Source organism: Gossypium raimondii, chromosome 11, assembly GCF_025698545.1.
Source record: "Gossypium raimondii isolate GPD5lz chromosome 11, ASM2569854v1, whole genome shotgun sequence".
In the NCBI taxonomy this organism is placed as follows: Eukaryota; Viridiplantae; Streptophyta; class Magnoliopsida; order Malvales; family Malvaceae; genus Gossypium; species Gossypium raimondii.
In genome coordinates this window covers 61,017,333-61,088,615 of record NC_068575.1, presented here as the reverse complement: position 1 = coordinate 61,088,615, position 71,283 = coordinate 61,017,333, and the positions used below count along the sequence as shown (strand labels likewise).

Here is a 71,283-nt window from a genome sequence, read left to right as displayed (position 1 = left end):
ATCCTCAAGTTGTAAGAACTAAACAAATAGAAGCAATGCCAAGTGGGGGGGCAATTTCCTCTTTAAAATTCTTTCAAAGTTGGCATGCAAAAGCAAAAAAGCTATTGACCCAACTTCTATTTTATTGTTTTGTTTTTGAGATGGAGATTGGTTGTATGTGTAATTATGGTGTTTATTACCCATATTTCATTTCCTAATGGGCGGTCAAACTATATTTTGCTTTCTTTCAAATATCTAGATTTGTTTCAGAACTACCCATTGCCCCTCCCTCACCATTAAATAAGAGGATAATACGTTTCAGCGTACTCGAACCCACGTCCTCTTGCACTGGCAATAATATCGATGGTAACTAAGTTAAGACTCAATCGGTGAATTAAACCCTTTTTGAAAATTGATTTTATTGTTTAAAATATGAGATAATTGCACCGAATATTCCCAAACTATTACTTTCATTATAAATTTGCTCTCAAATTTCTAAGTGTTCTAATTACATCCCCAAATAATCGATGTCATGTAAATCAGGTATTTCAATTATTAAATTTGTTAGATAACATGTCAAATCTAACAAAGTACAGATTACCACATAAATTTTAAATAAAATTAAAAACAAAGTAAAATCGAAAAGAGCGATAAAGCATTTGTAAAAGCTTGAAACTTGAAAACCTATATAGCATCCATTTTTATAATAGAAAGACATTACATAAATTTGAGAAGAAAATAGGTAACAAACCAATAAAGGGTAAGTAAAAGAGTTGCTAGTGAAACAACTTAGCTTAGATTTGAGAGTTTTGGATAAATTAATTTGGTGCGTTTTATTATTTTAAATCTGTACACGAATAATGATAATGTATTAGTAAGAAATATACCCAATTTTCTAAGGACTTGTTTGAAAGACTATTGAAAAGTTGTATCAATTAAAATTAATATTTTAATTATTTAACTTTTACTCCTATTTAATAATCTAAAATATAACAATCTGTTAGAATTTTTCTATAAAAAATATGAAAATAATAAATAAATATCAATGCTTAATTTATCTAACAACACCTAAATTCAAGTAGTAATCTCAAATTAAATAATAATAAATATTTTATCTTGAAAAATAAAATTAGTGTTGAATTGAAGAGTTGGAAGATTTTAATTTCTCACGTTAAAAACTATAAGGGTATGAAATTAATCAACATTTGGGGACACTTTTTTCTTTTATTTATTTCACTTGTTTAGCTCATATATCATATCATCACTTTGGTACCTTATACAATCTTTTTAATAATTTGGCCCATGTCCCTAATCTAAATTTTCATTGCAAAATTTGTTAATTTTTTATTAATATAATTGTACAATCAATAACATGCTGATACGATTAAAAAAATTTAAGGTAATCATTTAAGTTTAGTATAAAAATGTGAAATCATTTGGGGAGGGCGTTGGTCAAAATTGCTCATCTCCATAAGAAAAACATTATTAAGTCCCTCACTTCAACACCATACTTCCCATGCCACCTCTCATGGGACCAGGGGCATGGTTAAGGTGCTAGCAGGGTCCGACTTCCCTTAAAATCAATTTTTTTTTATTTAAGCTCTTTAAAATTTTTAAAATTTTAAATTAGTAAAAGTAAAATTATACTTTGGTCTTTTAAAGATGATAAAAAATTTGATTTAATCTTTAAAAATTATAAATATATAGACTATTAAAATGATGAAATTGTATTTTTACTATCGTAAAAATCACAATTTAATTTCGACCCCTATAAACAAATTTTCTAACTTCATGGGACGGGCATACATACATGAATGCACATTGTTAGTGTTTCTTTTGTTTACCTCCATGATCATGATGTTGCCTTGCATCTTTGCCTCGTCTCTCATTGACCAATCCTTTCCCCCTTTGTTTTTTCTTTCAATAATTCATGTTTTCCTTCTCATCTATCACACTTTAGTCATTTTTGGGGGGCACATATCCCCATTTCAAATCATTCTTAGCTAGCTAGCTACATATGCTCTTGTTTCTTATCTTCTTCATCTACCTAATTACTTTACTAGAATCTCTTCTTCTTCTTTTTTTCTTTTTCCCCCCTAAATCTTGTAGTTCATGGCTCATGGTGGGTTATTAATTAAATGGGGCTTCTCATATTTGGTAATTTTTATAGTTTTTTCTTTTTTGGTCCCCAAGGTAGTTCCAACTCCATTTCACATGCACTAATATGGATTCCTTCTTTTCTCATCTTTCTAATTTGATTGATCAATACATAAATGGATATTTATTAATTATAAAGAAGATTGCCTATGTCCCACTCCCACACACAAAATAAAAAGAATAAGAATACTATGCTTCAACTGCCAATGCTAAGCAATTAAGCAAGTGTAAGATTTAAAACATGAAAAAACTTGGGTTTTTTTTATGATTAATTGAATTTGCTTTCATGGCCCTCAAAACCTTTTCTTGCTTTATTGTACAGCAAAGGTGGGCAGTGGCAGACATTGAAAACTTGGGTTTCAATATTAAGAAACTGTTTAGTTGTGAGAGAAAAAAAATGCACAATTTGACATGTAATACTCTCTTTGGTGGTTAAATATTGATAATTAATCTTGGGTCTAATCTTAATTTTTTGAATAAATAATTATTATTATTTTGGACCCAAAATATAAATATATGTATAACAAGTCAGAAAGGAAGGCATGTTTGGCAAAACTAACAGTATGAAAGGCAAGTACACCAGTACTCCACCCATTGTAGTCCCCTTGTTGATCATTAATTAGGGCTAAATTGTCCTCATCCTCTATGCCCCTATCTATTTCCAAATGTGAATTAACACGTACCATATCTTGTGCAATTGAAATCAAGAATATCATGTGCTCCGCATGTGGCCTAAAAATTCTAAAGTTTTTCGGTACAAAATTGGAGAGATTCTTTCTAGAGAATTTTTTAAAATGTCATTTGTATGAAGTTGAATGATTAATTAACGGATTGTTATTGTCTTTGGGTTGAGCTGGGATTTTGTTTACTAACCTTATCGAGAGTTTGAGCTGGAGGTAAAGTTCACAGAACAAGAACATCTCGTCTAATCAGGTCATATGTGACACATTGATCAAGTGGCAACAGTCCATTGATTCTATTTAGGGCTTGGGCACCATTTCCTTAATAGGTGGTGCACAATTCACTTCGACAATAAATTCCCATTCTATGAATCTTGTCTTCTAACTCGAGCTCTCAACAAAGTTGAGAGACAAAACTTCAAGTCAACCTTAAAGGCAATTACATTCACCCGCCTCAATTGACTACATATATCATCTACAAAATCCAAATTGGGCTATCTCTACATTGAAATATCTCGTTGGGTTCATACATGATGATATGGGGCTGGCAATTTGAAACCATAGGGGGACCATGGGGAGGCACCAATCTTGAATATTATTATTATTGGTTTTCTTTTGGCTTATCTCATCATGTTTTTCTAACTAACCAAACCTTCCAATTTTCATTCCTATAGGGGAAAAAAAGAAGTTTGAAGGTTAGGATTACCCATAAAATTCCAACTATTTTTCATTTTTTTTTTGAAGTAATCATATTAGACTAGACCAAGAAATTCGATACATTTAGCTGGCTTGATACACACGTTTTTAGCACAAAGATTCAAGCAATGCATGATTGTTTGACTGGAATTTTATTTTATAATAGATATGCAATATCAATTGCAAGGCAGATAGGATTAGTGACCTAAAATTTAGGTGACTATTCTATATATATATATATATATATATGTCTCAACCATGAAAGCCACAGGCATTGAAATGGCATCAACCACAGCTCTTAATAGTACCCCCTCCAACACACAATTATAGAGAAGCCATGATTCTTGGCTGCACATACACATGTGAAGACTTTTTGAAAAGGTGAATATATATATATGTGCATAAAAAGTATAATCCAACCAAACATCACCAGACAGTGATGCTTTCTCTCCAATATCAGCTTCCTTTGTTTTGTCCTAATTCTCATTTAAAATCCTTATCACCAACATAATTATGGTTAGCCATTGGTTAAACCAAAAAGCATGTGCGATTAATGGAAAGCCTTCGACTTTGAGAGGGAAATAACCCATTAAAAGGGAAATTTGGGTTTCTTTTAGGTGGCTAATGATTTAGTACGTAAAAGAATGAAAAAAAATTAAGGTAAACTATACCATTAGTCACTAAATTATTGATAAGTTTTTGTTTTGGTCACTTATCTAAAAATGTTATAATTTGGTCACTAAACTATTTAAAAGTTTTCATTAAAGACATTGAGCTATTTAAAAATTTTTATGTAAGTCGTTGAGTTGTTAAGTTATTTATTTATTTATTTATTTATTTAAGTTTTGCCAACGAGCTCCAAGCGACGATTTAACGATCGATACTATGGATCAATACCTATTAACGAGTAGAAAAATGTCATTAAATCCAAGTTGATCTGACGATTAGTGTCAGAGATTGGAGAAAAAAATAATTTGAATTTTGGTTCATAAATTCGTGACGTCCAAAGTTATTTCATAAAAAAAAACCAAATTGAAGAAAAGAAGGGGAAAGAAAGCTTTCGATTGATGTAGGCAGTGCGAACAGAAAAAATCATATAGCATCGATTTTAACGGCCCAGTAACTTAAATGAAAACTTTTAAATAGTTTAATGACCAAATTGTAATTTTTTTAATTAAGTGATCAAAATGAAAACTTAACCATAGTTTAATGACTAATGATGTAGTTTATCAAAAAATCAATTAGGAAGAGGAAACATGATTAAGATGAAGTGGATGGTGGAGAGTACACTTGAGGCACAAGGACCATGATAATGAAGCCCCCATTGATAAAACATGCAAAAGGGCTTTTGAGAGGAAAAAAAAAAAAGGAAAAAGAAAAGTTGATGTTGAGATGATGAGAGTATGTATAGCCATTGAAATTGAAAGCATGTGACAGCCTTGTATTATGGAAAAATGGCCTATAAAAAAGATTGATATATATGTATCCACCAACAAAGTTTGGTTTTGTGGGTTGAGAAAAGTGTGTGTATATATATATACATGAAAGAGAATAAAGCAAAGAAAAAAAAAAGCAGAAACAAACACAAACAAAAAAAAAAAAAGATGGAATTTCTTTGTCATAATGGAATAAGGATGTGGCTTTGAAACCTCATTTAGAATTTTCTAACTTTGAAGGTTCTCTCACAGGCAGCTGACTGTCTAACCAACCAATCTGACTTTGATTCAAAGATAAATAAAGAATAAGGGCACGTTTGATTGTTTGTCTCGTGCTTGTTTTTTTTTATTTTATATAATTATAGATTTTTTTAATATTAATCTCATTATAGGTTCTTATAATATATGTTCTTTTTTATGCAATGTTTAAAACTACCCATAGTCTCTTCTAATCTTAAATAAGAGGATAATGTGTTTTAGTGCACTCGAACCCACATCTTTTTACACTGGTAACAATACAATGTCAATCTAGATAAGACTCAATTGACAAATTTTTTTTATTTATTTTAAGCTAAATTTTATTTTATTATAGTATTTAGATAACATTTTCCTTCTCTTTACTCGACCCCATTTTATTGAATACCGATGGCTTAAAATCACTTGATATGACTTAAAAGTTATAAATTTCAATATGGGACTTTAAGTTTGAGAATGTACAATTTTGTATTAATTTTTGTTATATCAGTCCCCTGAGATTTGGCAAATCAATAATTGACACGAAATAATTCGACAGCATGAAGCTATTAAGCTCGTACAATTGTTTTTGACAAATATCAAATAATAAGAGAAGTGCAGTTAAGGATGGTAACGGAGTGAAGTGGAATAGATATTACCAAATCCATCACTGTTTCATAACTGTTTTGCTCTATTACTCATCTCATTCCACTATAAAATATGTGATCTTAAAAATTATTGTTACTTCTATAGATGTTGGGTACATACATTCACACCCTAGTCCAATTTCAATTTTTTTTTTATAAAAAATATAGAATACACAATTTTATTATATAATAAATACATTATACATGAGTAAAATGGTAATTTTATTCTTTTGAATAGTTATATATAAATTTAGAAGAATTTCAGGTTTATTTTATGGTGTTGTTTTGTGCTTTTTATCATTTTAATAATTATATATAAAGTTAAAATGGTAATTTTATATATTAGAATGAGGCAGGACAAGTGATTACTAATTGGAATAGCACGGCTCAAAATCCATTGGTATTGGCCTCCTAAAAAGGGTGAATTTATTATTTAATCCTTTAAATTTTTATGAAATTATATGTTAATGTAATGATAAAATTACACTTTGACTCTCGGTAATTTATGATTCATCTCGAACTCCCTCTAAAGTAATTTTTGAACTCCGTCTCTGATCAACTTAGAATATAAAGAAAATAAAAAGATTCAATCCCTAATATGAATTCACATAATACCTAAATTCTATCCAAATACCCTATTGAGTTTATAATTTCTCCTCACTAAGTCCTAAAATACAAACTCTAACGCTTGGAGATCTGGAGTGGGTTTGGATGGATGGTGAGATGCGATGTGGTGCGTTTAGCTTACTTTTTACCTTACACTATAGTATCTAATCTTACTGCCACCACTATTTTTACACTAATTGCAAATAAACGTATCGCCCATCCAAACTCACCCTTAATAATTCTTCAACCCATTATCATCGACTGAAACAACGTTCATGCCTTTTTTTACTTAAATTATATGCTGCCAACATACAAGAGTTCACCCATTGATCCACAAATATAAGATGAGAGGTAAAGAATAGGCTGCTTTGGACTTGGAAATTGTGATTATCCAATAATTTGGCCATAGCCCATGGTCCTGGAAAAATTAGGCTTTGGTTTCACCATGGCCACTTATAAGTGGGCTTAACCATGTCTTAGTTTTATGGTTAAAAAGTGAATGCAATATTTTAAAATTGAAATCAATGGGTAAATTTATGAACTAAATTTATTATAATAATGATAATAATAATTAATTATCGTTCATAGAGACAATATATCAAATAATTTTCGCTAATAAATTTATCTATGTCTAGAAAAAATAAATTTGATATTACCTTGAATGTTACTTTTTATCTTTACTAAATAAACATCAGAGAAGTTTATATTAAAAAGAGTGATTAATTTTAAATTATTATATTATAAAAATAAAAAATACAGAAAATCATTTTTCTTTAATAAATCCATTGATGCTTTCACTCTAGTAACAACTAAAAGTTCATGAAAATATTGTTTAGCAAAAGTATAAATGTTATTTATTATTTTTCTTTCTTTTAAAAAATATTATTTTAACATTAATTTCATCATAAGTTTTTATCATATATGTTATTTTTGATACAATGCCTAGAACTATCCATAATTACCCTCTCCAATTATTAAATAGTAAGATAATATATTTCAAAGACACTCGAACCGACATCCTTCCGCACTAATAATAACATTAATACCAATTAAGCTAATGTTAAATCCAACTCTTTTAAAAATAATAATAATATCATTTTACAATTAACACATATAAAACAAGAATGAAGTAGCTAATTGGTCAAAGCAGCCTAATTCTTTTCGATATTTAACTTAAGCTACCCACTAAGTAAATAGTAAGAGACTAATAATTGAAGTAGAGAATGATAATGCCCATGTGTACGAACTACTAGAAGATTATATATATATATATATATATATCAAGGTGGGTTTATTTCCAAGTTGCAAATTTGCAATTGTGAACCAACCACAAATGTTGTCCCACTCCCCAACTGTTTCCATTGACTTGCTATTAGATCTTGGTTTTTTTTATATATATATATATTTGAGATATTTATTACAATTAACCAATTTTACTAAATTGGGTGTAATTAAACTATCTAAGAAGGTTTATTATGTGTCTTCAAATTTTGTTTTATTTCGCCGAATTCAACAAGTATTACAGAGTAAAGATCATTGGGTGATAAGGTATATGCCTAGAAAAAGTAATCAAGTCACTAATCTTATAGCTAAAATGTCTTCTGATTGAAAAGAGGGTATGCACGTAGTTGAAGATAAGTCTTCCGATGCTTTTGCTCGTTTTAATTTAATATAGTTATCTCGTGTTATTATTCACCAAAAAAAATTAGAGAAGGATGAAAATTGGAATATTTATAGATAAATACGTATAAACTAAATTATCTTATGATTTTTAAATGCAATCAGTATATGATTTAAGTTTAAGATTATTTTATACAATAATAGTACTTTAATTTTAAGACCTATATTTTATTTTTAAAATAAAATAATATGTTATTTTATTAATCTTGTTTAAATAATTTCAAAATTTTATCGACGAAAGATAATTTTTCATACATTTTGATTTACTAAATATCTAAATAAACTACTTAGTATTTATTATTAATTGTCATACTCTCCAATGACCAAACCAATACGACAAGGAATACTATATGTAGAACCTAACGAATATAGAATACTAAAGTAATTAGATTAAGTTGTATTGGACGTTTATTTGTTAGTTTCACTGGTAATCATATTGTCGAATATTTTTTTGACTAATATCTTACATACAATACAATGACTTGATTATATAATAATTTTTTTGTTACTTATTTAGAAAAAAATTCTTAAGTATTATTGATAAAATTGTATAATAATTAATATTATTTTTTAAAATTAAATTTATACCATTAAATATTATATAATAAATTATTATGTAATTACATTCTATCAAGTAAATAAATTTACAAAGAACGTGTAATTATTACCTTGACAATTACAATTTCATCCAATTACTTTATGGTGTCTAAATACACCCATTATCTTAATTAATCGTTTAGACATTAACAATAAAATTAAAAATATTAAAAAACTAATCCATATGGAAAATTATTAGTAGATTTTTTAGTTTATGTTATAAATTGGTGATTCTTTTCAAAAGTTTGATTTTTCTTGGTTGAAATTTTTGAATTATATGAATGATCCAATATTTCACACTACAAACAAATCCAACCTTGAATCAGCGTCGAGTTAACTTGTGACATTAACTCAATCAAATACATTATTAATATTTATAACTGATGAAGGTAATACAATGTGCATAATAAAAATTAAAATGTATAAAAATATCAAAATAAAGATATACTAATGCAATTGGTGTGGGTTCAAATCCTACCATATGCATTTTTTTATTTTTTTTAAAAGTGAAAAGATTAAAATACCATCGAATAATATTACTTATTTTAATCATAGGAGGGCATTCTCATTATTTCGTAACCGAGTTGTGACACAATTGAGGGTGACATCAACTCAATTAGGGATTTTCTTAATAGCATAGATATACAATCGGAGGAGGTAATAAAGTGCGGATAATAAAATTAAAATGTATAAAAATATTTTTTAAAAAAGCTTTAGCTTAGCAGTATATTGAAGGTTTTACTAATGTAATTTGTGTGGGTTAAATTCTTACCATATATATATATTTTAGGTTTTTAAGTGAAAAGACCAAAATACTCTTGAACAATATTACTTTTTAATAACGAAAACATTTTCGCAACTCCATAATCGAGTTGGTGACTTGATTGAAGACGACATCAATTCAAAAATTTATTAATACCATATATAATATAGATATAGATAAGTGCTGGAAAAATTATAATTAAAAATATCCAAACCTATAATTAATAAATAATTAATGGTTCTTTTATTTTCTGTTTGGTTTAAAAAAAAAAATATATTTTCTCCTATTGCCTGTTTTCCAGGAAAAGAGAACCGTATTACAATGAAAAGAAATACATATTCCAATCAAATAATCATATTAAAGCGCACAATTAAATTAATAATCAGAATAAATTTAGAATCAAACTAAAATAGTTCAGGTTTATAATCGAAATATATACAAGGTTAAACCATAATAATTTCAGAAAGCACCACACATAATTTACACAAGGTTAGAGTCGAACCATAAATCAAGGTTCGAAAATTTTAAACTTTTCCAACATTAATAAAACATCATTGACAAGGCAATACTATATAAACAGGTGAATTAAAAATTCAAGTTACTCCATTAACTTAAAATATATGACTAAGTTAGCGTCATGAATTAGTTGAATAATAACTCAATTAGAAAATAACAACAAAACTCATTCTATTGAAAAATAATGGTTAAATCATTAGTTGGGATTTGAACTAGACTTTTGTTCTCACGTTGGGACTTAAACTTTTTTTGGTCTAAGTTAGTTTCTGAACTTGGTAAAAATTTCCACAACGGGACTTGAACCAGACGATTGTTTTTATATTGCAGCTTGAGCTTGATAATTGTTCCTATTAGAGCCTAAATTTCAAGGTTTTCAAGGAAATATTAGGGGCTAACTTGGACTAAAAATTTAGATCCCAATGTGAGAACAATGGCCAAGCTTAATAAGTAGGACAATAAAAGGGTTAAATCACATTTTAGGGCCTAAACTTGGCAACTATTCTCACCTTGAGATTAGAATTTCTTTATCAAAGTTAAACCCTAAACTTGATAATTATTTTCACAATTGTTTAAGTTAAACCATAAACTTAATAACTATATAGAAACTTAAATAATTTTTTTATCTAAATTAATTCATGATATTTCTTTGAATCCAGGATGAAATGGCAGCCATAATTTCTTAATCATTAGATACTCGAACGTTTGTTTCACGAGTCTTCTTTGTTTTTCCAAGATCACGGTCTTATTATTTCCGCAATAAATTATAGTATCGAAGAAGAAATTTCTGAAATCACTACAAACTTGAAAAATAACCAAACAGATATTGAATCCTGATGTGTGGCCAATCAAAATTTAGCCATCCTTGAAACGTGCAGCATTTAGTAATCATTATCTAATAATCCAATAATTCCCAGACACGATTCCTGCTTGTCCTATCACCGCATGCCACGTGGAAAGAACTCGCTGTAACCCCGCAAATTCTAAAAGCAGCCCCGCCATTACTTCATCATCCTATCCATCAGCATGCTGACGCGTAACCTCCTCTTCTTATCCGAAACATCGAACGGCTCAGAACTCCCCTAGAGAGCAACGTCCCTCATTGGAGGGTGGAAAATGTTTCATGTTTTAGTTGGAAAAATACAAAGAATAAAATAATGATAAATTTGTCAATTCATTTTTTTGTATGTATTTTTCGTTGCTTACAAAGGACTTCCAATTTTATTTGATTTTCTTTTTTGTGTTGTTTACCAAAATGTGTTGACTAAAATGATAAATAAATAATACAATCCTTCTTATAATTGTATTTATTTTATTAATTTATTCATAATAAAATTAAGTTCATACTCAATAATCAATCATTGGTTGTTTGCTTCAAAAATTTTATAGAAGATCTTAAAGGCTATTTTAATTGGACCTTTTAATTTAATTTATTCTATTATTTAGCTGATCTCTCATTATCATTCGCTGTGACGTATGAAATAAAATTGATAAATATAAATTTGGATAATGAAATATATTATTTTAAAATAGTTTTATATTTAATGTATTATTTTATCAAACCACGTGGGGTAATAGTCGGAAGAAAAGAAATATAAGAGACCATATCTTGACATCTTATTAAAATTAAAAATTTTATTATGGGTGGAAATTATAAATTTAGAATATAAATATATGTTTAAAATAACATATAATAAATAATGAAACGTAATGTTTGAAATTATTTAGTAATAACACATGAAATATGTATATTATTAAAATGAAAAAATAGATTAAATTATTTATTATGGTGTTGTCATCAACCTTAAGTTAGTGTCGAATTAACTTGTAACATCTACTCAAACAAATACATTATTAATAAATACAACTGATGAAGAAAATAAAAGTATGTAATAAAATTAAAATGTATAAAAATATAAAAATAAAGTTTTAATTGAGTGATAAATTAAAAGTTTTACTAATATAATTGGTGTGGATTTAAATCCACGCTATGCATCTTTTTCTTGTTTTTAAAGTGAAAAGATTAAAGTACACTCAAATAATATTAATTATTTTAGTTACATGAAAATATTCTCATAACTTCCTATCTCGAGTTAGTGACTCAATTGAAAGTGACACCAACTCAATCATTGACTTATTAATAGTATAGATAAATGTCTATATAAAATAAACAGAATAAAATAAAATTCTATTTGAAGAAATTCTTCAAATAATAAGCAAAGAAACAACCATACAGAACATTCGGTTTGGTTAAAACATAATATAAGTTGTTGTATTCTTCGTACATTTAGAATTCAATCTTGATCTAGATTTATTTTAGGAACTTAAAATTTTACTTTTAAATTTTAAATTTAAGATGCAATTATAATGTCAATGTTTTTGTTACAAATACTACCGAGTGAATTTTTCTTATTTCAAAAGTCATATATCATTAAATTTAATAAATTTTTTAACAATATTCAGAATTCAACCTAAATTTTAAATTTAAAAAAACTAAAAATACATGTACTTGAAGCATATTTTAAACTTCCTGAGTTATATTACTAACAAGAATTTAAATATATATATATATATGAAAGAAAGAAACTCAATAATGGCAAAATAAAATAAAAAATAAGTGCCAGAAAGAAAAAAAAGCGTCGGCGTGGGTTCAGTTAAAATACCAAAAGCAAATCCCCAGCTGCATCCCGCACCCGAGCAGAGCACAGCAGGCACTGGCAGTGGGCACTGGTAGGCTCCCCACGCGCTTTTTCATCTCTTGATTTTTCGTTTCTTTTTTCCTTCTATTTAAACCTCAGCTAAACAAAGTAGTAATCTCCCTTTCTGGTTCTGGTTTCTCTTTTATTTTCTCTGAGAAGCTGAAAAATGGCGGAATCGGTGGAGTTGCCAGGTCGTTTAGCAATTCTTCCATTCAGAAACAAAGTTTTATTGCCTGGCGCCTTTATTCGAATTCGCTGCACTTCACAGAGCAGGTCTCCTTTTTTTTATTCAAATTTTCTTTTGACTGAACTTTATTAACGAGTTATAAATTCTTCTCTCTCGTTTGTTTCCTCAGAAAATCACAGTTCAAGGAAGCTTAAAAATTTTGAATTAGGATCGTTTATATGATTCTCTCTTTTCAAAACATCAAAGTATTGAGCTCTTACGTGTTCGTTGAGTTTTCTAAGTTTATTTAATTTTCTGTTTGTTTTAGCTGGATAATAAACATAAAAAGCTAGTAGAATCAGGAATTGATTCGTTATTTGTTCTGCGTGGAAGCTTTGAATATTAGAGAATAACATGGTTTGACTATGCAGTGTAAAATTGGTGGAGCAAGAGTTATGGCAGCGAGAGGAGAAAGGATTAATAGGAATTCTTCCGGTTCAAGATGCTGCTGAGACGACCTCCATGGATTCCATGTTATCTCAAGGTGTTTTGCCTATCAAAAGTCCAGTTTTAATTGTTTAAAAAGAACGTCTATAATTAGTACGTGAGTGTTCTTTTAACGGTTTTTCAGGTGTTGGAAGTGAATCAGGTGAGCGAAGCTCGAACGTTCAGGTTAGCACATCTGATGCTCACAAGGTTGATGGGAAAAACCCTTCAGAAGTCATTCACTGGCATAACAGGTACTTTTCAATTCATCTTCTGCTATTATTTCGTGCTTTCAGATTATTGCTGCATCAAGCTTGCATCATTTTGGAGAGTATCAGGCAAAATCTTGTAATTTACTGATTTAGCTCTTGTTATGACGTACTTCTCTACTTATGGTGCTGAATTCTGCTTTTATATTGTATCAGGGGAGTGGCAGCACGAGCTTTGCATCTATCAAGAGGAGTGGAGAAACCAAGTGGGAGGGTCACATACATTGTCGTCCTTGAGGGTTTATGCAGATTCAATATAGAGGAACTTAACACACGAGGACCTTACTGCACTGCAAAGATATCTCCACTTGAGATGACTAAGTCCGGTAAGTTGGTATCACAGTCTTTCTTGCATATGCATAGTTCTGTTTTTTATTTTATTTTAGTTGCGAGTGTTCTTTTCAAAAGCATTGGAAGGAACGTTGTTTATGGTTCTAACATGCATTGTTTTTAGGCTATTTTCTGATCAGTATCTTTTACCTTTTAACTTGTTTAGAGATGGAACAAGTGGAACAAGATCCAGATTTTGTAACACTGTCTCGCCAGTTCAAAGCAATAGCCATGGAGCTAATTTCTATTCTTGAACAGGTAAAATAGTTAACTTATTTGTTTTACTTATTAGTAACTATGACATATGCATTAAGCCAATTAAGATTGCTAGTTCTCCTGTTGATTGTAAATTTCGGCTAGGTTTTATGTTGTCATTCTTGGTACTTAATGTTCCTTTGCTGCTTGTAGAAACAAAAAACTGGTGGAAGGATAAAAGTTCTTTTGGAGACGCTTCCGTTTCACAAATTGGCCGATATATTTGTTGCTAGCTTTGAGATCAGTTTTGAAGAGCAGCTCTGTATGTTGGACTCTGTTGATCCTAAAGTAAGGCTTTCGAAAGCTACTGAGTTAGTTGACAGGCATTTGCAGGTGCATTATTTACTTATGGTTAATAACGTTAATTTAATTCTTCTTCTGGAATCCAGTCTTTTAATGTATTACTTGTGCAGTCAATACGTGTAGCAGAGAAGATTACACAAAAGGTTGAAGGGCAATTGTCAAAATCACAGAAGGAATATCTTTTGCGACAGCAGGTTAGCAGTTAGCTTTCTTACTTCTGCTGCAGGCATTGCTAGAGGGAGTGGAAAGTAGAGGGCACTACAGATTTTGGTGGTTATTGAACTAGTTAATACTATATGATTTGTTGTTTTCCAGCTGTTTGTATAGCACCAGTCAAGGTGGATATAGTCCACATATGTAATAATCTTTCTTGGTGGCTTCTCATGTCTAATTTCCAGTGCTGAGTTGGCTTCTGGAAAAACCATTATTTGATTATTATTTTTGTAAGTTTTATTGCCTAATTATTCGTCATTTGGATATTCAAATGCATTCCAGATGAGAGCAATAAAAGAGGAGCTAGGAGACAATGATGATGATGAGGATGATTTGGCTTCCCTGGAAAGAAAGATGCAGAATGCAGGGATGCCTTCAAATATCTGGAAGCATGCACAGAGGGAGTTGAGGTATTATTTGAGATAGCAGTAAAAATGGCACAATTTTGTTATCTGCGGCCAAAATGTAGTTGTTGATAGCAATCTAAGTCCTGGGGATATTAATGGAAGCTATAAGCAAATTATCTTACAGCATTTAATTTTTGTTGATGGTATCACTTGCCACTCTTGTTTCTGTTGCATTTTCGAAAAAGTTATGTGATCCTAACTTGTTACTATTCTATATTTTAATTGGATACGAGGTCTAGCAAAGTTCATTTGTTTGTTATTTTTATTCTTTTATTTCAGGAGGCTTAAGAAAATGCAACCACAGCAACCTGGATATAATAGTTCACGTGTTTACTTGGACCTTCTTGCTGATCTGCCTTGGCAGAAGGCCAGTGAAGAACAGGAATTGGACTTAAAGGCTGCAAAAGATCATCTTGATTGTGACCACTATGGTCTAGTGAAGATCAAACAACGGATTATCGAATATCTGGCTGTTCGCAAGGTTGACCAAACTATCTATATCTTGTTGCCTTGAAGGCTAAATCTTGTACTTTTGGTTTGAAGTTAATTTGATTTGAATTATTTGCACTCAGCTTAAGCCAGATGCAAGAGGTCCAGTGCTGTGCTTTGTTGGCCCACCAGGTGTGGGGAAAACATCATTAGCGTCATCAATTGCTGCTGCTTTGGGTAGAAAATTTATACGTATATCCCTCGGAGGTGTCAAGGATGAGGCTGATATCCGAGGACATAGGAGAACATACATTGGAAGTATGCCAGGACGTCTTATTGATGGGTTAAAGGTATAAATAGTTTCATGAATTAGACGTTATTCTGTACTCTTTTTTTCATCTTATGGCATACTGTTTTCCAAATGATGCTTGTCCCAACTGGTTAAGAATATTTATAATCGTTAGAGGTCTAGATTGTTTTAACAGACTGTGATTTAGCTACCTGTTTGTTCTCATTCTTCTTTGTGATTTTCTCTCGGTCTACTTTCTCAGTAACTGATTTATTAGTCTTTGGGACATTATTAGCATCTGCAACTTCATGAGCAGTCTTAATTTTGATCTGTGTAGTCAATTTCCGGTCTTAAATAGGCTCGAGTTCGATCTATTCAGCTGTTAACTTACATACCATTTCATTTTGCGGTTGTACTGCATAGTATCTTTCTGTGCTTGCTATTTATATGTGATTCTGTGTGTTACTGCACAAATATATGTTATTCTGAGAAGTGGTGGTGCATTTTGCCCCATCAATTTGTTCGAGCTTAGAACTGAATGAAAATTTTGTTTGTAGATTGTAAATACCAAATTTATCATAAGTTGAATTATCTTCTGTTGAGAGTACATAGAATCTGAAGTTTGGAGAACTGAATCCCCATAAATTAAGATTATCCATATCCTCATGGGAGCATTCATATTACGTCAATGATTATTGGTCTTACTGTAATTGTCATTTTAACTTTTGGCTTCTAGAGAGTAGGTGTTTGCAACCCAGTCATGCTATTGGATGAGATTGACAAGACAGGTTCTGATGTGCGTGGTGATCCAGCTTCAGCTCTACTGGAGGTTCTTGATCCTGAGCAGAATAAATCTTTTAATGATCAGTATCCTACTTTCTTCTGAGTCTAGATTAACATACTGAGCCTTGGTTTTTGATAAACCTCATTTACTTTATTGATCTGTTATTAGTAAATCCTTAAGAAAATTGCATTATAGTTTTACTATATGGCTTTTATTTTAGATTTATTCAATTAGCCCTTTTCTTTTTGGAACTGTATATAATATTTTTGCAGATTTTACATGTTTATTTGCATCTATCTCCTTTATCATTAACAATGTGATGAATGTGAGTAGATTCCTTGTGGTTCTTTAACTGAGGTTGTATAGCTATTTGAATGTTCCATTTGACCTTTCAAAGGTGATTTTTGTGGCTACCGCAAATAGGATGCAGCCTATTCCTCCCCCACTCTTGGACAGGATGGAAGTCATTGAGCTGCCTGGATATACAGCTGAAGAAAAGCTCAGAATAGCCATGCAACATTTGATCCCAAGAGTCTTGGATCAGCATGGATTGAGCTCTGCGTTCCTTCAAATTCCAGAGGTATTTGTCACGTGTTCATCTTTTCACTCTAAGTTCATTAACATCTGTTGCTTCCTGATACCTGAGATGTTTTGAGAAATTTGTCAACTGGTGTTTTTGCTCCCTCATCACCTCCGTGGTTGAATAAGCAATTATAGGACTAATGTATTGATGTCTACACAGTGTTGCCTTTATTGATTATCCTCATGGAAGATCTCTAGACTGTTTCACTTTCAACATATAACAAAATGAAGCTACTTTCATTACTTGAACTCTTCTGTTTAGAATTTAGCTTGAGATTTCAGAGTAAGATGCAAGATGAAAGAAGCAACTTTGATCTGAATATGAGACTTGTATGTTATTGTATAATCTTCTCTTAGTGCTTTTGTTTTTGGTGGTAGGACATGGTTAAACTTGTCATTCAGAGGTACACCAGGGAAGCTGGCGTCCGTAATCTGGAAAGGAACTTGGCTGCCTTAGCTCGTGCTGCTGCAGTAAGAGTTGCTGAGCGAGAACAGGCTGTCTCAGTTAGCAAAGATGTTCATAAGATAACTTCACCACTGTTGGATAACAGGCTTGCTGAGGGAGCAGAAATGGAAATGGAAGTCATTCCAATGGTTGTAAATAATCATGAGATATCAAATGCATTCAGAATTGCCTCACCTTTGGTTGTTGATGAGGCTATGCTGGAAAAAATATTGGGGGTAATAATTCCTCATTTTACTCCTTTTATCAGGATAATCACCTTTATTTCTTTTTATTTTTTTGGAGCAGCCTTATGATTCACTTTTGTAAATCTTCACAACCGGTTCATATTAAAAAACTTAAATTCTGGGGAGGGGGCATAGTTGAATATGTTTATGCTTACTGTAGGTTGAGTTCATATTCTTTCTGAACATGCCCTAGGACACTTATTTACTCTCTAATGCAGCCTCCTAGATTTGACGATCAAGAAGCTGCAGATCGTGTTGCCACTCCTGGAGTATCTGTTGGGCTTGTTTGGACAGCTTTTGGAGGAGAGGTTCAGTTTGTGGAGGCTACGTCAGTGGTTGGAAATGGTGAATTGCGTCTTACAGGACAACTTGGTGATGTTATTAAAGAATCAGCACAAATAGCACTGACATGGGTATCCTCTCTTAAATCACATAAATCTATCAACTTTACCAATTGACAATCTGAATTATTCAAAAGTTGTATAGAGTACTTCCTCTCAACTTTATTTTGATGACTTCATATGGTAGTGATTCAAAATGTATATTCCTTTATGGTTTGATGTGAAAGAGTTCCCTATATTTCAGGTAAGAGCCAGGGTGGAGGATCTTAAGTTAGCAGCTGCTGAGGAAACCGATCTGCTGCAGGGCAAAGATATTCATATACATTTTCCTGCTGGGGCTGTACCCAAAGATGGACCTTCAGCTGGTGTGACCCTTGTAACAGCGTTGGTCTCACTGTTTAGTCAGAAAAATGTAAGAGCAGATACAGCAATGACTGGAGAAATGACGCTGAGAGGTCTCGTGTTACCTGTTGGTGGTGTCAAGGATAAGGTGTGTTTTGTGAGCTATTCCTACTACTTTTCTTTGTTTCCAGCGAAAAATATGTATTTTGATACATTTTGGTTACATACTTACATCAGATGGTATTCAGCAACAAACAGAGAGACTGTAAAGGCTTTTGGTTCTCATCATTTTCGATACATCTTGCTTTTGTAAATGAAATATGCAGGTACTAGCAGCACACCGTTACGGTATCAAGAGGGTTATTTTGCCAGAGAGAAATCTGAAGGATTTAGTTGAAGTACCTGCGGATGTGCTTTCCAGTCTGGAGGTAACTTTTCCCCTTTATTTGAAGCAAAAATGTTTCTCGAGCTGAGACACTGAAACTATAAATTGTTATAAGCTCCTATTTATCTAATCTTCAATCAGCATGCAACAAAAAGTTGGTTCTGTTTCCCGCACATAAGGTTTTGCCATTACAGTGAGTTCTTTAGGCATTTTGTTAAGGGAACAAGAATTGAATCTTTGATCAGAATACGCCTCTTTTTGCTTATCGTGTATAATTTATTGTATTGCCAGATTCTGGTGGCAAAGCGAATGGAAGACGTGTTGGAGCATGCATTTGATGGGGGATGTCCCTGGAGACAACACCAACACTCAAAATTATAACAAAGCTCTTGAACTCAAAGGCATTGATCTATCTAACATGTCTCCCGCGACAGGTGATTCTAATCTAACATGTTGCCTTTGGGAACATGTAAATGAGGTTAGCTGTTCTGGTCCAGCAAAGAGAATTTAACCCTTTTGCAAATGGGGCCTTCTTATATAGGTGTGTGTTTACAAGTTTCCCAGGAGCGGAAAATCACTGATTGCCATATGCATTTACTTCCGAGGCAAGGTATCCTATTCCTTCTAATTCTTCTTCTTCTTTTGTGTTTTCTTTCTAATATATGTATAATTTGTAGCCACGCAAAGTATATTTAACTCTCAATTAAGAATTCAATTACGAAATTCTGATGAGAAAGTATCAAATGTGTACAATGGATTTGACTCATCTTTTCAAGAATGATCAAATGTCAGCATTTCTTGTATAAACTCACTCATAAAGATACTTGAATCTAAAACAAAACCAATGCATGTCTTTGTGACTAAGAACATAATTTTATGTTTTCCGTCTTCACACTGCTTTCACTCACTAGCAGTGTCAATCATATCATCCGCCATCACTGCAACTTTTCCTTTTACGTTACCAATTAGGTTCATCACCTGAACAATAAAAATTAGGCATGGAATTGGAGACATTAATGTAATAATTACAGGACTGAAGAATACAACACAAACTAAGGTAAAAGTATTATGGAGGTCCATGTACTAAGAGTCGAATTGCATTTTACCCTTTCTGTTAAGAAAACATGAGCAAATTAGTCTTTGTAAGTTAGATCAAATAGCAAATTAGTCAACGAAGGATCTTGTCATTAAGTTTTGGGGGGCTTAACTAAAATTTTTAAAACTTGGGTTTTAATGAGAATTTTTAAAAATTTTGGAAGGTCTAATTGAAACTTTTAAAAAATTTATAGGTTTTATGAAAATTTACAAAAAAAAAAAAACAAAATGAAAAGTCCCCCAGGATCCATATTTGAAATTGACTATTTTGTTAAAAATTTTATCCATTTATACTATTAAAATTTTGTCCTTATACATCAACACACGTGTCATTGATTGGTTATTCCACCATCTACATAAGGTTTTTTAACAAATAGGTAAAATTTTAACAAAAATATCAATTTAACCATTAATCTAAAGTACAGTGATTAATTTACCTACCTACCTATTTTTAATAGAATGAACAAAATATAAACTAACTTTTAGTATTTACATACCATAACACTTATATCTCAAAACTGAGCGGTACTAAGATAAATGAACACCCCAAACTGAGCGTTACTAAGACAAATTAATATCAGTTACGTACTTCAGCTATTATCGAAAAAAGTGCAACCATTTTCCTAACTGATTGTACTTATCATTGCTGCCAAATGTACTACCTGGGCAAAAATATATACTGCTCTATTAGATTCTCACTTGCAGGAAGACATGTTGGTTGCACTAAAATGAACTATTAATAACTTCACCATATCCTCCGGTTTAAAGTTTAAACTGCAAAGAATCATGAGAGATGATATGCATAACTTTCCAATTCAGCAATATTTTCATATTTCCAATAAATATTTTGTTTAGATTCAAATGATATGTTTTATGATTTTTTTTTACTTATTTAGCATTTAAAAACCAGTTTTATCTTTTTTTATGTATTAATTTTGTATTTAGTTTATTAATGAAATCTTAAATTAATTAATGCAAAAATTGAACAAATTATATAATATAATTAAATTATTATATACATTTAAATCCGTGCATTATACACACATAATATTATTATTATTATTATCAGTAAATTTATTAAAAATTTAAGCATAGAAGCGGGTGAGGCAGGGGGTGTGACAGGGCTCCGCCTCTAAAATACAAGATTTAAATTTCAATCTTTAAAAATTTATAAAATTTTAAATTAATACATAATAAAATAAAATGATAAAATTTTAATTTAATCCTTTAAAAATTATAAAGATATAAGTTATTAAGATAGTAAAATTGTATTTTAACTCTCATAAATTTATACAATTTAATTCCATCCAGAAACAACTTGACTTCACCCTAATCATAAGTATAATACAATTACAAATAGATAGAAATCAAATATTTATTTTCTCAACTTTTACCCATAATACCAAATTTTCATTACCAATGCAATGGAGTTGAATTTTCTTTTAAATTTTACTAATACAAAAACAATACAATTATAAGTACATGGCACGTACAAATTACAAGTATACATTCGACTAATACAATACACAACAAACAAAAAATTAAACAAAACTTGATTAATTGGAAGGAATCCAAAGCCCACATAAGATATATGTACACAGAAATTGGATTATGAGAATTTTTTTCAAACCCACTCCGAGAAATATTTTTATGACATGATGATTTATTTGGCTCTTCAATTTTATCAAAAAATTATTTTAGTTTTTCATTTTATTTTATTTTTTGTCTCTTTTAGGCCTTAAATATTTGTTGACTTGACATACACGTGAATTATCATATAGATGACATGTTAATATTTAATTGTATTTTTAAAATTTAAAATATTTAAAATATATTTTAAATAATTTAGTGATTTTAATTTTTAAAAATAATTTTATGTGTTTTTCTGAATTTTAAATTTAAAAATTAATTAAATGATGGTACGTGTATACAATATCAGTATTAATTTTTTTATTTATGTTGGAGCGATCTAATAAAAATCTAAATTTAAAGATTGAAAAAAGTAGAATTAAATGAAAATTAAAATGATTTTTATAAAGATAGGAAGGAAAAAATGATTATGACTATCCCTCTGGAACAGCCTTGAACAAATAAGAAAAATACAGTCTGTTTGGGTTTATTGAAAATCAATGTTTGGAAGCAGAAAATGGAAACAAAATTATTTTTTGTTTTAATGGCAGCTCAATTCTCAAAAGACTGAAAATGGAGTAACTTTTGATAATAAACAAAAGCATGAATTGCCAAGTGTAAGAATGTATGATATTTTGCATGACGCGCTGCGACTGGATCTAACCTTAACTGCCTGTGTGTTTCCATTTATTGTACCCTACACCCTTCACTTACAGGGACCAGCAACAGCGACGGCGCACAGAAACTCCTAACTGTCCTAATACTATCTAAGGAGACCCCATCTCTGTTTTCCTCTAAACACAAATAAATAAAATATCTGCCTCTGTTCTGTTCAGGAGTGTTGGAAATGGCGGCGATTACTACCATCTTAACCGACGCTTCCGCCGTCGCCCCCGCTGATTTGTCGTCTTTCCGTACCATCTCCGACCATTCACTGTTCGATTCCGTAACCAATTGGACTAAACGACGTCTCTTTTCCTCTAAAGGAGATTCATCTTTTCCAATCAGATCCATGCACAACACTCAAACCGGCGTCGCTTCTTCCACCAACGGCCATTTCAACGCTGTCGGTTTCAATATGCTCGACCCAATTTCTTTTCCCTTTTCTTTTCCATGTTATTTATTTTGATTGTTCCCTTTTCTAGGACAAGCTGAAATCTACAGTCGAGCTTTTAAACGGCGGGGCATTAGGACAAGTGAAAATGAACTCGAGTCACCGGAGAAAAACCAAGATCGTTTGCACCATCGGTCCTTCGACGAGCTCACGTGAGATGATATGGAAACTGGCTGAAGCTGGAATGAATGTGGCTCGCCTGAATATGTCCCATGGTGACCATGCTTCTCATAAAAAAACCATTGATCTTGTTAAGGAATACAATGCCCAATTTGAAGACAAAGTTATTGCTATAATGTTGGACACTAAGGTATACCCAGTTTCATATATATATATATATGTGTGTGTGTTCATCATAAGTGCACAATTTTTAACTGATTAGGCACTACATAGCAAAACCCAGATTTTAATAGCATGCATAGATTAGGAATTAAACTTCTTTTAGCCTTAGTTGTGATGTGATGTGGTTGTCTGGTTAATATGCTCTTTTGTTTAGGGTCCCGAGGTTCGAAGCGGTGATGTTCCTCGACCAATACAGCTTAAAGAGGGCCAAGAATTTAAATTCACTATCAGGAGAGGAGTTAGCACTGAAGATACCGTTAGCGTAAACTATGACGACTTTGTGAATGATGTCGAAGTTGGAGACATACTATTAGTTGATGGTGAGAACAGATTTCAATTTGATGTCTTTGTTAGCCGTGTTGTCTTTTGTTTTAGAATTTATGATGCTATAATTAGAAGTAGAACTGATCAAATAAGTTTTAACGAATCGTTCCTATGTCGTTTCCTCTCGGAATAGAACAAAATCCTTTTGTCTTTAATCCTCATCCTGTTTTCTGGTTCTGCATTTAATGTATTTGATCTGTAATTTTGAAAAACACGACAAATTCCAGGAACTATTCGCTAATCAAAAACAAGTGTTTGTTGAGTTTTTACTTGTATATGTAACTTAACGAGTTGTTCCATGTCTCTGTATGGCAGGTGGAATGATGTCGCTAGCTGTGAAGTCAAAGACAAAGGATTTGGTTACATGTGTAGTAGTTGATGGCGGAGAGCTCAAATCGAGGCGCCATTTAAACGTGCGTGGAAAAAGTGCAACTTTGCCATCGATAACAGGTTATTCATGCAGTTGTTTTGACGTTTTACTTAAAACACTGTCTAATTTGTTCAACTTTGATTGCTGATAGAAAATTTTGAATGGTACACGTTGAGTTTACAGACAAAGATTGGGAAGATATCAAATTTGGGGTGGACAACCAAGTTGATTTTTATGCCGTTTCTTTCGTGAAGGATGCTAAGGTAGTCCATGAGTTGAAAGATTATCTTAAAGGTAAAATTTAATTCTAGTTTAGTCATGGTGTGTATTATATTATATGGTTTTCCACACTTGTGATTGTTTTCTTTACCAAATTCTTTTGCAGGTTGCAATGCAGACATTCACGTGATTGTGAAAATTGAAAGTGCTGATTCTATACCGAACCTTCACTCTATAATTTCCGCTTCTGATGGGGTTTGTTTTTATATTCTCGAATAATTTGTTTATAATCTCGAAAAGCTTTAAAAGAAAATGTAGATTTAACTGCTGTCATGGACATTATTATAGGCAATGGTTGCTCGAGGAGACCTTGGAGCTGAACTTCCAATCGAGGAAGTCCCTTTATTGCAGGTAACTTTTAAATCTCAACATGTCTCGATTTAATATAGATCTATTAAAGAAAGAATCAAGGATCATACAATGAGGTAAATTTATAAGCCGTGAAATGGTTTTAAAACCGTATGCATTTTTTGTATTGGAGAACTTATAGAGACATACGCAATTGTTGTGTCCTACCTGAACCAATGAAGTTTTGATTGTAGGATTAAATATCATTTTCCAATTCCAAATATAACAACTTGTTATCATGTTCTAATAGGAAGACATCATCAGAAGGTGTCGTGATATGCATAAAACGGTAATCGTGGCAACAAACATGCTCGAAAGTATGATTAATCATCCTACACCAACAAGAGCTGAAGTTTCTGACATCGCAATTGCTGTTCGAGAAGGCGCTGATGCAATTATGCTTTCTGGAGAAACTGCACACGGGAAGTGAGTAATTATTGTTAGATGCTATCAGAAATACTTGCTTTCCGGAATAATCATGGATGCTTGTTCGTTTTAAATATTAGTGGCTAATTTTCCTTTGATGACAATAACCACAGGTATCCGATTAAAGCCGCTAAAGTCATGCACACTGTAGCATTGAGGACTGAGTCAAGTCTTCCACTCAATGTTATGCCTCCTGTTCGTTTTAATGCTTACAAGGTAATCGGTTTTCGGAATTTGCTATATTATCATTCAAGGTTGTGTCCTCTTTGTAGTTTTGCAATTCATAATCTGACCGTGTTATGGCATTGTTTCCCAGAGTCATATGGGTGAAATGTTTGCTTTCCATTCCACGACCATGGCTAATACTCTCAATACACCAATCGTGGTCTTTACAAGAACTGGATCCATGGCTATACTATTGAGTCATTACCGTCCTTCCTCTTCAATCTTTGCCTTCACGAACAAGTCAGTTTTAGTAGCCATACTACATAAACAATTTTTTTCGCCCTTATTTTGAATTAGAACTTGTTTCTGTTCCTTATTCTCACTTTTGTGCTGTAATTATCATTTCTTGACAGGGAAAGAATTAAGCAGAGGCTGGCGCTTTATCAAGGCGTGATACCGATATATATGCAGTTTTCAGATGATGCGGAGGAGACTTTTTCTCGAGCACTAAAGCTGTTAACGGTAAAATACACTATCTAGTTTCTTTAATTTGAGATCTTAACAGTAAAACAACGCATGACATCAGTGAGCTCGCCCTCCTTCAGGCTATCGATGTTTTTTTATTAGATCAACTACTTGATATGTCTGAACAATTATCTGATACAAATTTTTGATGATTTAGGGCAAGAACTTGGTGGAGGAGGGAGAATTCATTACTCTTGTCCAAAGCGGAGCGCAACCGATCTGGCGTCGAGAATCCACCCATCATATTCAAGTTCGAAAAGTTGAACTATGATAGCCTATGATGCAAGAGAAAAGACACTTTTTTTTCTTTCTTGTCATAGAAGTTACGAAATGGTAGGCAAATGATAGACATGTTTTCAGGTTTTTAACTTTTTTATTACAATGTTTGTAATTTCCTTTTTCTTTTTTTGAGTAAAGAAAATTGAAAAACAAAAATAAAATACCAGTCTTGTAAACATAGACAAATTGTGGCAATTTCAGCAGCTTCATGCATGAGAGATAGCAAAACCCGAATTGTCTTGTGAATTTTGAATTGGTTCTTTTGAAAAGTGGATGCAAGGCGAGGGGCGAGGGGCGAGGGGCCGATTTTTGTGAAATAATAAGTATAGAACTATTATAGTAACTGCTTAAACATACATTAAAAATATGTTAAAACCCTAAAAGATTTTACATTTTTCCTTGGTCGTCGTTTTTCTCAAAACTGAACTTCAAACTACTGTGATGCTATGGTGGATTTGACAACTTTTTTTTGTCTCGCGTCATTGCCATGTAAGAATCTAGTAAACTAAAAACCTACTTAAATAAGAAAAAAAATTAAGATATAAGGATTAAAGAAAGTGAAGAATGTGGATTATTATTAATAACATAGAACATGTGTAAAAAAACAAGCTTAGTTGGGTGATACAAAGTTATTAGTGGGAAGCATCTTCTTCCTCACAGAATTTGGTGTATTCCTTTGGACCCATCAAGGATTCTAATTCTGAAGGACTGCCGGGTTTCACCTTTATCATCCATCCTCCTTCATATGGGCTTGAATTGATCTTCAAATACCCAAAATTTTTAACATAAGTTGCTAAGCAGAAGAATAAAAAGAAAATAAAAATGATAAGTTTTGATTTACCAGGCCAGGAGTTTCAGTAAGCTTGGAGTTAACCTCAACGATTTCACCAGAGATAGGGGAATTGACATCACTGGTTGCTTTAACACTTTCAACAGCCCCAAACCCTTTTCCTTTGCTCACTGAACCACCTGGTTCTGGCAGCTCTACAAACACTACCTCTCCTAAATGGTCCTGCAATTTATGTAAATTGTAAATCTCTATGCCCCGTAAAACAGACATGAAAAATGCTTTGATTTTCATAGAAACAAACCTGAGCATGGTCAGTGATGCCAATGGTAGCTACTGGACCTTCGTGCTTCACCCATTCATGTGATTCAGCATATTTCAACCCATCCAAAACTGTAAAAAAAAATAATAAATTCAACACATTTAGAAGAAACAAACATGGAATAGAAAGGAGAGGTACCAGTGGAAAAGCATCTGGAGAGGGAGAAAACAGGGGCTTTGGTGGTAGCACAAGAAATTTTGAGGGCATTGGCAGTGGTAGAAGCCCACATTCTCAGTGCCATGATTTTCGGCTTTTTGATTGCCTGCAAATGAAGAAGATGGGTTTATTTTGATTGGTGTGAGCCCGGTTCTTTTTTATCTTGTATGAATGGTAGGCAACGAAAGCCTCATCCTTATTAAGAAAAACCAGATTTACAATGACACACACCATCCTGTTTTTACTTTTTCATGTGAGCATTTCCTTGTCCTCTACGCCACCAGTTTAATCGATTTTTTTTACCGATGGACTTATTTAAAATATATTTAAATTTTAAATATTAATTTAAGTCTATCGATTTAGTTATGAAATTTAATAATAAATAACTTCACCATCAAAAACGGTTTAAACCGAAATAGACTTAATCGAATATTTTAAAATATATATATCGTTTACTCTCTTTATAACAACCTCATTTGTTTGTCATTATAGAGAGGGTACTATTATACACCTATAATATCTTTGTTATAGAGAGATCATTATTGTAAACTTCATATTGTGCAAATAAATTAAGTGAGAATTTTGTTCAAAAATAAAGAAAGTGGGAATCAAATTAACAAAATTAAAAGACATGTATTTTTGCTTTTATGCATTTTTATCTTTCATTCTTTCACATCATTAATTATAAATAACAAGCTCAATTAATCAATATGAATTATCAAATTTAATTAATTAATTAATAATACTAAATTCAAGTAATCAATCTATATTTATAAGCGTATGATGTTCCAAATTCATAATTAACGAACTTAATACTTTCTTAAATTAATTCTACTTATTCAAGATTATTTTCAGTTAATAAAATATAATTAATATTTTTTCAAGTGGATTTAATTAACTTATTGAAATAATATTTTATTTTTAATAAACGGTATTTAATAGGTTTGTCCATATGAAATAACTGTAATTTTACTTAAAAAAATAAAATTTTTATTGACAACTGAATAAATTTGACTAATTTTACTTGCAAAAGAAAAATAATTGTACTGTTAAAATAAATTTAACTAATTAATTTATTAAACAAATAAATGTTTCTAGCTTTCAACTCTCATGATCTGCTCCAATGTTTGGGAAAGTTTCAAGCTTTCAGCTGAATTCAAAGTTTCAAACTTTAAAACACAATTCTTCAATATGAATTCGAACCATGTACCATAACTCCACAAAGATCAGTGTTTTTTTTATAAAAAAAAAAATTAACGGTGTGGAATTCCCATTATTTGAAAGCTATTTAAGATATAACAGTGGATGATGATGGAATCTTTGATTGTAACCACAACAGTAAATCCTCCCTTGTTGCTACAAAGCAACCAACTTTATCTTCACTGTTCTTGAATGGTGCTCCAAGTTCCTTCAAATGAGAACCAAAGGAATTCGACAGTCCCTGAGCAAATTTATGAGTTCCAGTCCCGGTTTGAGCTGAGAACAACTCCGGTAATGCTTCTCCACGCTTAACAATTTTGGCCAAAGTCCCCATCCACTCTTCAAGTGCGGTCTTGGCTGCACCAACAGATAATGTTCGAACGTTCAGACTCCACTCGTCTGCTGTTCTGTTGTGTAAGCGCGGGTACAACCCATATAGAGTTCCTAGATAAAGCAAATCATGTGCTCTCTCGTGGAGATTCTTGCTTCGACATATATCAATCAAGCAATTACAGAACGGTCTTCTAGCGTCATCTTTAGTGTCACTGAGGACACGTCTGAACTCTTCTTTAACGGTGTCGAGACTACTTTTCTCGTCTTCGATCAATTCCACGAATTCAACTAACCGAGGATTAGCTTGGTGCAAGCAAGCGAGAACTTTATCAATATCCTCCCTGTTATCACATAGGGACACAACAGATAACAAGCACCCGCAAAGTCTATCATCCGGTTCGATCTCTTGTTGAATCGAGACAGTAAAGGCCCTCACCAACTCGTCGATTCTTCGGGTCTTCCCCAAGCATTGAATCAAACAAGTGGTTCCCATTACATTAAGCTCAACACCTACTTCAAACATCTCTTTGAACAACTCCATCGCCTTATCGACATTTCCTCCACTTGCATATATGTTTAGCATTGCCGTGTAACTCCAACTATCCGGCTTAAAATTCTCTGATCGCTTCATGTCAATAAAAAGCTGCTCTGCCTCCTCAACTAAACCGATATCTGCAAACATAGTTAACAAAGTATTATACAAAATAAAATCAACAGGCCAGTTTTTCGACTTCATTTCCTCCCATAATTTCAGTGCATCTTTCTCCCACCTCGCCTTGCCGTATATCTTTGCAATGGCAGTTAAAGTCTTCTCGTTCGGACTTAAACCAGACTCAATCAAGTCCTCAAAAAGGTTCCTTGCAAACCCAGGTTTCCCTGCCCTCCCCATTGCCTCTATCAAAGTATTGTAAACAACCAAATTAGGCTTAACCTCAACAGATTTCATTTCTTGCAAAACATACTTAATCCCTTCATAATCTCCTGCAACACCGAACATCTTTGCTAACACAGAGAATGTAACCATGTCTGGTTTCCAACTACTAGCTACCCCTCTTTCATACAAGCTAATCACTTCCTCAACTTTACCCAATTTCGCATAAACATCAAGAATTGCAGAATAAGTAACTTCGTCAGGCATTAAACCAGTTCTATACATTCTTTCAAACCACTCAACAGCCTTATCAAAATGATAGCATCTTCTAGCACAACTAATAATAGTTGAATATGTAATGTTATCAAGTGGAATCTCATTGCTTACCATTTCATTAGCAAGTTCTTCTATGACCTCAAATTGTCCCCCAAGCCTCAAATACTTCATCATGACATTGTAGAATATAGTTTCCATGGGGAAAAAATTATTGGTCTTTAACCAATTGAAGAATAAATAAGCCTTTTGCCATGGTTTCAAGCTGTTGAGTATCAAAAGTGAATTTTCTCTGTTGGGTTGATGTGGGAATTGTTCCAAAACACTTAGGAAAGCACCTTCATTGTTTTCACAATCGTTAAGCTTCTTTGCAAAGAGTTTTAGCTCTCTGAGTTGTGGATTGTATGCATGAGGTGACCGCTTTTGTCTTTGTAGTGAAAGCACGGATCTTTTAGGCTTGGAAGGATTGACCCAAGTGGACTTTGGGTTCGAAGAGAGACGAGCAGCTTGGTCTTTTTTGGGCAGTGTGGTGGTGGAAAGTGGCTGAAGCTGCTCCGATAAAGACTGGGTTTTTTTGGGTGACTGTTCTTCTAGTGGGTTTTGCTGAGGTTTTGAAGAAGAAGAAGACTTGGAGGTCTTACAAGAAATGCAAAATCTTTGACTAGGGTTTTGATGTTTCAGTCTCTTGGTGAAGAAAATGGGTCTTTTTGGATCAGATTGAGAGACAGCAAAATGAACATCTAGAGCAGAGGAGAAAGTAGCGGCCATTACAACAGGTTTCCTCCTGTCTGTGCCTCACAGTGGATGGTTTTGATTGCCTTATCTGAATTGTAAGTTCTTAAACTGCATTGAAGCGCATAAACGGCCCTAAATCTTGGCCCAGTCCCAAAAAATTTCAAGCCTATACCCGCTTTTGGGCCAGACCACCCAAAAAGCCCATTTACCCTTTAAAATTAATAAAATATTACAAATATATTTTTATATTAATATTTAGAAATACTTATAATTTAATTTACTTTTAAAAACATTTTTTATTAAGTAATTTGAATTTGGCATAGAAAATCGTGTCCAAGCTCGACCCAAGTTCAATTGGGCTTATTGAGCCAGCCGAGTTGCCCAATTCTAAAGAAATTTTAGGTTTGGATCTAGGCTTAGTCCACTCAAGTCTTTCCAATTAGTCTATTTCACTGTTTGAAAAATAATATTTTTTTATCTAAATTTAATTATAAAATATATATTAATATAACATTAAATTTTATCAATAAATAATAAAATGAGGTGATCCGAAATTAAAAATACAAACCTAAACTCGATTCAAAATAGATCGAGGTAAACAGATTACCTAACCTATAAACACCACTAATAATTTCTTAATACGCTTAAGTTGAGAAAAAGTGTAACAGCCCAAGTTAGGACCTAATCGGAACAGTGATTTCAGGACCACAAATTCGATGAGAAAAATTTTATTATTATTATATTTTTATGGTCTACAACTTCACGAAAAGATTTCGTGAAAATTTCGTTCGACGACGTTTGAGCGCTCAAATTAGTAAAAAGTACTAAATTGTCAATAGTGCAAAAGTTGAGTTCCATATGTCAAAGGTGTTTAATTGTTATGGAATCATAAATTAGGGGTCCTTATGTGGTAATTAGACCATTCGTTAATCATGGACAAAAATGGACATGAAATAAGTGAAATAGGATTTTTTTTTTTTAAGAATTGGCATTTTAGTCATTTGGTAAATAAATAAAATTGAATGAGAAAAAGATGGCAAAATATGCTCATCTTCTCCATAGTTGCTGCCGAATTTTAGAAGACACCATAGTTAGGGTTTCTTTGCTTTTTCAAGCTCATAGTAAGTGCATCCTAGCCCCATTTTTAATGTTCTTTGTAAGTGCATCCTAGCCCCATTTTAAATGTTCTTTGCATTTTTGAGATTCCCGTAGCTCGGTTTATCTATTTCTACTGTTATTTTAAGCTAGGGTTGAAATTTGAAAAATTACGCATGTGTGAAATATATGTATTTTGATGTTTTATGGAAGAATGTGAAGCTAGAATTTATGTTAAACAACTTTTGCTAGCCGATTTTAAGTGAAACCGAGCAAAATAACATAATCGGTAAAAATATTTAATGTTCATAAGTAAGAGTTAGAGTGAGAATTTGATGTTGCCATAGAAGGAAAAAGTGTTCAGCATGTTGTAAAACATAAGAATAAAGAATGAAATTTAATTTTCGAACATTGGGATAAAAATGTAAATATGCAAAAGTTTAGGGACAAAATTGTAAATTATTGGAAAGTAAGAATCTTTGTGGAACTGTCGGAATGGTAAAGATTTGAATAAAGTATTGATGAACACGTGTGTAGTACTAAGTGAAGGCTACTATGTGTATCAATAAATAATGGTCACATGTGTAGTACTAAGTGAAGGCTACTATGTGTACCGAAAAGCTTTAGTCACGTGTGTAGTACTATGTGAAGGCTACTACGTGAACCGTAAAACTTGATCACATGTGTAGTACTATGTGAAGGCTACTATGTGTATCGAATGATAATAGTAACATGGGTGGTACTATGTGAAAACCCCTAAATATTTGTTGTTATACCGACATGTTCAACGAGATATGAGTATGTGATTGAAATGTGATAAGTTGCGAAAGAGTGACTGAAGTGATGAAGTCTTGTATTGTGTTATAAAATAAATGGTTATAGCGCTATGTGAATGAGAGATGTTGGAATAGAATAGATTTGGACAGTGACAATGATGTTAGTTTGAAAAATCACCAAAAAATTATAGGAATTGAGCTAGTAGTTGAATAAGACATGGAATTAAAGCTTAATGAGTCTACTTTCAATAAAAGAGAAAGAACGGCCAAAGAAGTTATATATTCTAAGATATTGAAATTTTAGTGAGACAAGGTCTGAATGATTTCGAAATCCTCTGTTCTAACTTTTGAAAATCACTAAAAATTGTACAAAAATAATTATGTTTTGTAATTTACATTATTAAATTTCTTATTGAGTCTATTTTCAAAATAAATAAGTGGGAACATCATTTGAATTCTGTACTAAGAGATAACTGACTTTTAGTGAAGAGAGGTCAGAAATGTCAAGCAGAGAAACAGGGGAATCTTTAGAGAATAAAATTTACTAATTGGCTGAATCAAAAATTCTGAAAATTTTATTGTAAGAAAGTATATGAGTCTAGTTTCAGGGAACATTTACGGATTTTAATTTGGAGTTTTGTAGCTCCAGATAGAAATAATTTAGTGACTGTGACGCAGAAAAACAGTTTTCTGGAAATTGAATACATAATAGATTTATGTGTGATAAAAATTATATTATCCATGATATCCTGCTAGAAATTTATTTATCAATTACATACATACTTACTAAGCTATATGCTTACCTTACTCCTGTTTATTTTCCCTTGTTTTATAGTGACATTAATCAGCTCGGAAATTAGACGAGGTTAGAACATCATCCACACTATCATCATCATCTTTTGGGTATTTTGCAACCAATACTTTTGAAATATGGCATGTATAGATGACTTAATTTAATGTGGTATAAATATATATATATATATATATATATATTGTTTGGTTTAAAATGTTGGTGTATATTAGTTGGTAAATTGTTTTCTTAAAACTACTAACAAAGTATTTAGAATGTTGTAGATGGATAAATTGTGTCGAACATATAAGCGTATTTGGTTGAAATATTGAAGTTGTTTGAAATTGTGTTTCAAAAATTTGCAGGAGAAATTGAATGTTTATGAAAAGAAATTATGTCAAAATTTTTGTAAAAAAAATTCAGATCGTTTGATAATACTTCTTACCTTGTTTCGGTGATGAATATGGATAATAGGTGTTACAAAAGAATATTATTTAAGCTCAAGTTCTAAAAGTTGGTTTGAAGTTTTTACTTAGAATAGTATTATTTGTTCAAGTTCAAAGTTTTTTTAAAATATTAGTCGGATTTCAACATCAATACTTAATGTATAAGTCTAACTTATTTACGTATTATACCGTTTATATCACATATAAATTAAATAAGACTAAATTATTATGATAATCATTCAATTATAAAAAATTTATTTTACGCATCTAAAATAAAAAAAGTTTTACAATTTAAGCACTCACATTATATAGTTCGTTCATTTTAGTCACTCCCATTAAAATCACAAATGGCAAGTTAACGTAACAGTTAAAAATTAGTATAATAACAAATTTAGCCCTCAACTTTACATATTATATCAATTTAGTCATAATTTTAAAAATTAACCCCAAGTTTACAGATGTTCTCAATTTGATCCTTATTCTAAAAATTCAAAGAAATATATAAAATACATAAATATTTTAAATATATATAAAATAATTTTAAAACATAAAATAAATATTTTCAAAAAATGTATTAATAATTTTAAACATTTACTATTAATATTTATTATATTTATGTTTATTATTATATTTTAAAAAATATTTATGTATTTTTATATATTTCTTTGATTTTTAGAATAATGATCAATTGAGAATATTTATAATTTTATGGTTATTTTTTAAAAAATGACTAAATTGATATAATATGTAGAAGTTGAGGCTAATTTTGTTATTATATCAATTTTTTAACTGCAACATCAACTTGTCATTTATAATTTTAACGGGAGTGATCAAAATAACCGAACTATATAACATGAGTGCTTACATTGTAAACATTTTATTTTAGATACCTAAAATGAAATTTTTATAGTTAGATGACTATCTATATAGTTTATCCATTAAACAACAACCTATTATATAATATTGCAACATTTTATTTTATTTTAAGAATCTATTCTTTATTTGAAAATTGTTAAAATATTTTTAAAGAAACATATTTCAAAAATATTGTTATAATTAAATTTATAGAACAATTCAAGTTAGATTAAGTCATTATTAAAAACTTACTTTTTGAGATTTATTAAAATATATCTTAAATCTTATTTAATTATATTAAAATGGTTAGTTGCACGCAACTCACAAAACGTCGTGTAACTTGCGAATATTTTAACTTAAATATTTTGATTATTCACTTTTTCTTTTTTTAGAATTTTGATCAACAATATACGGGATTATGATTAGTGAAGATATTCGAGAGATATTATTTTTGAAAAAAATTACTTAAGAAAATATCTCTAAATAAGTGATGTGATACGGGTCACATCATGTAAATCGACTAAAAGAACTTAAAATTAAATCAAACTCGAAGGGTCTAAATGCAAGATGAAAACTAACAAATCCATGCAACATTTTACACGTGAACTTTTGAAGTTCAAATTACTTTTATTTAAATTCCACGATTTTTTAAGATTAAATATTTTCACGTTTATTTTGTGATCACAACATGTTTAATTTCATTAGTAATATAGCTATGTTTTCCCTTTTTTTCAAGTCTTATGTGTTATATCTTTGTTTGAGTGTTTTGGTTGTGATCTCGTGAACCCTTTTTATATTGTTTTCAGGTTCATTCGTGTGACCATATTTCCTCAAGTGGTTGATCGTTTTCCATGACAAACACATGCACCATGGATTCATGTACTCAACCAAGTCCATACGTCTCTTCATATTCCACCATAGATTCAAGGTTTCTGCACATGAACGCATGGCCGAATTCAATGTATGAACTTGCCATGAATGAATAGCATTACAAGGGGATTAAAGTGACTATTCGGCTGATACATGCACATCCACATGCATCTACGTCCAAGGGGGTGTTGTACAAACTAAATGCTGAACAATGAACTTGTGGATGCATGAACATGCAAGGAGATGCATTTGACAAAGGGAATGAATGTCAACATGCATGCACGTCCAAAGGTAGGAGAATGTGTCCATTCTCATATACATTGAACGGCCTTAAGATGAATGTATACGGCATGGGGGAAGAATGTGACTTTATGAATGAACTTGCATCATTAAATTGGTTCATGAATAGGTTTATACATGTAATTCATGGTCGTATTTGTGGCCATTTATTTACCTAGATGCTTTCCTATATATAGTTAGTCATATGTTTTGTAAAAGGTTAGCCTATTTTGATAAATATACTTTTTTTTGAGTGATAACTCTTTGTTCTTAATTATTCTTTATTAATTATTCCCAACATATTAAAAATTTGTTTTGTGGTGTTGATCCATTTTCAATTTTTATCTCTTCTCTTCTCGTATTTTCGGAGTGTGGTGATCAACTCTATACCTTTGGCTCTTATCTCCATATAGATAGTAGATCAAGGTTCTTCTTTCTATAGAAATTAGGTCACGTTTTATAACGTTGGTTCGTTTCTGATTCATTTTAAGTTCGTAAGTTATATCACAAATTATCTATTTATTTTATTTTCATTCGAATTTTCTACCATATTTTAAAAGAGTACTTGTTAAGAACGACCGGGAACTTAAAATCGTAACTCGTGATTTTAAGAGGTTAACGTAAGTAAAACTCTAAAAAAATATATTATTTTAATTGCTTTGTTGCATCTAATCAAACTTTGAAATTTTTGTCAATAAAGCAAGTAATTAGACGACAATGAAGTTTTCCAGTTATGTTTTGTTTGAGGGTATATTAGTATTACATTATTTGAAATTGGGTTGAATATAGAATATAGAATATAGAATAAATGTTTGATATTAGGACATGAGATTTGATGCTTAATTCCAGTTCAACCATGTTTCACTTGAAAAGCACAAGTTCAAATCAAAGTTGATTAATACTAATTAAAACAGAAAAATTCGATCAAACCCACAAAGTTCAGTTCTAAACAAAATTTGCTTTAAGTAAATAAATAATATAAATTAAAGCTTTGATTAGATTCATTTATCCAATAAAATATAAACCCGAGCTTATTTTTAACCCTAAACTCAAATAAAGTTTAACAATAATTATAAATATAAATATTTTACTTACGTCACGTATAAGTAAAATCTATTTTCCACTTTCCCAAGTAAGAACAAAATTTGTTTGAATGGACGTGAAGTTGACATGAAACCATATATGAAAGCATCCGTTATGGTTGTTTTTCTGCAGAGTCATTTTCTTGTGGAGTAATGAAGCAATTTTCTTTTTATATGATGGTAGCTGTCGATATAATGATCAGCTTCAAACGAAAAGACGAACCATTTTATTTTCCAGCAGTCCCAACTCTACGTTAATAATCACACGAACGTGCTAGAAAGTAAGAACAGTTGGCTATTTTCCTAGGGCATGAGAAGCAGGCAAATAATTTGGGAGACCTTGGATTTGACATTTCCAGTTTGCCATTGCCTACCCACTTTTTCCCATCACTAAACCTTAATTAGCAGTGCTATGTATGTATGCATATATCATTGTAATAGCTGCTCTGGTGAGGCAAATGAACAATGCTCGACTCTTTATGGACATGCAATATGTGCATGCATGGTCCTTAATTTATGGTTACTTTATCGTAAATATATGAACAAGTGTTTTGTGCAGTCCTTGGGATTTTATCTTTTAAAGATAACGTTTATTGGATCATGAATTTTAATGAGATTAGTCTCTGTAAATCGTACAACGAATATAAAAAATATCGTTGTTCTACGATTTCAGTCTATATGTACAAGCATTCACATTGTGGAATAGGACCAACAGACAGATGAAATGTCCACATTAAGTCATGAAGATGCATGAGGGGGGCTGCTGCAACTTGTTTGAATGCAACATGCACAACTGTCCACTATTAGTTCTTATCTCCACCAAGCTGCCTCATTAGGTTTAATTTATGAGATTAATGTCCCCGAATATAACTTGCAATTTTATGTTTAAATTCAATATTTTACGTACACCGGAAGAATATTTAACGGATTCAATATTTTGAAAACAAAATTTCATCAGATTGGTTTTTATTTTTATTTTTTATATTCATTTATGTTCGAGGTTTGAGCTATTTCTCTTAATAATGTCGTTTTAAAATTTAAAAACTTTAATAAAAAGTTTCATGAAAAAGCTTTTTGGGTCGAAAATAAGGTATCCACAACCGGTAGTAGTCACTAATCTCCTTGCGGTGGTGCTTTTCAAAAGGTAAACAATTTTAAGTTCGTAAGTTATATCACAAATTATCTATTTATTTTATTTTCATTCGAATTTTTACCATATTTTAAAAGAGTACTTGTTAAGAACGACGGAACTTAAAATCGTAACTGTGATTTTAAGAGGTTAACGTAAGTAAAACTCTAAAAATATATTATTTTAATTGCTTTGTTGCATCTAATCAAACTTTGAAATTTTTGTCAATAAAGCAAGTAATTAGACGACAATGAAGTTTTCCAGTTATGTTTTGTTTGAGGGTATATTAGTATTACATTATTTGAAATTGGGTTGAATATAGAATATAGAATATAGAATAAATGTTTGATATTAGGACATGAGATTTGATGCTTAATTCCAGTTCAACCATGTTTCACTTGAAAAGCACAAGTTCAAATCAAAGTTGATTAATACTAATTAAAACAGAAAAATTCGATCAAACCCACAAAGTTCAGTTCTAAACAAAATTTGCTTTAAGTAAATAAATAATATAAATTAAAGCTTTGATTAGATTCATTTATCCAATAAAATATAAACCCGAGCTTATTTTTAACCCTAAACTCAAATAAAGTTTAACAATAATTATAAATATAAATATTTTACTTACGTCACGTATAAGTAAAATCTATTTTCCACTTTCCCAAGTAAGAACAAAATTTGTTTGAATGGACGTGAAGTTGACATGAAACCATATATGAAAGCATCCGTTATGGTTGTTTTTCTGCAGAGTCATTTTCTTGTGGAGTAATGAAGCAATTTTCTTTTTATATGATGGTAGCTGTCGATATAATGATCAGCTTCAAACGAAAAGACGAACCATTTTATTTTCCAGCAGTCCCAACTCTACGTTAATAATCACACGAACGTGCTAGAAAGTAAGAACAGTTGGCTATTTTCCTAGGGCATGAGAAGCAGGCAAATAATTTGGGAGACCTTGGATTTGACATTTCCAGTTTGCCATTGCCTACCCACTTTTTCCCATCACTAAACCTTAATTAGCAGTGCTATGTATGTATGCATATATCATTGTAATAGCTGCTCTGGTGAGGCAAATGAACAATGCTCGACTCTTTATGGACATGCAATATGTGCATGCATGGTCCTTAATTTATGGTTACTTTATCGTAAATATATGAACAAGTGTTTTGTGCAGTCCTTGGGATTTTATCTTTTAAAGATAACGTTTATTGGATCATGAATTTTAATGAGATTAGTCTCTGTAAATCGTACAACGAATATAAAAAATATCGTTGTTCTACGATTTCAGTCTATATGTACAAGCATTCACATTGTGGAATAGGACCAACAGACAGATGAAATGTCCACATTAAGTCATGAAGATGCATGAGGGGGGCTGCTGCAACTTGTTTGAATGCAACATGCACAACTGTCCACTATTAGTTCTTATCTCCACCAAGCTGCCTCATTAGGTTTAATTTATGAGATTAATGTCCCCGAATATAACTTGCAATTTTATGTTTAAATTCAATATTTTACGTACACAAAATAAGGTATCCACAACCGTAGTAGTCACTAATCTCCTTGCGTGGTGCTTTTCAAAAGGTAAACAATTGACAATAAAATGGATTCCATTTTCATAAGTGAGATCAAACTCTCAACTTTGTGATTAATGGATGTGATGAGCAACCACCACACTATATCTCATGGTTTGTGAAAACGAGTTTAGCTTATATTAAGATCATCCTAAAAAGTCATTTTTAGGCACCCAATATAACATGGCACATCATATTTTTTAGAATGCATGCATCTAGAAAAATCAAATTAAATTGTATCACTATTTTTAACTCTAAAATTAATAAAATTGATTTTTTTATAAAATTCTGAAATCCTAAAATCTTAGACCTTAGATCTTAATCTAACTTTTTCTTTAAAATTCTAAATTCTAACCCACGATCAAAGTAAGTAAGAAATTTTTTTGAAGCGTAATTAAGTTGTATATTTTTATGAGAGCTGAAATGTAATTTTACAATTTTAATAGCTTATATCTTTATAACTTTTAAATGATTAAATTAAAATTTTATCATTTTTTATGGGTAAAGTGCAATTTCATCTTTTACTAAATTAAAATTGTAAACCTTAAGGGACCAAAATGAAATTTTATATTTTTAGGGGCGGGTGAAATTTTAATTTTTAAAGGATTAAATCAAATTTTATAATTTTAAACCTTGTGTTAGTATTATTATTTGTTAATTTATTTAATTTTTGACATTAATTTTATTTAATCAATCAACAGTAAATAGAATTAAAGAATTATTAAAAGAATTAATCTAGAAAGTGTATGATATTGTAATTAAAATTCTTCAAAAAAAAATGAATGACACATTTTATTAGATACCCAAAAACTTCACTTGTGTCTATTGGTATTTGCCTAAATTGGGAGCTTTTTATGATTTAAATTTATCAAAATTCCCTTTACTCTTTCAATGTAAAATTTAGAGTAAAAGACTATAGAATATAGAATAAATGTTTGATATTAGGACATGAGATTTGATGCTTAATTCCAGTTCAACCATGTTTCACTTGAAAAGCACAAGTTCAAATCAAAGTTGATTAATACTAATTAAAACAGAAAAATTCGATCAAACCCACAAAGTTCAGTTCTAAACAAAATTTGCTTTAAGTAAATAAATAATATAAATTAAAGCTTTGATTAGATTCATTTATCCAATAAAATATAAACCCGAGCTTATTTTTAACCCTAAACTCAAATAAAGTTTAACAATAATTATAAATATAAATATTTTACTTACGTCACGTATAAGTAAAATCTATTTTCCACTTTCCCAAGTAAGAACAAAATTTGTTTGAATGGACGTGAAGTTGACATGAAACCATATATGAAAGCATCCGTTATGGTTGTTTTTCTGCAGAGTCATTTTCTTGTGGAGTAATGAAGCAATTTTCTTTTTATATGATGGTAGCTGTCGATATAATGATCAGCTTCAAACGAAAAGACGAACCATTTTATTTTCCAGCAGTCCCAACTCTACGTTAATAATCACACGAACGTGCTAGAAAGTAAGAACAGTTGGCTATTTTCCTAGGGCATGAGAAGCAGGCAAATAATTTGGGAGACCTTGGATTTGACATTTCCAGTTTGCCATTGCCTACCCACTTTTTCCCATCACTAAACCTTAATTAGCAGTGCTATGTATGTATGCATATATCATTGTAATAGCTGCTCTGGTGAGGCAAATGAACAATGCTCGACTCTTTATGGACATGCAATATGTGCATGCATGGTCCTTAATTTATGGTTACTTTATCGTAAATATATGAACAAGTGTTTTGTGCAGTCCTTGGGATTTTATCTTTTAAAGATAACGTTTATTGGATCATGAATTTTAATGAGATTAGTCTCTGTAAATCGTACAACGAATATAAAAAATATCGTTGTTCTACGATTTCAGTCTATATGTACAAGCATTCACATTGTGGAATAGGACCAACAGACAGATGAAATGTCCACATTAAGTCATGAAGATGCATGAGGGGGGCTGCTGCAACTTGTTTGAATGCAACATGCACAACTGTCCACTATTAGTTCTTATCTCCACCAAGCTGCCTCATTAGGTTTAATTTATGAGATTAATGTCCCGAATATAACTTGCAATTTTATGTTTAAATTCAATATTTTACGTACACCGGAAGAATATTTAACGGTTTTAAAATTTAAAACTTTAATAAAAAGTTTCATGAAAAAGCTTTTTTGGTCGAAAATAAGGTATCCACAACCGGTAGTAGTCACTAATCTCCTTGCGGCTGGTGCTTTTCAAAAAGGTAAACAACTGACAATAAAATGGATTCCATTTTCATAAGTGAGATCAAACTCTCAACTTTGTGATTAATGGATGTGATGAGCAACCACCACACTATATCTCATGGTTTGTGAAACGAGTTTAGCTTATATTAAGATCATCCTAAAAGTCATTTTAGGCACCCAATATAACATGGCACATCATATTTTTAGAATGCATGCATCTAGAAAATCAAATTAAATTGTATCACTATTTTAACTCTAAAATTAATAAAATTGATTTTTTATAAAATTCTGAAATCCTAAAATCTTAGACCTTAGATCTTAATCTAACTTTTCTTTAAAATTCTAAATTCTAACCCACGATCGGGTAAGTAAGAAATTTTTTTCGAAAGGAATTAAGTTGTATATTTTATGAGAGCTGAAATGTAATTTTACAATTTTAATAGCTTATATCTTTATAACTTTTAAATGATTAAATTAAAATTTTATCATTTTTATGGGTAAAGTGCAATTTCATCTTTTACTAAATTAAAATTGTAAACCTTAAGGGACCAAAATGAAATTTTATATTTTTAGGGGCGGGTGAAATTTTAATTTTTAAAGGATTAAATCAAATTTTATAATTTTAATTTGTTAATTTATTTAATTTTTGACATTAATTTTATTTAATCAATCAACAGTAAATAGAATTAAAGAATTATTAAAAGAATTAATCTAGAAAGTGTATGATATTGTAATTAAAATTCTTCAAAAAAAAATGAATGACACATTTTATTAGATACCCAAAAACTTCACTTGTGTCTATTGGTATTTGCCTAAATTGGGAGCTTTTTTATGATTTAAATTTATCAAAATTCCCTTTACTCTTTCAATGTAAAATTTAGAGTAAAAGACTATTAATATATTTAAACCATTACTTTTCCAAGGGCCAAGTCTATAACTTAACATTAAATAAAAGCAATCTTGCACAAATTATAATTGAAATTAGTGATTGTTTTAGGGACAACTTAACATTGTGTTGTAGCTATTAATAATTGGTGCTACTTTGTATAATTGCTTATAAGTTAATTTGGGTAAATAATGGCAATACTTGGAATTTGTGGGAAAATATCTTTGATCAAAGTTTATTTTGGTTTTTCTTCTCCTAATTCATTTCTTTTTAGTTTTTCACTTAAATTCGATAAATTTAGAGTTCTTGTAGTCATATATGACTGAGTTTCAACCTATAAATAAGCTTTAATTATTCTAGGTTTTACACAACAAAAATTATTTAGGTTGAGAGAATTCATTTTTGTTTGAATGATTGTTCTTATGGGGCTTCAGGTTTTATTTTAACTCTCTCCATCTTTTGTACTATTTTTTATTATAGGAAAATCTCCTTTTGCCCGTGGTTTTTTATCCTCTCTTGAAGAGTTTTTCCATGTAAAATTTTTATGCTCAATCTTTTTACTTATTATTTTATTCACTTTGTTTGTTGTTTGATCAGGTTTATCTCCTACAGAATTATTGCTATCCATGCTTTTATAATTTTGAGGTTAAAAGGTTTTAAATTAAAATAATTATTTTTCATATTTTATTTTATTTCTTTTCTTTTACTAAAAATCTGTATTGGTATATTTATTTTCTTTATAACATAATTGCATTATATAAATTTTGACGCATTTATAATTTATTTATTGTAAATTTTAATATATTTCAGTATTTATGGTATTCTTTATATTATGTTTGTGTTAAAAAAGCATTATAAATTTATATAAAAGATTTAAAATAATACTTTCATTATATATCACAATCTATAAAAGCTCCGAGACAACTAAGCTTCATAATAATTTAAAATTAAGTTTTTGTTATATTTATTGGTGAAGAAGGAGGAGTAAAAACGAAAAGAAAGGTGAAAGGTATTTTTAAGTGATAACATTTATAGTTAGAGTTATTGTAGCATAATTCCATAGAATTTTAAGAGTAAATTTTAGGTTTTAGATTAGTTTTCTTAGATTTTATATTTTTAGATTAATTATGTTTTATTTTAAAAATTTTGGGTATTAGTTAAAATTGAATTAATCAACTGAACTAATCTAATTTGGTTAATCAATCGGTGGCAATTTAGTTTGATCGAAAGTCGGTTAATGGTTTTTTAATTTCGATTACCAATTAACTCGGTTCAAATCGAGTAATTAACCGAATTTACCAAATTTATGTAGTGTTTTTAATTATTTAGAGTTTCAAGACTTAAAATTTTTTTATAATTTTAAGGGGCCAAAGTGTAATTTTACCTTTACTAAAATTTTAAATACCTAAATAATAATTTTATATTTTAGGAGGCCCAAGAAGCCCCCTAGATTAGCCTTTAGTTTCTCCCTTGCCCACTGCGCTATAAATCATAAATCTAGTCGAAAAAAAAAAAAAAACCATAAACCTTGTGTTAGTATTATTATTTGTTAATTTATTTAATTTTTGACATTAATTTTATTTAATCAATCAACAGTAAATAGAATTAAAGAATTATTAAAAGAATTAATCTAGAAAGTGTATGATATTGTAATTAAAATTCTTCAAAAAAAAATGAATGACACATTTTATTAGATACCCAAAAACTTCACTTGTGTCTATTGGTATTTGCCTAAATTGGGAGCTTTTTATGATTTAAATTTATCAAAATTCCCTTTACTCTTTCAATGTAAAATTTAGAGTAAAAGACTATTAATATATTTAAACCATTACTTTTCCAAGGGCCAAGTCTATAACTTAACATTAAATAAAAGCAATCTTGCACAAATTATAATTGAAATTAGTGATTGTTTTAGGGACAACTTAACATTGTGTTGTAGCTATTAATAATTGGTGCTACTTTGTATAATTGCTTATAAGTTAATTTGGGTAAATAATGGCAATACTTGGAATTTGTGGGAAAATATCTTTGATCAAAGTTTATTTTGGTTTTTCTTCTCCTAATTCATTTCTGTTTTAGTTTTTCACTTAAATTCGATAAATTTAGAGTTACTGTAGTCATATATGCTACGAGTTTCAACCTATAAATAAGCTTTAATTATTCTAGGTTTTACACAACAAAAAATTATTTAGGTTGAGAGAATTCTGTTTTTTGTTTCGAATGATTGTTCTTATGGGGCTTCAGGTTTTATTTTAACTCTCTCCATCTTTTGTACTATTTTTTATTATAGGAAAATCTCCTTTTGCCCGTGGTTTTTTATCCTCTCTTGAAGAGTTTTTCCATGTAAAATTTTTATGCTCAATCTTTTACTTATTATTTTATTCACTTTGTTTGTTGTTTGATCAGTTTATCTCTCTGAATTATTGCTATCCATGCTTTTATAATTTTGAGGTTAAAAGGTTTTAAATTAAAATAATTATTTTTCATATTTTATTTTATTTCTTTTCTTTTTACTAAAAATCTGTATTGGTATATTTATTTTCTTTATAACATAATTGCATTATATAAATTTTGACGCATTTATAATTTATTTATTGTAAATTTTAATATATTTCAGTATTTATGGTATTCTTTATATTATGTTTGTGTTAAAAAAGCATTATAAATTTATATAAAAGATTTAAAATAATACTTTCATTATATATCACAATCTATAAAAGCTCCGAGACAACTAAGCTTCATAATAATTTAAAATTAAGTTTTTGTTATATTTATTGGTGAAGAAGGAGGAGTAAAAACGAAAAGAAAGGTGAAAGGTATTTTTAAGTGATAACATTTATAGTTAGAGTTATTGTAGCATAATTCCATAGAATTTTAAGAGTAAATTTTAGGTTTTAGATTAGTTTTCTTAGATTTTATATTTTTTAGATTAATTATGTTTTATTTTAAAAATTTTGGGTATTAGTTAAAATTGAATTAATCAACTGAACTAATCTAATTTGGTTAATCAATCGGTGGCCGAATTTAGTTTGATCGAAAGTCGGTTAATGGTTTTTTTGAATTTCGATTACCAATTAACTCGGTTCGAAATCGAGTAATTAACCGAATTTACCAAATTTATGTAGTGTTTTTAATTATTTAGAGTTTCAAGACTTAAAATTTCGATTAATTCAGATAACTTAAGATAAATGACTATTTTCAATATATCTTTTATATATTTTATAATTATTTTAACTAAAAGATAAAAATATATAAATTTCGATTAACCCAATATTAACTTTTTCAAATGAAATAGGACGCCGTCATTGTATTTGAAAGGTGCACTCAAACTGAATCCATCCCACGTCACTTTTTGGTTGGCTCACTCAAATTTAGTCACTCCTTAATAGGTTTGGTGTAGTGTTAACATTATCACTTATTTTCTTTCGGTTTTCCATCCATGACTTGTCATTTCTCCTTTTTTGAGATGACTAATTTAGTCAATTCATATCTCTCTTTTTTTTCTTCATTCAGAAATTAATTAATTAAATTATTACGTAAAATTATATTTATAAAATATTTTACATAAAAATAGAAGTATCCTCATATTAAAACTATCTTTTTTAGTTATTTTCTTGTATGTCTTAATTTGAAGAATTGTTAAAATTTTGATTTATAAATATAAATAATACACAAACTCAAACAATATAAAATACAACGGATTAATGCGAATGAAACTTTGACACTATTGATAAAGATTGAGACGTTGGGTCTTGAGTATTGATGTTTGAGTCTCACCATATATAATTGTGTGCATGAGTGAGTCTCTAGTCTCATTATGCACAATTGTGCATGTATAGGTTTTAGTTCGGATCATTTTTGGTTCTTCGTCTGTCTGTACGTAGTAATAGCTTGATTTTACTTTGTAAATATTCAAATGTGTACTTGTATTTACATTATAATTGCACTTGTAAAAATTATTTCCTTAAAAAACTGTGTAACAAATTAATAACTATCAAAATAGATCTAGATATAATCCATATATAATGAGATTCAAGTTAAAATAAATCTACTATAAAACCCCAGTTTTAACCATTTAAATTATAAAAGCTCAACCATATCAATACAATCAAAGCACCATTAAAATTAAAGAATAGTAGGCGCTTCTTGGATGGCATCGGAATGAGGGTGGATAAAACTCAACACTGATGGTGTAGTTTCAGTTCCTAATGGCTCTGCTTCGATTGGAGGGGTGTTCCGAGATCATTGTGCTAGATGGATTAGTGGATTCATTATGCCAACTGGGGAGGAATCGATGTTTAAGATTGAGACTAAAGCTATTTTTGAAGGTCTAAAGATAACTTGGGATTTTGGTTTTAGACGAGTAGAGGTGGAGTGTGGTAATGCTTTGATAGTTGAAGCTATTCTAACAAGTGGTGCTACAAATAGTAGGATGTCGAAGTTGTGTCTAATTCACCAATTCTTAGGTCGTGATTGGAGAGTTCATCTTCGACATATTTCAAGAGGCCATAACAAAGTTACTTACTATATGACTAAACTTTCAAGTTTATATTGCAATGAGGTGCAAATTTTTAAAGAGATGTCGATGTCAAAAACATTTGACGTGTTAATCGTCTTATTTGCATAAATTGGAGATGGGGTCTCTTTCATCTATCTTCCTAAATGTCCCCAAATAAGTACAAGACAAGACAACGTGTATTTTTTATTGATTCCAATTAGAGGTCATCATGGGCCAGGTGGCCAGGCTCGGCCCGGCCTAATGGCCCGCCCGAAATATGGGAGGGTTCGGGTAAGAATATAGGCCCGAAATATAAGTTTGTACAAAAAATGAGGCCCGTTTAGAAAACGGGCCAGGCCTCGGGCACCACTTTTTTGGCCCGGACCCGGCCCGAATATATAATAAATATATATTTTATTTTTTTAATTTTAAAATATTTTTATTTTTTTAAAATAAATTTTTAGTATTTATTTAAAAAATGGGCCGAGCCGGGCCAGGCTCGAGCTTAGGAATTTTTCCCAGGCCTGGCATGGACAAAATTTTAGGCCCATATTTCAGGTCGGGCTGAGCCCAGACCTAGGACATGGGCCGAAATTTTTTATGGGCCCGACTTGGCCCGACCCATAAGCACCTCTAATTTCAATAGTTTGTCATATTATCAAATTAATCTTTAAATCAAGATACTCAATTCTCAATAATTGAAGAAATTCATTAATTTCCAAAATTTGATATTATTCTTATTTTTAATAGCGAAATGAGTTTAATTTTATCTCAAATTTAAATTGGTTAAGTTTTGAGTCAAAATTTAAACCTTTTATTGAGCTTAGCATAACTCCTGGCCAATCAAATAGTCCATTTTACCATTTTAAAATTAATAATATATCATTTATGTTAATATTTATATATATTTATAATTAAATTTAATAAAATATTTAAAATTATTTAATTCAATTTTGATTTAGTAGGATATTTTCAACCCCAAAACAAAAAAATAAATATCAACTTAAAACATCAACATCTCGTATTACTGAAATTAAAATAGATTAAAACACATCCAAACAATTAAAACATGTTGAAATTCTAATTGAAACAAAACAAAAAACACTTAATAATTTTGATTTATGACTAGAACGAAATGTATAATTTGATACGATTATAAAGGTGACGGACTTAATAACACCAACGTCAACACCATCTCAATTATATAATTTAAAGGGTTAGTATTTGGTGCATTAATATTATTATTTTTGTTTTAAAAATTGCCACATATCTTTCTTTTAAATCTTTATTTATTTTTAATATTTTATTATACCCCTACATGGCATTTGTCAACCCCTAACCCTATTCATAGAGTCTAAAAGCTCCACTCACTCACAGTGTATTAAATATTTTAATATAATTATAAAAGAATTAAAAAATCAACATCTCGTATTACTCAATTAAAATAGATTAAAACGCATCAAAACAATTAACCCGTGTTAAAATTTGAATTGAAACAAATGATTTATGACTAGAAACGAAATGTACCTCAACATTATACTCAAAAGTTGCCAAGCTTTGATGAGTCACGTATTTTGTTAATATATATTAACCCTAAAATGAAAGTAAGACATAAAAAAACATAGGTGATTTTGAAAGTTCTTTTTTTGAGGTAGAATTTTTTAAAACACAAATCAAACCTCGATTAGTTGTGCGTCAATGTGCGTAGTCTTTTCATGTTTTAAAATCTTTTTGAGCCGTCAAATCATAATCAACTTTATGAATTTTCGACCTCTCTCTCTCTATATAGATATTAATGGAAGGCCTTATGATAATAACTACAACATATTGGGATTATTCATTTTCTTTTAGTCATCATTCAACAAGTTTCGACCTCTCTCTCTCTCTATATGCATGGGAGGTTGATTTTTTTTACTTTTGAGGTCAATTAAGGGCTAAGCAGCAAAGTCGACCAAGTTAGCAGAAGACAAGCAAAGACGAACTGGTAATTTATTATCCGCAAGTTATTTTCTTTTTCGTGCTCCGATGATTTTTTTAATAAAACTTTAAACGCAACGTTTAGAATAATATATAAAATTTTATGGAACAATACCAATTAATTAATAGGATTATTAACACACACATGTAACCTTGAAGTTATCTTGGATATAAAATGTAATTTAGGCTACTTGTTAATGTATTGCAAATTTACAATATTATATCTTAATAACACCGAACACTATAACAACAAGTGGTTAAATAATGCAATGGTAAGGTGCATTGTACTCCCAAAGGGAAGACCTAAGTTTGAATCTTGGAGATGACTGTTGAGAGGGGCAATCACCAGCTTGAACATAAATATATATTAACAAATGTCGAGATCTTCAAAATAAAATAAAAACATCGTATTAATAAGATTAAAATTATAAAATAATAAATTTTTAGAAATCACGACTTACTATTACCAACAAAATAACTATATTCCATGCTTAATTTTACTAATATATCAAACAATTTTATAATATAAAATTCAATACCAAAAGTCAAATTTTTTTCAGTTTATCAAACATGCCTTCTACGTTGAGAATATATGTATTTAGATCTGAAACATATAATTTTACATATTTTTTCTTTTCTTTTTTGTGAAAATAAATAACATTACAAAATATTAGAAAGACATCAAAATTAAGGAGGTTTCATGTAACTATAAGGCCTTCTCCTTACTAAAAGCCAGCTTGGTAATACTATCAACTTCCATGTTTTCATCTCTAAGAACATATTCAATTGACCAAGCTTCCTCATTTTACAAAAGTTGTAAGATACATTTGATTAGCGCAAAACTTTTTCCTTATTGATGTTTTTCTTCAAAAGGGGATACGCATTTTAAATTGTACAAATCATGGGAGATTCATTAATATGTAAATTTACAAGAAATAAATTTCTTTCTTGTTTTGGTAGGTAGAAATTTCTACACATAATGTGATTGATCATGTTGTATTTAAAGAACTAGTGCAAAAGATTCTATTTTCTACAACAGATAAATGGGCCATTGTGTCCATGTTTCTCGCCACCACGCAACTAGCGTGACTCAAATCTAGGCCACACCGAGAACGATGAACATTCTTAACCATTGGACCATCACATGGGGTTCAACGACTATAATAACTATAATATGATAAATCTCTTTTTTATAAATCCTTTAGAACTAACAAATATATAAATTAGTAAATCCTAAAAAGATACATAAAATGATACTAAATTTTCACTTCACAATTGTAGTATAATATTTGGTGCACTTTTAATGCCATGCAATATCAATGAATAACAATACTCTATCATTTCATCTCCAAATAAAACAAAAGAAAAATATAATATTAAAAGTTTATTTAAATATAATTATTAAGCATACAAAAGTTTAAATTTAAGTCTTAAACTTTAAACTCTAAAAATAATTATAATTAATATTTAATTATGAATCTTTATTTTCTTCAATTATGAGATATTATGTTATTAATCAGTGCACATATAATATTATTCATACAATTATTATCTACAAGGGTAATTATTTTTCTTGTTTCAGCTCACATAATAAGAGAAAATAATAATATATATTGTAAAATTAAATGAATATTTGATAAGGAGTTTGGAGAGATGGTCGGTGCGGTTTGATATTATGTGAATAAATCTAAAGAGATGTTGAATCATTAAATTTAAATAGTGTTATTTTTATAAAAAAATAGAGATAATGAAGAGGATTCATAAATGAAATTTATTTATAATATATTATCTTAGGTTTTTAATATTTATCATTTTATTAACTGGGTTTGTGCTATATAATTATCTTTAACTTTATGAACTTAAAATATAAAAATGCACATTCAAACTTGTTTGACTCAATATAACAATTTCTTTTTGGAGTTGGGATATTTTCTCTTTGCTTCTTCTCATATAAGAGTATTATCACGATTTTTAATTTTTATATTTTGATACAATATTTAGAATTATTCATAGCAGATGATAATATGTTTCAACTTATTTAAACTTACATTCTCCGTATTAATAGCAATACAAATACCAACTAAATTAAAACTCGATCGATACAAATAAAAAATATATATATAGCATGCCCTAAAATGACGTGACCAGGGAAAAACCTAAATTCGTTAAATCAATCATCGGAAAAACTGCACCTTTTTCGATAAAGTGTTGAGATAAAGGTGGTTTGGAAATTAAATTGGATGTCGACAAAAGATTACAATAAAATCTTCCATAGTTCCCCCCTTTCCATGTAAAGTTTACATCATTGTAACGTTTATTATCGTTTATAACAAGCTATTTGCATTTCTTTTCTAGCTATAAAATTAAGAGATCTGTACGTGTTGTTGAATCATGTACCCCACAAATTTATTTTACCCAATCAAATCACAAACCCTAAAAATAATAAGAGACATATTGTAATATGTATCTTCTATTCAATAAATAATTTTTTATTAACTTAGTTAAAATTTATTTATTTGTATTATTAAAATTTATCTATTTAACGAGGTAATTAAATAATGATACGTGACTTATCACATGTTTATTATATTGATGTATAAAGATTAAATTTTAACAATAAAATAAATAAAACATTTAACAAAATGATCAATTTATTTTTTAGTATAACGTATATAAATTAATTTACTCAACTTCTTAATAAAAGGGACAAAATACCACTATTATAGAGGTTTCTTTCATCATCCCGGTAAAATTATTTATTTTCATGTTCACCACATGAATTCGAATCACAAAAATTATCGATTAGTGTGCGTGCATTACAGTAATTTTCTTGAAAACTAAGTCAGGTAAGTGGGGTCAAGCCCGTGAAATTTTCAGACAAGCAAATCTCTCGGAACTCAATGCCTTGTCTAACTAATTTAAGCATTATATTTCAGAGTTCAGACTCAGACACCCCCGCCTCTACTATTAGTCTACTCAAATTCTTTGCTGCCTAGCTTAGTTCATTCTCAAAAGATTTGCTTAATTTCAAGGAAAGACATAAATTTGCCTTTTAGGGTACAATTAATTTTCCAGCAATGATTCTTCCATTAAGCTTTTACTTTTGGGTTTTCCCAGATTTTCATCAACTGATACAGCCATGGCATTTAGCAGCAAAGTCCATAACTTTCTGCTCTAATTGCTAGTTTTTTTTTTTTTTGAATCAATTAATTTATTCCCTTTAAATTCTAAAACCTCTGGTAGCAGATAAAATGGAAGGAGCATTATTGCCACCAGGTTTTCGGTTCCATCCCACAGATGAAGAGTTGGTAGGGTATTACCTGAAAAGAAAAAATGAAGGGCTTGAAATTGAACTTGAAGTCATCCCCGTCCTCGATTTGTACAAGTTTGATCCTTGGGAGTTGCCAGGTACTTTTTCTTTATGTTTTTTTGTTCTTTTTTAAACCTTCGTAATCGAAATTTGAAGAAATATAGCATTAAAAAAGTTGGTTCTCTTGAAGATTATCAAGTTTCATGTTCATGTTTGTGTTTGTTTTGGGTAGTTTTGGCTTTTTTGGTTAGTATAAATTTTAGTCCCTGAACTTGAAAATTATGTTCACTTTGGCATATAAACTTGGAAATAAGTCTATTTTGGTCCCTAAACTTGGATTCCATCAAACTTTTACATTTCCCAAGTTCAGCGATCAAAATGGACTTAGTTGCCAAATTCAGGTACCAAAGTGAATATAATTGTTAACTTCAGGGTCTAAAAGTTATATTAACCTCTTTTTTTTGTTAGAACAGTTCCTTTATTCACATGGGACGTTAGGACCTACTGCGAAGAACCTATTCAAACTTCAACCACGTGTCTTTTATTTTCCAATGAAACAAATTTTGCACATAAAGAAAAATAGCACTGAGTCGACCAATTGAATCCTCTGATTTGTCTTCTCGTGTTTCACTTTCATTTTCACAAGTTTGATGGAAAATCTAAAAAAAATGAATTGCTTTTGCAGAGAAGTCTTTCCTTCCGAAACGAGATATGGAGTGGTTCTTTTTTTGTCCAAGGGATCGAAAGTACCCGAATGGCTCGAGAACGAATCGAGCCACCAAAGCTGGCTATTGGAAAGCAACAGGGAAAGACAGGAAAGTGGTGTGTCAACCTGCCGTGACCGGCTATCGTAAGACCCTGGTTTTCTACCGAGGGCGTGCACCTTTAGGTGATCGAACCGATTGGGCTATGCACGAGTACCGGCTGTCCGATGAGCCTTCTCTTGGATCAAGTGCTTTCGCCTTGTGCCGTGTTGTGAAAAGGAATGATGGAAAGCCAAAGGAAATGAGTATAGGAAGCAGTTCAACAAATGTGGAGCTTACTTCCATCACAAGGAACTGTAACGAGCATTTAAGCACCATTTCGTGCCAAACAAGTTACCCTAACAACGAGACCCGTCATTCCGTCGATACCGATCCTGCCAGCTTTTGGGCCTCACCTGATGTAGTTTTTGATTCTTCAAAGGTGTACATATAACTTGTCCTGAAGAAAAATGGAACTTGAAGATTCAAGTTTCTTTATGTTTTGCCTAACCATTTGTACATGGACTTAATTGCAGGATTATCCACAAATATGTGAATCAGCAGCTCAGTACTTCCCACAGTATGGGTTCCCAAGCTTAAACCAAAGTCCGTACTCGAATTTCGGGGAAAGCGAGCATTTTGATGATCTCGGTCGTATAGGATGCATGTCGCCTTATTCGGGACATGCAAATGACATTCTATGGCAATGAAGGCTATATATTATGGACAGACTGGTATATACCATTAATGAATAAAAATACCTAGTTTGTTTAAATTTTATTAGGAGGGATCTCTAAGACGATTCTTTTTCTTAATGGTAGTTTTTGGTTTGTGTTTGAACCAAATAAACTTAAAAATGAATATTTTATATCTAGTTTTTGTTTAACTTTTAAGTTGACAGGGTCCATAGCTCAGTGGTAGAGCATTTGACTGCAGATCAAGTGGTCACCGGTTCGAATCCGGTTGGGCCCTGCTCCCCTAGGGTGTTTTTTTTTTTTTTTTTTTCAATTTTGGGCTATTTTATAAGACATGTAGTATAAAATTTCCAATCAGATTGGAGCTTCTAAGCCAAAGCTCAATTGAGTCACATTTATACCAATAAAATCATTTCACAGCAATTTTTGTCAAATTAAAAAAGCAAAATAGCCACCAAATAAAACCTAAAGCAGTTGAGTAATGAGTTTAGGGTGGGGGTGATATTTTTATTAGGATAAATATTAAAATATATTTGATAATCTATCGTTCTTGTACACACATGATATTTATTTGTATCTTTTGAATTGGACCCTACTTGTAATGTTGTTTCTGTTTTATTGAGATTACTAATGAAATAATTGTTAGGTTATTCGCCCTGCAAGGAAACAATGAATAAAAGGGTGTTACGCTTAAATCAATTAGGATTCTTGAATGAAAGTACGATATTTCCAGGTAAAAAAAGAATGCAGGAGAATAATCATGGAAATTCCAACCCTTCATTTTGAATTACATCATTTTTTCTTAGTTGTGATTAGTGTAAAAATAACAGTGTCGGTAAAATTAGATATTGTAGCGGTTTTACAGTGTGAGATAAAAAAGACTAAATGCGCCGTATTGAAGATAAGTGCTCATCCAAAAGAACCCGTAAGGTCCAAAACCTGTAATAATTGACTAACAAATTTTTCTTTCTTCTAATGACTACGAACGTAACATGACAATAGCTAACCAAATATTAACTACTATTTTGGTATAACAAGTTCCATGAATTAATTTCCGGTTTCCCTTACTAAGTTATGCAGGACAAGTAAAATGTTAAAATGTGTTATAAGTCTTTATACTCATTGAAAATTTGAAATTTAGTCTCTATATTGTTATTTTTAAGAATTTAAATCTCTTTATTTTTCAAATTCTAAAATTTAGGTCCAACTGTTAATATAATTAAATTTATTTTGTTAAATTTAAATTTATTACAATATCATATTTTTAATTATATGATTACAACTTATTTTAAAATGTGACACTAATAATTGAACCAAAATAAAAATATATAAACTAAATTCTAAATTTATAAAGCGGGAAGTGAATTTGGCATGTTTTTAACCAAAGTAAAATTCATTTTTTACTAAATTACTCGTATTATTATTTTTTCCGGTAATCTAGCTACTTTTCTAAATATTTGAAAAGACAGAAATGTCCCTCTGACCTGACCCTTGTTTCCTTCCAAGTCCAACAGCGAACAATACTAAAGTTCTTTTAATTTTTTGTCCTTTTTGAAAATTATCTTCTTCACCGAGACTTTGATCACCAAACCAAAAATCGAACACGAAATTCCTCTTTTTCGCCAGATCTGGGCACGTCGCCGGTCTTAGCAACCTCCGATCCAGTCATTTCACCTATTGATTTCAATTCATTAAACGTGTGACGCGACCCACTGGATCGAAGATGCCGGTGGCCGCTTCTGCCATCTACTTCTTGAATCTTCGCGGCGATGTCCTCATCAATCGTCTCTACCGAGACGATGTCGGGTAATTATCTGCGTTCTTCATTTCAGTTCAAGGCCAGCTACTATTAATTTTTTACAAATACAATTAGTTTCGCTGAGAGTGAATCCAGGTTTCTCCGAATGGCTAGGTTTTTTTTATTCCCCCTTCGTGAAATAATGAAGCTTCGCTGAAATTTTTTATTTGTATAATTTTTTTCATTTAGGGGAAACATGGTGGATGCCTTCCGGATGCACATTATGCAAACAAAAGAACTCGGAACTTGTCCTGTCAGACAGATTGGAGGTTGCTCTTTCTTTTACATGAGAATCAGCAACGTATACATCGTAATTGTTGTCAGCAGTAATGCTAATGTAGCTTGTGCTTTCAAGTTTGTCGTTGAGGTAGTCATTTGTAGTTCTTTATGTTTAATATACTGAGGTTTGCCTCATATTCCACTAGAAAAAAAAATATGTGCAATTCTTTTTCTGTCATAATTGATGCTTGCGTTTCTGCTCCTTTTTTGCAGGCTGTTGCTTTGTTTAAATCATATTTTGGTGGCGCTTTTGATGAAGATGCTATTCGTAATAATTTTGTTCTGATTTATGAATTGTTGGATGGTATGTATTCAGTGACAGTTGAATATTTATCCTTCAATGTGCATTGTCTTACTTGGTTTGTAGCATGTTTGGACACTGTTTCTTTTGGCTTGAATGATGATGTTCTATTGTAGTGCTTTATTTTGCATTTGCTGGTTAGCTATTATTCTTGACTCTTGGTGTCATGGATTGTTATAAGAAGCTTAGGTTGACTAGTATTATTATTAGTTGTAGCTGCAGAAATTATGAATATTGCTTTTAGACTCTTGCCGGTAAGAAAACAACAACAGAAAATTAAATAACATAGGCATTTGATTCCTCCATTATCATTGCAGAGATCATGGACTTTGGCTACCCACAAAATCTTTCTCCTGAAATTTTAAAGCTTTACATTACTCAGGAAGGAGTTCGGTCCCCATTTTCATCCAAGGCAAGTTGTATTTTGCGTATTACAAATTATTTTATTTGAGGATTGATGTGTGTAGGCAATGCTCAAACAGCATATGTAGGTTTAATTTGTGCTTTTATTTTTATGTAAAGTTGCATTGTAATTAACCATTTTCAATTACCATTTGGAATAAATCATTAGCCTTCAGATAAGCCTGTTCCAAATGCAACTTTACAAGTCACTGGTGCTGTTGGCTGGCGAAGAGAGGGACTTGTTTATAAAAAGAATGAGGTTATCTTTCTTCTAGGTTCTGTCAAATGCCTTTCTCTATTGAATGGTGCTGTTCAATGGTATTAAAATTTGTTTGTTTCAGGTGTTTCTGGACATTGTGGAAAGTGTAAACCTACTAATGTCTTCAAAAGGTTGGTGCTGGTTGTGGAAATTGTTTCTGTTGATGTATGCTTTGTATAACATAAACCATTTGGTGATTGCAGGCAGTGTTTTGCGTTGTGATGTTACGGGAAAGATTCTTATGAAGTGCTTCCTTTCTGGAATGCCTGATCTGAAATTGGGCTTGAATGATAAAATTGGGCTTGAGAAAGAATCACAACTTAAATCCCGTCCTCCTAAAAGGTGGCTTCTAATTTCCTGCACTCTATTATTCTCTGCCTTCTTCATATATCATCCTCTTGGTTACTTTCTTGTCATTGGTGCAGTTTTTATGATTGAATTTTGATTCTTCACGTAACTTTCTAAAGGGTTTCATATTAAACTGCCTAATTTGTAAACTTTTATACACTCTAGTTATATGTACTGCTCTCATTGCCATGAAGTCAACTTTTGACTCTAGCATGCAAGTTGAGCTCTATAATTCCTATCTCTTACAAGGCTACTTATTGCAGTGGCAAGACAATTGAGCTGGACGATGTTACTTTCCATCAGTGTGTAAATCTTACAAGATTCAACTCAGAAAAGACTGTTAGTTTTGTACCACCTGATGGTGAATTTGAACTAATGAAGTAAGCTTAGAAATCTTCTCCCTTATTTATCGTGTTTCAAGTTCATGGTAGATGCCTTGAACCTAGAAATCTGGATATATATTTTGAAAGTGAATACCAAATGTTGATAATGGTCTCAGTTTTTTATGTTTTGACAGTACATAATTCTTTTATAAATGCTTGATTAATGTTCTTCTTGACTTGATGTTTGATGATTGCATAGGTACCGAATCACTGAGGGAGTTAATCTTCCTTTCCGGGTATTGCCAACAATCAAGGAGCTTGGTCGAACACGAATGGAAGTAAATGTTAAGGTTTGTAATCATATATTCTGGAATTGGCCATATTTGAAAGCTGATGGATCTGAAATTGGCTTATTTATATTAATATTTCAGGTTAAAAGTGTCTTTGGAGCAAAGATGTTTGCTCTTGGAGTTGTCATCAAAATTCCTGTTCCAAAACAGACAGCTAAAACAAGTTTCCAAGTAACATCAGGTCGAGCAAAGTACCAAGCTGCTATTGATTGCTTGGTTTGGAAGTAAGTGTATTTATTTGTTAATATATATGCATCTTCTTTATTCCATTTTTATGTTGAAACTCTGGCTGCCTGCTTTTCGTCTCACATAAAGTGGACCAGCCAAAATGGTTCCTTTGTGGTGCAGCCCTAACTGCAGCCATCTGGTTCTCGGTAGTTTTCACTGTACTTATGCTTTATCTCTAGGTTGACTTCTGCAATTGCTCAGTGTTATATTTATCTAATGTTTTAGGATAAGAAAATTCCCTGGACAAACAGAACCAACCTTGAGCGCAGAAGTGGAGTTAATTTCCACGATGGCAGAAAAGAAGTCATGGACAAGGCCTCCAATTCAGATGGAATTTCAGGTGCCCAAATTGATTACCATTTTACTGCTTAAATATGTTGAATTATTTTGCTCTGTATATCTTTTCTAAAGTATAGAAAACGTATTGCTATTCTTGAATTATTCTTCAAGTTTCATTATATTACTTTAGATTTCCGTACTTGCCCTCTTAAGGATTGTTGAACTGCCGTGTATGCTAGATTAACAGAAAATTTGAAATTTGATGGGGGTGGGGGGGACTTGGAATAATTGGATGATCAATGGATATAAAAGGAAGAGTCATGGTCCTATTTTGTTAATTACATTTCATGAAAATGAGAAACATCGGTTTTGAGTGACTAAAACAGGGGATATATTTGCCTTTTCAGACAAGTGAAGTACATATATGTAACTTATTTGCAATTTCCTCTCAGGTTCCAATGTTTACAGCCTCTGGCTTACGTGTCCGGTTTCTTAAGGTAAGCATATTTATATATTCTGACAAGTGATTCCTTCAGGTGAAAGTTGCTGTATTGACTTAATAATTATTTTGCAGGTCTGGGAAAAGAGTGGGTATAACACAGTTGAATGGGTTCGCTATATTACAAAGGCTGGTTCATATGAGATCAGGTGCTAGAAAACATGGGATCGCTACTCCGAGATTGTATGAGAGAATGAAAATATTAACTAGCACGAGTTCGGATTTCCTTCCTTAAGGATGCAGCTACCGTTATACTTTCATGAATTATTAGGCATTTTGTTTTCCCCTTCATAGTGGAGTTTTTGTTAATATGATTACGTGAGTATTTGGTGGGTTATTTTCTATTGTAAAGGCTAGCCCTTTTTTCACAAAGCTGTATTATTTGTTTGCAAATTGCATATTGTCGCACATTTTGTTGTAACGGTTACATGTTCGGTTTTAAAACAAAGTATGAATGGGACAGCAGAAACCTGGAAGTTTGCATTTTGGAATGAATTGGGTTGATCTGATATGGAATTGGGTTGGGTGAACCGGTCAGGATATGAATTTTTCGGTTTGATTAAATAAATCATTAAAACGTTTATAAAAATATCAGAAATCTAGTTTAACTATCTTGTTCAACCTGTTCATATTGATTATCGAGTCATCTAGTTTAATGCCTTTATCTCAATAGTATCTCGGCAGGTCTGGGTCTTACGATACTTTCACCATTGAAGAGAACATTTTTTCTTTGTCTCATATAAGGTAATAGAGTAGCGAATTGGATTGCTAAACTTGCTAGAACAAGGTTTAAAACCTCACCTTGGGTGCTAGTTTCTATCCTTTACAAGCTTGCAATCTGCTAAAAATTAGAACAGGCAGCCAAACAAACGCCGGCACAATCTATTACAAATTAGGTGGAGGTTCCAAGTACCTTATTATGGTCCACTAAACAAGAGAGTGCTTGCTTGCATGTCGAGACTGTAACTTGCAGAGTCATAAAATCAATGGAGTATCCCCCCATTCAATCGCCACATGCAAAACACAACATGGAAACGGCGTCTGAAACACAATCTTATTCCACCAAAATATACTTGGCCGGCTGCTAACACATGTTTCATGCTTATCTCAATATAATTTTCATTTGCAAGATTCAATATTGTGTTTATTAAATATCACGTAATGATGCAAAGCTGAATCGGATATGATGTAATTTTTAGTTTTCAATCTTAATAATTTCTGTCATTTGTGTTTTTATACCAAGATTATCTAACAAATTAAGCCATGAACCTTATTTTGCCTGGCTATATGATGGATGATGAACTACCACATTTAATTAATTAATAATTGACCATTCCATTACCTTAATTTCCCAACCAAACATTATTAATACCTTAAAAAACACAAATAAAATAGATTTATCTACCTTTTCCTTTGCTTTGCTTATAAATATGCCTTCCATTTTTCCATCTCTCCATCTCTCATTTCCATAATTTTCCTACACTTCCATCTTCAAAATTCTGACTTGTTATTTCATGGATTGCTTAGTGTTGCCTATCTCCTTATTGCGAAAGTGCGGCACCGCATCACAGCTAGGTTACCGGCGTCTACCAGAGGACAGACGTGACGAGTTGGACCAGAAAGTGACAGTGGTGGTAGGGAAAGAGAAGAACGAGTTCCTGATCGACCCTTTCATGTTAGAGGAGAGTCCATTCCGGGTTTTGATCGATGTAGTGAAGGAAGAATACGGTAGCGAAGTAATAATGGATGCAAAAGGAGAGAAGAAAAGGGTGAATTTGGTGGAACTGGATGAACAATGATTGTTGTTGTTCATTGCTTCAGCTTAATAATTTCAGGGACATTATCGATTTCTATGTTGAAGATGATTAAGAGTGCAAAAGAGTTAGCTTTAAGGTACATTGTTTTCAATCACTAGTTTATGCTTAAATGATGAATCCCTTTGATGCTGTATGTATGTATGTAGTGAATTTCACCGTCTTTCTAACTTGATTTCAGATTCTCCAATTCACCAAAGAATTAATACATATTGATATCAATATGAACGATTTTTGTGCACTATTATGAGTTTATATAGATTTTTTGAAGAAAACTCACATGTATATATATATATATATATATATATATATAGATTTATGGTTTAATTTTTAGTTTTTTATAAATAATTTTTATTTTGCTAATATATTTTAGTTTGTTGACTTGTTAGGTTGAATGGAGATGTGAATTGAGCTACGTCCCTCGATAAATTTTGTTGCGGATTATATGGCCAAAGAAAGTCTATCGAATGAGGAAAAACTTGTATTTTCTTGAACAACTTTTTCATGGCATCATTCACTTGTTAAAAGACGGATATTGAAGGGGTTGTTTTTTCAATAATTTTAATTTGATTTGGGTTTTTAGCCCTCTTTTGTCAAATTTTTGGGTTTTTAGATAAAAAATGATAAATTTACTATTGATACTAGAGGTGCTCATGGGCCGGGCCAACGGCTCACCCGAAATATGGGAGGGTTCGGGTAAAAAAAATAGGCCCGAAATATAGGTTTGGGCAAAAAATAAGGCCCATTTCGGGCCTCGGGCACCACTTTTTTGGCCCTGCCCCGGCCTGGCCCGAATATATAATAAATATATATTTTTTAATTTTTTAATTTTAAAATATTTTTAAAATACTTTTTTTAAATAAATTTTTTGTGTTTATTAAAAAAATGGGCTGGGCCGGGACAGGCTCAGGCTTATAATTTTTTTCCGGGCCGGGCCTGGACAAAATTTCAGGCCGAGCCAGGCCCGGGCCGAAATTTTTCTGGGGCCGACCTGCCTGGCTCATGAGCACCTCTAATTGATACATATAAATTCTTATGATAATTTTTTATTTTGATGCTCGAATGATGAATTCAGATATTAATCAAATCCAAAAACCATTAATCAAGTTAATAAAAAATTAAAATACTTAATTGGTAACCTATTTGGGTTAATTTGGTAAGTTTTCTATTTACACAAACTAAAATGATTTTCTTGGGGTTTCTAAGTTTGTTTTTGCTATTTTATGTTTTATTTAAACTTTTAATATTTTTTTCTTTGTCCCACTTCCATATACAATTTGGATTTAAGCTTCATTTGGCTGATGTATTATATATTTGATATTTACTTGCTAGTGGTTTCATAACGAAATTTCAAAAAATCTCCGCATATAATCAAAATGAAAATAATATTTTTATATAAAATAAAAGAAAAAGTATTCGATAATTAAATGATCAGCAGCATCTCTCTTTTTTCGCCGTGCCCGTCCTCATGTCGGTTATCTTTCGGCCTTCTTGTACTCTACCTTTTCCCATTTCGTTTTCTTTTCGCAGAATAATGTCCATCCTTTTTTCCCTCTCATTAACAATCTCAGTCTTTTGTCGGTCATCTTGTAGAGGTTCTCTTCCCGCTCGCGACTCTTGGCCTTGTGTCCCTCGTTTCTCATCCGGTTGCCCCCACTCTCTGTCTTCTTGGCGCCGCCTTCACCATGGATCTCCGTTGAATGGAGCTCGTTGGAACCCGAATCTCTTTGCGACTGCTGGTTGTAGCTATTTTTGGTAGCGAAGTCCTCTTTTGCCGGGCTCCTTTTATAGGCTGCCACAGCATGGCCTCCCTTCAAAGGCATCACATGCTGTTGAAAGCTGCATCCGCTTTGCCGGTGACTTCCAACATTACCAAATATTCTTCATCAAACAGCAATTTAATTATTTCTATTATAAATTTCAACTATTTGTACCATTAAAAATTAACATGTTTCGCAGAATAATTCAACAATAATATGTAATGTGTTAGCGTATATTATGCTGATATACAAAGATAAATTTTTAATAGTGATAAATTTATCCATCTTTTAAATAAACAAGACAAAATACAATTTAACTTCTATTATAATGACCTGTATAGTATTTTTACACATGTTACGAAATATGGTGGGACGACAAGTACTTAATTAGAAGGATTAGGTAAGTATGCTTTGAATGAAAACCTTTAGATTATTTTACAAGGATTCAATATGTGAATGATAACTACCACTTGAATTTGATTAAATCGATAAAGGAAAAGTTTGTGCAATAATAATATAATGAAATTTGCAATGTTATATATATATTTTATTTATTTATACTACTTTGCAATGTTATATGTAGGGATGAAATTAAAATTATTTTTAAAGGTCGAATTAAATTATAATTTTTACGATAATAAAAATATAATTTTATCATTTTAATAGTTTATATCTTTATATATTTTAAAAGATTAAATCAAATTTTTATATTTTTAAGAGGAGTCAAAGTGTAATTTTACTTTTACTAATTTAAAATTTTAAAAGGTTTAAATAAAAAATTCTATTTTAGAAGATTGGGGTCCTTGCCAGTTCTCCCTAGTTTCGTCCTGATTATTTGTATCATAAATTTTAAAAATAACATTGTTAGAAAGGTGAATCATAAACTTCAAATATAAACCGTGAAAAGTATCAAAAGGAAATTGCAACTAATACAACTCCCTGCTTTATAATTTATACAAATTGGTCCAAGTTCCATCAATACACGGCATGGGCTAACGTTAGACAATTCCAACTCAAAATGGTTAAAATCACAAAAAAGATGAAATTGGTTTTCGTGTAGAACTGATGAATCGAATGGCCACTTTCTTTGATTTACGGAATGTTATATTATTTTTTATAATAAAATTATTCAAACATTATATTATTTATTTAGTTATTTTATTAAAATGTAAAAAAAAAAAAACCCTTCATGAAATTTAAAAATGAATAAATATTAAGAACATTGCATTAAGATTGTTATATTATATAAGAAAAATATGGTAATAAATTATAAAATCTTAGCGATATTAAAATTTTGTAATATTCTGAATTAAAGATTAAAATATTAGAAAATATAACATTTTGTAAACCAAACCTTCCATTTTTACTATTTTACTGTCTAAGGCTTTAGTTCCGACCCAAAGATTCATTGCACGTGCTTCTTTGATCTCTATATGCTCTCATCAATCTCTCGCCCACCCCCTAAAACACCCTTCAAAATTGTAGGCGGCTTTTTGTAGGCTGCTCTGCCGCTTTCTGTTAAGATTTTGCTCTCTTCTTTTTTTGGTTCATAAGTTGAACTTTTGCAGAAACATCTTTTGAATCTTATTGATGCTTTTTTTTCCTTTTAAATCAGATTTGATCAGTCTTGGGTTGTGACTTTAGTCATTTCATCAACGTTTTCCGAGGTAAGATTCCTAGTTCTCGTCGAATATAACATCCATTTTAGTTTTTCTGAGATCATGTTCTAATATTTCATGTATATATTTTGTCTGAACTCTAAACTGTCAAAATTTTCATTTTTTTTCAAGTTCCCGTTTTGAGTAACCGTCTATTGCAAAAGGATTAAAACTTTGGGATTTTAGCAGAGTCCCTAAGATCTTGCTTCAAAAGGTTGTCCTGTTTAAGGATGATTACAACCTTTGTCAAATCTAAACTCAAATGTGTGTGTGTGTGTGTGCAACAAATTTAAAGGGCTCACTTTAAATTTTTTAAGAATTGAGATTTGATTATATGTGCTAGTTTGCTACCTTAATCTGTTTTTCAGCAGCTAATTTATTCATTTGCCTTTTGTCTTTCATTTCATTTAAATTTCATCTATAAATAATACCAGTTCTGCTAATTTATTCATTTGCCTTTTGTCTTTCATTTCATTTAAATTTCATCTATAAATAATACCAGTTCTGCTTTGTGTTTATATCTGCCAATGAGAACCAAAACATGTATTGTTCTATAAGTGACTGGTCACAATTACAGTGGAAAGGTTTACAAGTAAGTGATTGGCTGTAGTTGCTTTCCACCTTAGATATGTTAGTGGATCTGTCCCTTTTATGTTGTACTTGTTCTTAAGTACAGAAAACCAATATGGAGATTAGTGGAAAGCATGGTTGGTGATTGAATATTATATCCATATATGACAAAACATGTTATCTTTTATGTTTCAAAAGCATGCGTGTTGGTCCCTAAGATAAGTTTATTTTAGTTGCAGATGATGTCCCTAACATAACTAAGCATTCAACTCTAAAAATGAATTGATAACGAGAAACGGTTTTATCGAAAATTATTGCCTTTGATTCTTGTGTTTGCAAACTATCTTAAGGTTATTGTGTTCCACTTAATGGCACTTTGGTGAATAAATTGTTTTACTCCTGTGCAGATGGGAGATGTAGCTAAGGACCTAACATCTGGAACGATTGGAGGAGTGGCACAGTTGATAGTCGGACACCCTTTTGATACCATCAAGGTTAAGCTTCAAAGTCAGCCTGCTCCACTCCCGGGGCAACCACCTAAGTATGCTGGTGCTATGGATGCTGTCAAACAAACTTTAGCTGCTGAAGGCCCAAGGGGTTTGTATAAAGGTATGGGGGCACCACTTGCTACTGTGGCGGCCTTTAATGCTGTTCTGTTTACGGTGAGAGGGCAAATGGAAGCGCTGTTGAGATCGGAACCTGGTGCCACTCTTACAGTCGGCCAGCAGGTGATTTGTGGGGCTGGAGCTGGAGTTGCTGTTTCATTCTTAGCTTGCCCCACTGAGTTGATCAAATGCAGGTCGGTATCATGGCTTTTCGCTTTCTATTTACCTATCGGTTTATAATAGTTATAGCATCTTACAAAGTGTTCTTATGGTGCAAGCAGATTGCAAGCGCAGAGTGTATTGGCGGATTCTGCCTCGGCTGGTGTGGCGGTGAAGTATGGAGGGCCAATGGATGTAGCCAGGCATGTTCTGAGGTCAGAAGGTGGCGTAAGGGGTCTGTTCAAGGGAATGGTTCCCACCTTAGCTCGTGAGGTTCCCGGGAATGCTGTCGTATTTGGCGTCTACGAAGCACTAAAGCAATACATGGCAGGTGGGCCAGACACTTCTAAACTAGGAAGAGGCTCTTTCATCGTGGCCGGAGGCTTGGCTGGTGCTGCATTCTGGCTCACTGTCTACCCAACCGATGTCATCAAGAGTGTGATCCAAGTAGATGATTACAAAAACCCCAAATATACCGGCTCCATAAATGCATTCAGGAGGATATTTGCTTCAGAGAGTTTGAAAGGCCTTTACAAAGGGTTCGGCCCTGCCATGGCACGAAGCATTCCCGCAAATGCAGCATGCTTCTTGGCTTACGAAGTGACAAGGTCGAGTTTGGGCTAAATCCATGGCCAATACTAACAAGTATATGAGAAAAATTGCAGTTGAAATAAGGTTAGATCTCAAATATTGCAGCCAAATTTCTCACAAGGTATGCATACAAGTTTGCCATTTACAGTGAACTATGATGTTCGATTCAAATTTTCGGCAATACAATGACTCCAATTCTTTGAGATCGCTGTAAACTCCCATTGATTGACTGGAAGAAAACCACATTCTTTCATCAATTACCCATTTTTACATTTACTCCTCGCTGAATTATTTTACATTTTTCTTCAAAAGCATTTCATTTGCAGATGATTTCATTGCTGCAATTAAGGACCAACACAGCCTAGCCTAGATAAAAAAGCAATGCTCTAATTCCAATCCAAAATGTTTGAAACTGGACCCAATCCAAAATGTTTGACCCAGTTTCATTTTGGGTCAGACATGTAGCATAAAATGGACTTAATCATGCTAAAAGTATTAGGAAAGCCTTCTAATAAAAAACAAGTAAATTAATTATCATATATTTCGAAACAAGTCAATTACTTTTTTTTTGTTAAATAGTGATCTGAAGATGCTGAAAATTATTCTTTATGGGTAAATAATAAAATTGTCACTAAATTATGCTTTTCGTTCTATTTTGATCACTCAACTATTAATTTTTTATTTAGTCACTAAAAGTTTTGAAATTAAATATTTTTGTCCCTTTGAGCTGATGCGTGTTTTTTTTTAGTTTGGTAATAAAATTAGCTCTTTAATGTTTACATATTTTATCAATTTGATCTTAAATATAAAAAAGTGAACAAATTTAGCCCTCAATGTTTACAAAATTTGTCATTTTAGTTCTAATTTTAGAAAATTAATAAATTTGGCCCTCAATATTTACAAAATCTATCAATTCAATCCTCACTCAAAAATTAAAAATATATTTTTTTTAAATTATTTTTATCCCTTTATAACCCATTGGCAAACACATGTGAGATGTTAAAATAAGAAAAAAAGTACTCTCTTACAAGTCACTTGCAATAATTTTTTTACTATAATTTAGGCTTCACACGAGACCAAGCTAATTGATTTGGAACTTATTTGGAATAATTGGTTGCATTACTACCCGAACAGATAACATTTTAAATGCCTTTATTTTCTATTGGATCTTGATTTTTTGTGTGTGTTTTATCTCATTTTTTTAGAGTTCTTTTGCAAGTGACTTGAAAGAAGATTTTTTTTTCTTATTTTAATACCTTACATGGGTTAGCCGTAGAGATGGAAAAATAATCCGAATCCAATGAGTTTTGAGCCGATCCAACCCAACAGCGTCGAGTTTTTTTTGTTGAAGTCGGGGGGTTGAGGCGGGGCGGATTAATTTTTGGAAATAGTCGGGTTAGATCAGGTCAGATTTAGAATAAAACCGCTCACCCCGCCCTAAGATATTTATGAAATTACCCTCTATACATATTTAATATTAATTAGATTTATAAAACTTAAATTTTATCACTACTAACCTCATTCTATTACCTCTATACTAGTCCATTTTCACCTGTAAGGTTATTTCTTACATTTTCTATCTTCTTAATATAATAATTTATTAAAGGAATCTTTGCTCCTTTTGTGTTATAATCACAACATGTGTTTACATATACATTAGCACATAACTTCGAGATAAATCATTAAGCAAATCTAATAAGAAATGGTGCCAAAACTTTTCATTTGTTAATTTTTTAATTAATCACAATTTTATAAAAAATTTAAAAAAACTCGTAGGATTGGATCGAAATTAAGTATACTATTAATTTTTGGTAATTATTGAGCCGAGTTTGAGCTATAGATTGAGCTAAATTCTATGTTTAGTAATACTTGATTCGAATAGCTTATGAGTCTTATCGAGCTTTTCATATTTTCATATTATTAAATTACATTATTTTCCCTAATATATATAATTAACCCTAAGCTTAATTATCGAGTCGAGCTCAAGCTCGAGTACAAAAATTGATAAATGAGGTCAATCGAGCTCGAACTTTAGTAACACGATTATATCTCGAATTGAGCTAAAATTTAAAAACAAATGCTTGATAAAACTCAAATAGAATATCAAACTTCGAATTTCAAATTGAGATTAAGCTTGAGGTTAATAGTATTAGAGTTAAACTGGGTTACCCCTATCTATGGCCTAATTCTTATAGTGTTTAGTGTGGCATATTGTCGTGGAGGGTATGTGTTGCACACCCACTTTACATCTCCAAAAAGAACTTCTTTTTCGATTTGAAATTACCCTTTACTTTTCAATGTAAGATTAATACAGTTTGTTCATTTCAATAGAGCGCTTGACGTGACAATAGGTAATCAAGGGTCTATTTATTATAAATTCAATATCCTCTTCAGAGAAAAAAACGTCTGATACACACCCTGCACATGCATGTTGGATAGAAAATTTGGATGATTTGATTGGCCTTTTGATGCTAAGATGCATACAAAAGTTTCAACTTGATCTAAGCTTTAGACCCCACTTTTACCGATGCTTTTAACCTCATCTGAAAGCAACTTTAGGTAAGTTGAAAGAACACAAAAAATAGATTCAAAGTCAGTCTGGTTGGGGCCCTTTTCAATACTAATTACCCTACCTTTTTAACAGCTCTCTTCTGCAGTTAAAAAAAATTGGGCAATGCAATCAATCAAAAACACCAATGGCTGACTACATCTCATTCTCAAATACCTCGGCAAATTGCAGCAAAGTGATGATTTTGTGACAGTAAAAAAGATAAAGACATTAAGGTCTTTCAAATATTCCCCTTTGCACCGAAATCAGAACTCTATATCAACATTAATCATTCTTAAGCAACCCCATTGAGAATCTTCACACAACCCCCACTAATTTAATTCATCATAATATATGCTTACTTGGGGTCCCAAAAATAAGTGTTCAAAACTTTGATATATACATATATATATTGATGTTGTGTTTGATGAATGGGTGCAACATCATTACCCATTGTTGGATGATAAATGATAAACCCTTTTTTCTTCTTTTTTTTACCCTTAATTAACTTTGAGTTAGGGTTGGGTGAATCGATCATGTTCACACCATTAGACCTGATTTATGAGATGATGAAGATTAGGTATTTCCCTACAAGGAATATTAGGGCAATATTCAAAGAGATTTATACGATTTGAAAAAACTCCTTTTTGTTTAAGGTCTGGTGGACAGGCTGGACCACCAAATAATTATGTATTTAATTTATGCCTTTCTTTAATATAACCATTAATGAAATCAACTTGTATTTTGACCCCATTTTTTCTCCTTTTATCTCCTTTTTTCTTGTATGTATGTATGGTAAGAATCTGAATGGATGCTGCAAAAAAAGATTCAAATCCTCTTAAGCCGCAAATTGGAACAAAAGGTGTAGCAAACAAAAACACATGCACACAACTGGGAAGAATAATAAACAAGGTAGAGAAATGTTGAGCTGTAGTTAAACCTGCCTTTCTCTTTGAGTTAGGAGCATTTCGCTCGTGGAATCTAATATTTTCGGTAATAATGTAAGCTTTCAGAAATATAATTGCCCTAGTTAGATTTCAAACATTGCAATCATATAATAGTTACACAGTTTTAACCCTGTCAATATTCCAGAATATAAGGATAATGTTAATACTATCATCTTACATTCTTACTGAAATCTTAAATTTTAATTTATTTTACCCACTTCTCTTATTATCTTTAATCAATTTCATCCTTTTTTAATTTAAATAAAATACAATTCTAATTAAAAACATTGTTTTACCCATATGTTTATTATTAATTATTGTATTGCTTAAAATTGTTATTTTGAGTTTCCAACAAATTTAATGAATTATATAATTATACTATTTATAAATTTATTTCAACTCATATATTCACTTATTAGTATATAAATTATAATAAGAAAACAAAAGAAAGTTCATAAAATTATGAAAATTAAAACTAAAATTTATTAAAAAGTTTTTATAAGGATGATAATATAATAAAATGTAATTTTCTTTGTGAATTACAAGAAAAAAGCAAAGTCCTAACAGCAACACAACTAGCGTGAATACCCTACTATAATCTTACATTCCAGACAAAGAAGAGGACTGACTTGAGTTAGTTTTTAATTGTAGTCTAAGGCATCTCTCATGGGAAATTGAAGCTGCCCTATGATTTAGAAGTCAAATTAGCAACTTAAATTGCAAGAGGACAACAAGTGTGTGTGTATATATATATATATATATATATTGAATTCTAGATTCAAGTACCCTATTTTTCATATAAACAATTAAAATCATTGAAGAATCATCACTTTTTCTATACCCTTTTCCCACCATTTTAGATCTATTAATCCCAACCCTCGAAATGTAGTTAGCCACTCTTTTGTTTTCTCAATTGATTCCTAGACATTGCGAGAATAAAAACCAATATGCCAACCCCTAAATTATTTTTGTATCTAATTCTTTAAAAAAATTAGGTTAAAATATCTTTAACAATTCATGTCTATTTGTATCTTTAGAATTCAGTGTTTTTATTTTCGGATTTAAAAATATAAATTCATCTGTTAAATTTAGGTCTATTGCAATGCAAACGACGCTTTTATTTTAAAATATGACACCAGAAAATTTTAAAAAATTAACGATGTTAATATTTAGATTTGAATTTTTTAATTCAAAAGTAGATGAATTAATTTTTAAATAAAAATAAGTAATTGGATTCCAAATATATGAATGAGTACATAAACTTGAACAAATTTTAACAAAATAATAATAATAATAATACAGCAAAGATAAAATAGTATTCGAAATCAATAATAAAAATTCAATCATTATACCAAATTATGATAATATTAAAAAATATTTAAGTGATTATTCCACAAAATTCTATGGACTTTAAATTGATCGACGTCAAGTTCAAGATTTTGATTTTGATTTGTAAAATTATTCTCCTTTTTTCATTATAATGTAATTACTTATTTATAAAAATTACACTAAAAATAATATTTAATAGATTTGACTTTGAGAAAAATAATAAATCTTTTCAAAGAAAAAGCAAAGACTAAATTAAAAGAATATTGAAAAGGAATCAATAAGTGAATGGAAGAAAATAGTGGTTGATGCCAATGGAAAAATTAATTATACTTTTGCTTCATAGTTTTGGAGTTGACAAAGGAAAAAGAATTTTTTGCTTTAAGGTATTTATCGGAAGAGTTCGGTTTTTAATTTTTCGTAGTCTGCAAATTTATTAAAAGATGGGTGTTGATCACGAATTTTAAAATTA

General features: G+C 31.1%; 7 protein-coding genes and 1 non-coding gene across 11 annotated transcripts; 6 read left to right on the top strand and 2 right to left on the bottom strand.

Moving 5' to 3' along the window:
• Positions 1-12,559: 12,559 nt before the first annotated feature.
• Positions 12,560-19,765, top strand: LOC105801986 (lon protease homolog 2, peroxisomal). 3 transcript variants are annotated; one of them, XR_008190654.1, is made up of 19 exons: positions 12,560-12,718; positions 12,847-12,960; positions 13,285-13,397; positions 13,485-13,593; positions 13,765-13,934; positions 14,105-14,196; positions 14,347-14,526; positions 14,607-14,690; positions 14,992-15,119; positions 15,396-15,597; positions 15,689-15,895; positions 16,571-16,701; positions 16,985-17,198; positions 17,579-17,881; positions 18,109-18,303; positions 18,476-18,721; positions 18,900-19,001; positions 19,250-19,392; positions 19,500-19,765. XR_008190654.1 is itself a non-coding variant. In XM_012633376.2 (18 exons), the coding sequence occupies exons 2-18, from the start codon at positions 12,854-12,856 to the stop codon at positions 19,337-19,339; spliced, it is 2,673 nt and encodes an 890-aa protein (XP_012488830.1). In that variant the 5' UTR covers positions 12,560-12,718; positions 12,847-12,853; the 3' UTR covers positions 19,340-19,765. The 3 variants fall into 3 exon arrangements, 1 of the variants encoding a protein (XP_012488830.1); XM_012633376.2 differs by having other exon boundaries at positions 19,250-19,765; XR_008190655.1 differs by lacking the exon at positions 12,560-12,718 and having other exon boundaries at positions 12,795-12,960.
• A 2,582-nt stretch (positions 19,766-22,347) lies between these two features.
• On the top strand, positions 22,348-26,082 carry LOC105801988 (pyruvate kinase isozyme G, chloroplastic). Its single transcript, XM_012633379.2, has 12 exons — positions 22,348-22,748; positions 22,828-23,106; positions 23,293-23,458; positions 23,778-23,912; positions 24,016-24,126; positions 24,218-24,306; positions 24,400-24,462; positions 24,710-24,885; positions 24,999-25,101; positions 25,202-25,350; positions 25,464-25,572; positions 25,733-26,082. Exons 1-12 carry the CDS (start codon positions 22,530-22,532, stop codon positions 25,844-25,846), a joined length of 1,713 nt encoding a protein of 570 aa, XP_012488833.1. The 5' UTR covers positions 22,348-22,529; the 3' UTR covers positions 25,847-26,082.
• A 320-nt stretch (positions 26,083-26,402) lies between these two features.
• LOC105801990 (glycine cleavage system H protein, mitochondrial) lies at positions 26,403-27,295 on the bottom strand. The gene is made up of 4 exons (XM_012633380.2): positions 27,102-27,295; positions 26,946-27,034; positions 26,696-26,866; positions 26,403-26,615 (listed from the first exon to the last, which is right to left on the bottom strand). The coding sequence occupies exons 1-4, from the start codon at positions 27,202-27,204 to the stop codon at positions 26,487-26,489; spliced, it is 492 nt and encodes a 163-aa protein (XP_012488834.1). The 5' UTR covers positions 27,205-27,295; the 3' UTR covers positions 26,403-26,486.
• An 879-nt stretch (positions 27,296-28,174) lies between these two features.
• On the bottom strand, positions 28,175-30,596 carry LOC105801987 (pentatricopeptide repeat-containing protein At5g46580, chloroplastic). The gene has a single exon (XM_012633378.2). The coding sequence runs from the start codon at positions 30,562-30,564 to the stop codon at positions 28,408-28,410; it is 2,157 nt and encodes a 718-aa protein (XP_012488832.1). The 5' UTR covers positions 30,565-30,596; the 3' UTR covers positions 28,175-28,407.
• Positions 30,597-51,978: 21,382 nt separating this feature from the next.
• On the top strand, positions 51,979-54,018 carry LOC105801992 (NAC domain-containing protein 71). The gene is made up of 3 exons (XM_012633385.2): positions 51,979-52,427; positions 53,015-53,514; positions 53,609-54,018. Exons 1-3 carry the CDS (start codon positions 52,271-52,273, stop codon positions 53,780-53,782), a joined length of 831 nt encoding a protein of 276 aa, XP_012488839.1. The 5' UTR covers positions 51,979-52,270; the 3' UTR covers positions 53,783-54,018.
• Positions 53,973-54,044, top strand: TRNAC-GCA (transfer RNA cysteine (anticodon GCA)). The gene has a single exon. It is a non-coding gene; the product is annotated as a tRNA-Cys (tRNA).
• Positions 54,045-55,308: 1,264 nt separating this feature from the next.
• LOC105801991 (AP-2 complex subunit mu) lies at positions 55,309-59,324 on the top strand. The gene is made up of 13 exons (XM_012633381.2): positions 55,309-55,573; positions 55,755-55,932; positions 56,058-56,148; positions 56,463-56,557; positions 56,717-56,806; positions 56,889-56,937; positions 57,010-57,148; positions 57,418-57,534; positions 57,737-57,827; positions 57,909-58,051; positions 58,281-58,395; positions 58,787-58,831; positions 58,909-59,324. The coding sequence occupies exons 1-13, from the start codon at positions 55,491-55,493 to the stop codon at positions 58,987-58,989; spliced, it is 1,317 nt and encodes a 438-aa protein (XP_012488835.1). The 5' UTR covers positions 55,309-55,490; the 3' UTR covers positions 58,990-59,324.
• A 4,464-nt stretch (positions 59,325-63,788) lies between these two features.
• On the top strand, positions 63,789-66,286 carry LOC105801993 (mitochondrial carnitine/acylcarnitine carrier-like protein). 2 transcript variants are annotated; one of them, XM_052623214.1, is made up of 4 exons: positions 63,789-63,924; positions 64,023-64,074; positions 65,043-65,434; positions 65,522-66,286. In XM_052623214.1, exons 3-4 carry the CDS (start codon positions 65,043-65,045, stop codon positions 66,021-66,023), a joined length of 894 nt encoding a protein of 297 aa, XP_052479174.1. In that variant the 5' UTR covers positions 63,789-63,924; positions 64,023-64,074; the 3' UTR covers positions 66,024-66,286. The 2 variants fall into 2 exon arrangements, with proteins under 2 accessions (XP_052479174.1, XP_052479175.1); XM_052623215.1 differs by having other exon boundaries at positions 63,845-64,074.
• Positions 66,287-71,283: the final 4,997 nt, after the last annotated feature.

Bases quoted from the DNA above. Each gene is read 5' to 3' on its own strand.
- LOC105801986 (XM_012633376.2), top strand. From the start codon at position 12,854: ATGGCGGAATCGGTGGAGTTGCCAGGTCGTTTAGCAATTCTTCCATTC. The intron at 13,935-14,104 runs GTAAGTTGGTAT...TAACTTGTTTAG, and splicing joins ACTTGAGATGACTAAGTCCG to AGATGGAACAAGTGGAACAA. The intron at 18,722-18,899 runs GTGTGTTTTGTG...TGAAATATGCAG, and splicing joins TTGGTGGTGTCAAGGATAAG to GTACTAGCAGCACACCGTTA.
- LOC105801988 (XM_012633379.2), top strand. From the start codon at position 22,530: ATGGCGGCGATTACTACCATCTTAACCGACGCTTCCGCCGTCGCCCCC. The intron at 22,749-22,827 runs GTCGGTTTCAAT...TCCCTTTTCTAG, and splicing joins CCAACGGCCATTTCAACGCT to GACAAGCTGAAATCTACAGT. The intron at 24,307-24,399 runs GTTTGTTTTTAT...ACATTATTATAG, and splicing joins TAATTTCCGCTTCTGATGGG to GCAATGGTTGCTCGAGGAGA.
- LOC105801990 (XM_012633380.2), bottom strand. From the start codon at position 27,204: ATGGCACTGAGAATGTGGGCTTCTACCACTGCCAATGCCCTCAAAATT. The intron at 27,035-27,101 runs GTACCTCTCCTT...TTTTTTTTACAG, and splicing joins CTCCAGATGCTTTTCCACTG to TTTTGGATGGGTTGAAATAT. The intron at 26,867-26,945 runs GTTTGTTTCTAT...CATAAATTGCAG, and splicing joins GCATCACTGACCATGCTCAG to GACCATTTAGGAGAGGTAGT.
- LOC105801987 (XM_012633378.2), bottom strand. From the start codon at position 30,564: ATGGCCGCTACTTTCTCCTCTGCTCTAGATGTTCATTTTGCTGTCTCT.
- LOC105801992 (XM_012633385.2), top strand. From the start codon at position 52,271: ATGGAAGGAGCATTATTGCCACCAGGTTTTCGGTTCCATCCCACAGAT. The intron at 52,428-53,014 runs GTACTTTTTCTT...TTGCTTTTGCAG, and splicing joins TGATCCTTGGGAGTTGCCAG to AGAAGTCTTTCCTTCCGAAA. The intron at 53,515-53,608 runs GTGTACATATAA...ACTTAATTGCAG, and splicing joins TAGTTTTTGATTCTTCAAAG to GATTATCCACAAATATGTGA.
- LOC105801991 (XM_012633381.2), top strand. From the start codon at position 55,491: ATGCCGGTGGCCGCTTCTGCCATCTACTTCTTGAATCTTCGCGGCGAT. The intron at 55,933-56,057 runs GTAGTCATTTGT...CCTTTTTTGCAG, and splicing joins CTTTCAAGTTTGTCGTTGAG to GCTGTTGCTTTGTTTAAATC. The intron at 56,938-57,009 runs GTTGGTGCTGGT...TGGTGATTGCAG, and splicing joins CCTACTAATGTCTTCAAAAG to GCAGTGTTTTGCGTTGTGAT.
- LOC105801993 (XM_052623214.1), top strand. From the start codon at position 65,043: ATGGGAGATGTAGCTAAGGACCTAACATCTGGAACGATTGGAGGAGTG. The intron at 65,435-65,521 runs GTCGGTATCATG...TGGTGCAAGCAG, and splicing joins ACTGAGTTGATCAAATGCAG to ATTGCAAGCGCAGAGTGTAT.